Genomic DNA, 71,841 nt, shown 5'->3' with positions numbered 1-71,841 from the left:
TTTAATTAAATTTTATTGAAATGAATTTTTTTTTTAAAGACAAAATTATAAGAAATAAACAAAATACCCATTTTAATCATATTATTGACCGGATTCACTAAAATTATATTGACCAAGACATTTTATTTTAACCTCAATCCCTCCTAATTTCTCTTTTAACAAGAATTAAAAGAAGAAGAAGAAATAAAAAGTCTGTTAATTAACAAGAAAACATACATGTCGGCAAATAATTAAAACAAAGTACTCCTCCTTCTCAATTTATGTGGCACTTTTCGCTTTTTGAGAGTCAATTTGACTAAACTTTGAAGCTAAATTGGATTAGATTAACATACATGAAAAGTACTATAATTTGCGACTTTTCTTATACCAATTTGGTAAAAAAAATATATCTTAAAATATTGATCAAAATTCACGCAATTTGAATTTCGGGAATAAAAAGTGTCACATAAATTGGGATAGAAAAAATATGAAAATGGGGATATATGGCGGGAAATCACATAGCCTCCATCATTGACCAAAAATTTCTAATAGCACACAGTAACATAAGAAACTAAACAATTAACCACTGTAGTCTGTAAGCAAGAAACATGAGTCCGTAATTAAAATGCCCCAAAAAAAATTATTTTGAACCAAAATACCTCAACAAATATTTTTTTACAAAACTACCTTTAGCGCAGTAAAATACTGCGCTAAAGCAGTTCACGGAGACGGAGCCGTTAACTGCTTTAGCGTAGTATTTTGCGCTATATTTTTTGATTAAAAAAAAAATCTATAACGCAGTAAAATACTGCATTATAGAAACAGTACCAAAAAAAAAATTTGGCCAACTTTATTTTTTGCAACACTTAGTGTTTTTTTGCATACTTTGAGGAATGAGTAGTCGTGTGTCAAGACTCCGAAACGTCAATATTTTATATAGAACTTGATATTTTTTTTCTGCATACAATAATGTAGTCTCAATACATCAAGGATACGTAGACGTTCGGATCGTTATTTTAGGGGTTGAAAATGTGCCCGAAGTAAGTTTTGTTTGAAAACTTTATGTGCTCTATATACATACACATCCATTTTTGTTTGAAGATTTATTGTCATTAGCTTAAAGTTTTTTATTTTTAGGGTCTAGATTTAAGTGTGTTATTTTTTAAAGCGTAACTTTATTTTGAATATACGATGTTTTTTGCGCTCGGACGTCCGATTTATGCGATTTTTTTTGACAACATATTCGAAATAAAGTTACGCATTAAAAAATAAACACTTAAGGAACACTTAGTGTTTTTTTCTATAAAAAGATCGCAACATCTTATTTTAATAAATCTTTTCTTTGCAACACTTAGTGTTTTTTTCATACTTTGACCAACGATTAGTCGTGTGCCAAGACTCTGAAACGTCAATATTTTATATAGAACCTGATATTTTTTTCTGCGTACTATAATGTAAGCTCAATACATCAAGGATACGTAAACGTTCGGATCGTCGTTTTAGAGGTTGAAAAAGTACTCGAAGTAAGTTTTGTTTGAAAAAACTTAATGTTTGACTGTAAGGTTACTTTAGTCAACTTTATATGTCGAGAAAATTAGTTAGCTTTATTTTCAAAAATTGAAACCACAGAAGTGAAATTGACATTCACAGCTACATTACCCCGGGATTTTTACGTTGAAATCTATTGTGTATCATCATATTATAAGTAAATAAAACTGAAAATTTCACGGCAATTTGGGGGAAAATTGAAATTGAATGGGATAAAAGGTGTTCTTTTAAAAATCGGCTCGGCCAAACCGCCTTGCGGCGGTTTGTCCGCATAAATCTCGAAAAAATACCCAAAATAAAAAAAAAATCGCATAAATCAGACGTTCGAGCGCAAAGTTATGACCATCTAAAATTTGACCACTTTACAACTAGTTTCTCTCCCTATATTTTTTAGAATTATATTTATATTCAAGATAAAGTTATGTCTTGATTAAAAAATAACACGCTTAAATCAAAACCTTAAAAAATAACACGATTAAATCAAAACCTTAAAAAATAAAACACTTAAACACTAAGTTTTTTCAAACAAAACTTACTTCGGGTACCTTTTCAACCCCTAAAACGACGATCCGAACGTTTACGTATCCTTGATGTATTGAGCCTACATTATAGTACGCAGAAAAAAATCAGGTTCTATATAAAATATTGACGTTTCGGAGTCTTGGCACACGACTAATCGTTGGTCAAAGTATGAAAAAAACACTAAGTGTTGTAAAGAAAGGATTTATTAAAATAAGATGTTACGATCTTTTTATGAAAAAAAATACTAAGTGTTCCTTAAGTGTTTATTTTTTAATGCGTAACTTTATTTCGAATATGTTGCCAAAAAAAAAATCTCGTAAATCGGACGTCCGAGCGCAAAAAATCGCGTATATTCAAAATAAAGTTATGCTTTAAAAAATAACACACTTAAATCTAAACCATAAAAATAAAAAACTTTAAGCTAATGACAACAAGTCTTCAAACAAAAATGGACGTCTATGTATATAGAACACATAAAGTTTTCAAACAAAACTTACTTCGGGCACGTTTTTAACCCCTAAAATGTCGATCCGAACGTCTACGTATCCTTGATGTATTGAGCCTACATTATTGTACGCAGAAAAAAATATCAGGTTTTATATAAAATATTGACGTTTCGGAGTCTTGACACACGACTAATCATTGGTCAAAATATAAAAAAAAACACTAAGTGTTGCAAAAAGTAAAGTTGGCCCAATTTTTTTTTTTTTTTGTACTATTTCTATAACGCAGTATTTTACTGCGTTATAGATTTTTTTTTTTTAACTGCTTCTATAGCGCAGCAAAATACTGCGCTAAAGCAGTTAACGGCTCCGTCTCCGTGAACTGCTTTAGCGCAGTATTTTACTGCACTAAAGATAGTTTTGTAACTTTTTTTTTGTTGGGATACTTTGGTTCAAAGTGATTTTTTTTTTTTTTGGACATTTTGGTTCCAGACTCTAAGAAACATAACATGAAGTTGAATCAAATCTGCGCCTTCGTTCCTTTTTGCATATTAATTTTCTGATTTCAATATTCATTTAATTTGCTTGTTAATAGCCAGACTTTGAGCCTCTTTGGATTGGCTTATAAGTTGCCTATAAGCTGTTTTCAGCTTTTTTGAGTGTTTGACTGGCCAGCTTAAAGCCATTTTGTGCTTAAAATAAGCCCAAAAAATTAATTGGGTTTGTTTGGCTTAACTTATCTAAAGCAGCTTATAAGCTATTTTCAGCTTATAAGCTGCTTTTTTTAAGCCCATCCAAACAGGCTCTTTGTATTTCTTATTCTTTTAATTCTTGTTATAAGAGAAATTAGAAGGGAATGAGGGTAAAATAAAAGGTCTTTGGTTAAGGGTAAAATAAAAGGTCTTTGGTCAATATACTTTTAGTGGGTCGGGTTAAGTGGGACGGGTCAATAAAATGGTTAAAATGCGTACTTTTTTTTTTCTTTGAGTTTTTGCTTTAAATAAAAAATTTATGTCAATAAAATTTAATTAAAAAAATCACTTAAATAAGTTGAGTGACTTTGTGGTGAAACACCAATAGTTGAGTGACTTTCTAGTTAGAAAAATAAAATTGAGTGACTTTCGGAATGAACTAGCCATATTTGAGTGATTTTTTTGGTTAGAAAACAGAGTTGATGACTTTCTAAGTGAACTAATGATCATTTGAGATATAATCCCCCTCTTTTCTATATGAGTTCTTTCTATTTTAATTTTATATCTGGGTAAGTCATTATAGGTAAAGATTATTAGCACAACCAATTGTTTAATCAAACTTCATGAAGCAGTGAATGTAATTTTACAATTTTTTACACTGAAATTCCACAAGCTGAACTCCATCTTAATACCCGGTATTTGACTCACACAGAGATTAAGAAAATAAAGAAAAGCTTTTAGAATTTGCAATCTTACATCTATTATGACACTTTTATAATTACATTAATTTAGAATAAAATAATAAATTTAAAGTTAAATTATTTTCAAATATAAAAAGATAATATTCTTTTCGAAGTAAAATTATAAATAATGTCAAATAAAACGAAACAGAAAAAGTAATGTAGACTATTTCTTTGCTTCAAATCTTAATATTTCAGGAAATAGGAATAGGCCACTGGCAGTTGGATTCATGAATACTAATCGAATCCCCACTTATGGCCTATAAGCTACCATTCGATAAATAAGTAAGACAGTCAATGCAAAGAGGTGGAGAGTTAGAATTTTAAGGGTTCTAAATTCTAGGATAATGATATTAGGTGTTAACAATTAGATTCGAAATTTAATATTTGTTATTTTTTATGGAAGTCTTAATACAAATACAAGATTTAGATTAAATTAAAGCAGTTGAGTTTGAAGAAACTGGTATTTATCTTCTAACTTCGCCCTTGATTTCAATTATTGGAGTTACAATCCAATAAATTAATCATCAAGAAAAGCAAAACCTTTCAATTATTGGAGTTACAATCCAATAAATTAATCATCAAGAAAAGCAAAACCCAAAGTATAGTGCAGCTTTATTAGCTTAATAAACACATGACTCAGGCCCAATTGACAAAGGTTGAGAGACCTGTGACTTAGGTTACATGTCCGAGCGTTGCACCAAAAATTAAGTCTAGTATTTTAAGTGGAGAAGAGTAAAGTGGCGGATCCATTCCCAAATTTTGAAGGGGCTGCGATAAATCCTAAGGCTGGCTCCAAACAAATTTCATGGTCATAAAAAATTACTAAAAAGAAAACATTGGCCGACCAATAAGAAATAGGCGAATTGTTTTACCTGACAGGCTGATACAAGGTATTGCCATGGCCCATGCATACCTGTGTCTGAACTCTGAAGTATATTTTCCTGACGTTGCAGAAGAAAGAGTAAGGACATTCACATGATTCTTGGATGGGGTGGCATGGATGACACAGGCCCTATTTTCTTTGAACATCAATCCCAGATTGAAGAACCATGACCAAACATATATAATATACACGTGAGTACAATCAATAAACATATTCATTTCAATCTTCAGAACATTTAATCATAAACTTGCGAAATATTCAGAAAAGGCACACAGATTGATCCCACCATCTTGTGGTACCCTAATTTGGAAATTCCTCACGTAGATATCTGTATTTATATCACAATATTAATTAGGCTGTCATAAGCATCAAAAGAAGATTACACGGAAGCTATGTATGGACAAGAATTTTCAGTATTATATGTGGAAAATTAATATAGCTGGTTCATGATATTTGGTAAGGTTTAATAGAATTCACTACAGCGAAAACAAGTTTGATGTATATCAAGCCAAGAACAAGAAGGCCAGTTGTTAACTCAGAAGAAAATCGAAATAAACGTTGGTCTCTTGAATGTGGAATAATATAATAAAAATACTAAGAGTATAGGTTATTCTTTCTTTATCATGGCAGGGTGAAATCAATACCAAGAGTATAGGTTAGTCTTTCTTTATCATGGTAGGGTGAAATCTCTGTTTATGTTCTGCTATAAAGAAATACTCTTTTCTCTTTTTTTTTTTTTTTTTTTAACCCCTCCCTGGAGCTCGCTCTTTTTGCTCCCTTGGTGACTCGAACCAAGTGCGGATTTAGAGGGTGGTGATATATTTGGGTAGATTTTTCGTGTTTATTTACATATATATAGTTTTGAATACCCTGAACAAGTGCAAAAGGTTAGCTCAAGTGGTTCAGAATGTTCTAAATTGTGTCTAGCGTCCTAGGTTTGATTCCCGGGAATAACATTATTTTTTGTATTTTTTTTTTCTTTTTTCGAACCCCCTGAGTAAAAATCTCGAATCCGCCACTGCGTCGAACCTACAACTTTCGGGTTGGAGGTGGGCCTTTCTAGATCAGGCTCCTCTCCCTTTCTCTTCTGTCCATTTTTCCCAAGTTCTAGCTTGGATTAAAGACACATGGCATAGGCTATAATTAATAGCTAAGATTTAATTGACTAAAGAAGAACCTTAACCATAGTTTAAATAATAAATAACTTGTCCATTAATATATTAAAATCTTTCTCGCTCTACCTAAAGATTTTTTTCCTACCCAGTATCCATTTGCTCCTTATCAGTCTACCCGATTTTGAGTTAATCTTTTATCTCTATATATTTAATTATATGTAGCTTTTTTCTTTCGAAAAACCAACAATAAATCTTCGTTGGTCATACAAATTTATGAAAAGAAGTCCTCCATGTTGAGAATCATCAATAACATGTTTAGGGGAGCATTAGAGTAGATAGAAGAAATGTATATTAAATGAATAAGCACATCTATTCATTACAGAAGCAGCACTGCTGCATATATACAGGAGTATAACTAACTAACTAACTGAGCTAGTTATTAACTTTTGCTAACTCCACTTATGTACTCCCTAGTTTAGCTAATTACACTTTGATCCTAAACTATTGTTATACCCCATTTAGACCGGGCTAAATTAGAGTACAACATATTGAAAATTCCTCTATTGCGTTATTTTAAGGAGTCGCCACCTAATTGATTTTAAGGTGAATTAGGGCACCTAATTATTAACTAAGGTAAAACTAACTAAACCTCTGTTAACGGTCTACTCAATTAATGATTCTAGGTAAGGGTTCTAATTATCCTAAAGGGAAGGGGTTAGGCATCCTCTAGGATCCGTAACTACGGTTATCCGGCCAAACTTAGGTTAATTAATTAGGATTAAATATAGCTTAAATTTTAAGAAAATGGCTTATAATATTACTAGGGAATTTTAAGAAAATGGCTTATAATATTACTAGGGTTTTGAAGGAAAATTTAAATATGCTATTCAAACTAACTTGTAAAAAATATGGTAATTTGCATAAAAGGCAAAACTTTAAATGCCCTCTAAAAATAATATTTATAAATGCTATTAAAACTTTGAATGAAAAACACAACAATGCTGTTTTTAAAATAAGACTTTTAAAAGACTTCCAATAATAAAGCTATTTAAAATGGGGGCTAATAATTGCATAAAAGGAGATCTTAAAATGCTATTTGAAATAAGGTTTATAGATGTTGTTAATACTTTAAATGGAAGTAAGATAATGCTATTCAAAATAAAATTTACGAAATATGATAATTTGCATATAAGTGGAAGAAAATGCGGGTTTGTGCAGTAATTCAATAAATATTTGAAACAAACCAACGATGAGGTATTAATCGACTTTGCGTTTTTTAGAAATGCGAATGAAATACAAAATAACTAATGAGTCTTCCTTATCCCTTTTATTATCTTTTGTTAACTATGCTTAATTAGGATGATGTATAATTAAATCAACTTACAATACCTAAATTCATATATTTCATGTCTATGGTACGTTAAATCTCTAAGGCGGTAAAGAAATGGAAAGTAATTCTCTAGTTCAAGGCACATGTTCTCATTATTGGAAATTAATGATTCTAGTAATAGTAAATATTATAAATGATGCAAATAATTTTAAGATAAATATTAAAGATAATGTAAATAGTTTAAGATAGATATTATAGATAACGTAAATGAATAAATAAAAATATAAAGCCTACGGAGTTAACTACTAGTTCCCCCTCTTAACTACCTATTATACTAAATTAACCCACTAATTTACTAGAATTCATCTAAGTTAAGAAAACAAGAACAAAATAAAGGGTTAGTTGCATAATACAAATTAAAGGCACAAAATAAAATGGAGGAACACATGTAATTAAATGGGCTGAGCCCATTTTCGGACTGCTGCTGTATGGGCTTTGGCCCAGAAAATTTTATATGCTGCTGCTGTGGGTTGTTCCTGCCTATTGGGCTTTGGCCCAGAATTTCTGTTTTGCTATTTTTTTTTTCTTTGTTGCGGACAGATGGCTGGAACAGAGGGAGGAATAATATTTCGTTGGGCCTCGGCCCAACATCGAATGCGGAAGAAGAACGAATCCCTCGGACCCGTATGCGATGGTCATGCATAAAATAAAAGGAAAAGAATTAGTATCTAATCAATGAATAAGGCTAAACATGTAAAATATGAATTCAAACAGATCAGTAGATTATATATATACTATGTGTATTTAAGTATACTTCATGAATACCTAGCCATACAACCTTACTGTCCAAAGATATTGAGAACACAGCAGTCACGCAAACCAACTACAAGAATGTGCTAAGGCAAAGATTATGCACAACAGCAGCAGCGGACAAAGGTTTACAAATTGTGAACAAACTCATGAACAGATAATTTCACATAGGAGCACACGACAGCAGACAGGTGATACATTAGGCCTATCAGCCCTTAAAATTCCTCAGACGGACTTAAGTCGATTTACATAAAACGAAGAATAGCACGGTCATCTTAAGACTCCTAAGCATATTACTATTCTCCCACGGCCAACTCATGCCAAGATACATTCATTCATAAAAGGTCCAAAACTCACAAGATAATAAACTATTGATAGGAGAAGGGCAGAAGTATTACAATGCACGGACTTGCCAAGATCCAATTAACACGCTATTAACTTCCTGGCCTATGTTTGCAACTTTAAACTAACAGCTGAATTCTTTTATTCTTTTCACTTATATCAGGTTATCTAAATCTCATATTATGTCAATAAATCAACGAACCTATTGCAACAGCCAAGTTACAACATCCTCAGTTTTAAGAATATCCAACTGTCTCTCCCTATGGGAACCTGATTAGGCCTTTAATGTCACATTACACACTCGTTCAGTCATGTAGAATTGTTAGGCAAGTTCACCAGATCACACAGCTCATTTTAACTCTTCTGAGCTTTTTTCACATTAATATATCAGCGCAGCCCTATTCATGGCTCTTTAGATAAACAAAAAAAAAAAAAACAAAGTATGTAAATGCCTCACTTCATGAACCAAACGAGAAAAACCAAATATCTCTGTTATATCCCGCATTTTGTGCAATCGGATAATTCAAGACAATCGCGGGAAGACAATAAGCAAGGCCACATTTTATTTTGTTTGGCATATGAGCTGCTTGTAAAAAAAATTTAGAAGTGGAATTAATGAGGAAGGTCAAGGGCATAAAGGAAAATTCGCAATATGACTCGTGGGAATATGGAAGAAAGACGAAGGGTAAAGTTGGAATTTTAGAAATTGGTTTCGGGAATTTCTAAGTACTAAACTAAGGAATTGGGCTAGAGAAAAAAAAAAAGCAAGAGGCCCAAACACTTAGGGGTGGCCGGCCATGAATAGTAGGCCCAAGCCCACCCTAATTAAGTCATGTGAGGAATTAGTATAAGATGACTAAGTCATCTTCATTTCCTACAATTCTCTAGAAAATTCAAGACAAAAAAAAAAAAAAAAGGAGGAGAGAAACTCCTAGGCCATTCGGCCAAGAGGAAAATTTCCAAGAAAAATTTACAAAATTTCTTAAAAAATCATTTCCTACCTAGTAAAGGGTCCCTAGCAAGGTAAGGTATTCATTGGAGCAAGAAAAACATATATTCATAAGTTGGAAATTCAAGCAAGTTGGAGAATCAAGGAAGAAGGTAAGGTTTAATCCCTTTTTCATATGTTATGTATGTTTGTGTATGTTATAGTATGCGGAAGTGAGTAAAATTCATGAAAGAGAGGAATATGGTATGTGGCCGTGCATGTGAATATATGTGTAGGAGTCATGATTCAATTATGTTGTCTAGTGTTTGGTTGTTGTGGTTGTAAATGATATGTAAAAATGAGTAGAATTTATGAAAATATGAAAGTTTGTGAAGTGGGTGTGTTGTTTGAAAGTTGGCCGTGAGTATGTGTCAGTGTGTAGGAAATATGAATTGAATTTTATGTGGTAATCTAGTTGTAGTTATGGTGGAATTTGTATTAGAAGTGAAAGTTAAATGAATTAGTGGAAGTTGGAAATTATAGTATGTGGCCGTGTGTGTATATTGATAATTGGAAGATTTTGTATATTGAAAGACAACGTTCTTGTATGGGTAGTAAGAAATGGTATTAGTATGACGTTGTTGGAATATATATTATAAGGTTGCTATTGTGTTCATTGAAGTCGGAAGGTTTTGAAGAAAGTTGTAAATTGAGATCGTGCATTTTGAATGGAATATGTGAATTGCTAGTGTGATTGTTGAATTATGTTAATAGTTTGGCCGGGTTTGAATTCCGGATTGTGATTGATGAGAAATTTGGCTATATTGAATGTTGAGGATGGTATATTTACGGAGGAAGTGCTTTGCCGAAATTTCGGTAGCCAAGTGTTTCCTTAAGATTCCAATTCTAAGAACCCTAATAAGAGTTTTGGTAAACATGACCAATTTGCAGATTTTGACGAGATTGCGACGTGAATTTGGAATAGCAAAAGGAGTGGAAAGAGGTATGTAAGGTTTCACCTTTCTTTCTATGGCATGTCTTAGACGTAATGAGTTGGGTACGAGCCTCGGGGACAACTCTATTCCCCGGAATCCGCATCCAAAGTTTTCCTTTTTCCTTCAGTAGAATTGAATTAGAAAGTGCGCGAAATGTTGGAAAGACCTCCTAACCCCTAGAACTTGCATAAGAGGACCCGATTATCTTAAAACCATTATAAATAACGCCATGACACGTAACATATGTAAATTTTGTACGCTATCTCACTCGGCCCGAGGTGGGACCAGTGTTCCCGGAATTTTCCTATCGTTTCGCTTGACTTGTTTTGGATTAGAATCCTAAGGAAATCTTCGACCCTTGTCCCGATTGTCGAACGATAAGTACGGTATCATCCTAGTGCAAAAGTATCCCTGATGAATGTGATCTTATAGCGATAACGATGAAGCCAAAGGTGAGAGAAGTGCCTACGATAGATATGCAGACGATATATTTTGCTATAACAATGAAGATATGAGAATGTTAAACTATTTCTGGATATCCCAAGTCTATTATAGGTAATGACTATTCTAAGGATTCTAAATACATGGAATTATGCCTTATGACCCCGATTGATGTGTGTACCCGACATACGTATATGTATATGATAACAGAATCAGAGCGCTATATAGACGCTGATAAATATACATGACATAAGTATATGTATATGATAGCAGGATCAGAGCGCTATAGACGCTGGTAAATATATACGATATAAGTATGTGCATATGACAAAAAGAATCAGAGCGCTATAGACGCTGACATATGTATATGATATGAGTATATGTATATGACGAAAGAGCCAGGGCGCTATAGACGCCGATATTTATACATGAGATATGTATATATTTACGGGGAAGATGGAGATAAGGGCAGAGCGTTATATACGCATATCCACCTGATCAGTTGGCATTACATGACATGATATCGTCCGGACGCGGATGCCCGACGCGGGATGTGTATAAAAGGGTTAAATGGATCGGTACGCCGACGCCTCGGCAATACGATATGTTCTATTCTTATATGTATATATATATATATAACAAGGTAAGATTCTTAAAGGAAAGCTAAGCAAGCGTGGCATTTGCCCAAGGGCACTTATATATACAGGTTATGTTTCTATCCCAGGACATGTGTTGTAATTCTTTTATGCCGTTATACATGATTTATGTTTTTCGCATATTACTATCCATGCCTTACATACTCGGTACACTATTCGTACCGACGTCCCTTCTTGTGGACGTCGCGTTTCATGTCCGCGCGAGTCGGCGAGACAGGCGGATTTGATCTTTAGGAGCTCTACCACCCGTGCTTGGACGACAAATCCAGTTGTTCCGAGCCTCACTTCGTGGTACTCTTTTGTGTATATATTTTCGGGCACGACAGTACTCGTCCCTCTCTATGTATAAGTGTACTATGTCTAGAGGCTCGTAGACGGATATGTACAGTCAGTTATGTAAAGTTAAATATGTGGTATTTTGGCATCTTAATGCTGTTGTATGAAGCGATAGCGAAGCTAACTGATCTATATTCATAATGACGCTGCTAATGTTAATGTTCAGTTCAAAAAAAAAAAAAACGGCACTGTTCATACGACTTGCTAAGAGGTACAGGTAAAATGATAGGTAAGGGGTGCTCGGTACAAGTATCGGGTACTCGTCACGGCCCCTAGACGGGTCGTGACAATCTCAAACCAGGCTCCAATATGCGACATCAAGAACTAAACCTGACTGACCTAATTACCACATTTTTCGTAAAGTAGAACTGAAACAAAAGATAAAAGGAAAGGAAACCTAACTGGGCATTAGTGAAATAAGGGAAAATACACTCAAGGAATATACATTCCCAGGAGAACACCGGTTTTGAAATTTACCTAATTTTCATGAGCGTGGGAACACAAATCAGCTTCAGAACAAAACATTGTACTAGCATAAATCATTATAAATCTCATTCTTTTAATCAACACATAGTATATGCAGATTCCCAGAAAGCTAGAGCACGCTTATTCCATCTACATTTGGCAGAGCTTAATGCCAATCTTAAGTTATACAAAGATTTTCTTTCACTATCTCAAGGGGAAGAGAGAGAAAGAAGAGGGGGAAAAGGGAAGAAAAAGGGGAAAGAACCCTAGTGGTTCACCTGTTAAATGAAAGGGGGGTCGGGTCGAACGTGTAGTGGGCCGGGTATTGGGTTAAATAATGGGTTGGAGAACTTAGAGTAGGGGCTGACTTCAATGGATTAGGATTTTAGCCCAAATAGTTTTAGGATTAATATGGACTGCATTAATATATAGTATGTAATTATTAGTGCTCAGATAAAAAATAGAAATTATATTACGTTGTAATAACCGTGTAATAATATTTTGTAAGTCAACCATAAATAAATGCTATTATTTACTTATGTGCAGGTAAATGCGATGCGTGTGCATAAGCTGGTGAAAAATGCTGAAATGATAGAAAAAATGCGAATTATAATAATACTAGTAATAATAATAATAATAATAATAATAATAATAATAATAATAATAATAATAATAATAGTAACAAAAAAATGATAACAGCTAGCGAACAAAAACGCCGGAATTAATAAGAGGATGATAATTATAAAAAATATAAATAATTATTTTAAAGTTGCTAAAATATCAGAAGCATAAGTAAATATTTGGGGAAGACGGGACAAAATCGGGTGTCAACAACTATTATAACTCCATTACAACACCCCTCCTCAAGCTGATGCTTGGAAGATGTCTTTCAAGCCCAGCTTGGACAGTAAGTATACATGTTGACTTTTCCCTAAGCTTTTAGTGAGTAAGTCTGCCTGCTGCACTTTTGTTGGCACATGATGTGTTGTGATCATCCCTTGAGTAAGTTTTTCTCTAACAAAATGGCAGTCAATGTCAAAGTGCTTTGTTCTCTCATGAAATATTGGATTTGCTGCAATTTGCATTGCAGCTTTACTGTCACAGTAAAGATCAACAGACAATTTAATCTCAACTCCCAATTCCTTGTATAAACTAATCAGCCAAGTAATTTCTGCAACTGCAGAAGCCATACTCCTGAACTCAGTTCTGTAGAACTTTTAGCTACTATTTCTTGTTTTTTGGACTTCCAAGACACCAGAGTATTGCCAAATTTCACCAAGTAACCTATTACAGATCTTCTAGTTTCAAGACAAGTTTCCTAATTAGAGTCACAATATGTAGTTAGAAATTCTAAACCTTGTGAAGGCATCAATAATCCCAGACCTGGTGCTGATTTGGTATGTCTCACAACCCTTAAAGTTGCTTCCATGTGTGATTCTTTAGGTGCATGCATGTACTGACTGAGAGCTTGAACCACCAAAGCTATATCAATCCTAGTCATAGTGAGGTACAATAGTCTTCCAACAAGTCTTTGATACTTTCCAACATCAGCTAGTGGTTTATCAACTATTTTAGTGTTGGATCCATTTACAAATGCATGATACACCACAGAGGTGAGCCTGAGATTTGCATCTAGAGGAGATTGTTCTAGTTTGGCACCACTCAATCCCATTTCAGATATAAGTTCTAATGCATACTTGCGCTGACTCATAACAATTTCATCTCTTGATCTAGCAAACTCTATGCCTAGGAAGAATTTCAAGTCTCCTAGATCCTTCATTTTGAACTCCAACTTCAAGTCATTCTTAGTTATGTGTATCAAATCACCACTACTACCAAAGGATCAATAGATCATCAACATAGACAAGAACTATTATAAGATCATTTCCTTCCTTTTTGGTGGAAAGTGAATAATCATAATGACTTTGCACAAATCCAAGTTGATTCTGTCAACTTTAAATTTCATTGCCTTGGGGCCTGTTTGGGACCATATAAGGACTTGTGTAGTTTGCAGACTTACCATGCTCCCATTGTCTGCAAAATCCCTGAGGAATCACCATATACACATCTTTCAAAAGATCACCATGCAGAAATGCATTATGCATATCCATCTGAGCTATGGACCAGCCCTTAAAAGCAGCAATAGCAATCACAGATCTAACTGTCACCATTTTGGCAAAAGAAGGGAAAGTCTCAGAATAATCAAGTCCCTCATGTTGAGCAAACCCCTTAGAAACCAGCCTGGCTTTATATCTTTCAACAAAGACTAGTAACAAGATACTTCACTTTAAACACTTATTTGCAACCAATTGGCTGTTTGCAGGAGGCAGATCAACAATGCTTCAAGTTTTATTTTCTTCTAAGGCAGCAATCTCACTTTTCATAACATCAATCCACCTGGGATTAAGTAGTGCCGCATGAAAGGTAGTTGGTTCAATGATAGCAGAATAAGATGCTAGTGCTGTACTGTATGAAGAAGAAAGAGAGTGATAGCTAACATGGTTAGACACAGGATACAAAGAAGTAGAGTTTGAGGATTTCGTGATACAGTCTTGATGCCAAATAGGTGGTCTACTTTGTCTGGTATATCTTCTAACATCAGAAGAAGAGCATTTGCGGTTTGCACTAAAGTAGGACTTAAAGAAGAGTTTATAGAAACAGCAGTTTAAGTTTGAGGGTCCACAGCTGGGGATAAGGATCCTTCATCATGAGAGGAATGAGTGGAATCAAAGGGTGGTATGGTATGAGAAGAAGAGGTAGGATCATTAGGTGGAACTGAAATAGGTGCAGAATTTTTCAAGTCACCAGAAAACTGCAAAACAGGAAATAAAAGAGAAGAAGAAGTAGATAATTGGGAGAAGCGAAATATATATTCTCTAAACACCACATGACAGCTAACAAAGAACTCTTTAGTATGAAGATCATACATCCTATAACCCTTTTGCAGAGAAGAATATCGAAGAAGAACAGAAGGAATTGCTCTAGAGGAGATATCAGTTTTCCTTACTTGTGTATCATAGGCTAAGCAACCAAACACCCTTAAGTAATCTTAACTAGGTTGAGTTGAGTGTAAAATGTCAAAAGGGGTTTTGCCTTTAAGAACAGATGAAGAAATTTTGTTGATCAGATAAACAGTTTTCATGACACAATCTCCCCAAAACTTCAAGGGAACACAATACTGAAATCTTAATGATCAATATTTAGAATATATCTATATATCTGTGTTTTCTCTCCACAACCCCATTCTGTTGGGGTGTATACACACAAGAACTTTGATGTAGTATATGCAAGGACTTAATAAAATATGTCATTTGTGAATTAAAGAACTCACAACCATTATCAGTTCTCAATATTTTTAAAGATGCACCAAATACATTGCCAATCATAGTCACAAAGTTTTTAAATGCAACAATCACCTCAGACTTAGAATTTAAGAGAAACAATCAAGTACACCTTGAGAAGTCATCAACTGAGGTAAGGAAGTACCTCTTGCCATCATAAGTAGGTACTCTATATGGACCCCAAACATCACCATGTAGAAGTTGAAAACATGCTGTGGAATTAGTAGTACTCAATGGAAAAGAAACTCTTGATTATTTTGCCAAAGGACACACAGTAAAATGTTCAAAAGATTCTGACATTAAAACATGTTTAAAGCAATTCAACTTTCTCGAAGTTTGAAAAGGAACATGTCCTAACCTATTATGTCAAAGTGTCAAACTTATTCTAGCAGCATTAGGTGATTTTATTGTATTTACAACACAAGAAACTGAAGACTTTTTTGAATCACTAATGCAGGACCTTGTGAATACAGCTTACAGTCAGTATACAGCACATACAGATCATTCTCAAGTCTTCCAATCCCCCTCACTCTCCCATTGAAGAGGTCCTAGAAAAGACAGAAGTTAGGATAAAACATAGCCCAACAATTCAGTTCCCTTGTAAGCTTGGACATAAAGAGGAGATTATCCTTAAGTTCAGGAATCAACTGTACACTACTGATATCACATCCCTGTAACACCTTAGAGTAACCTATATAACCTACTATGGCCAAGTTTCCTATTGGTAAATGGACTTTGCCTTTAGACTCACTCACAGGTTTAGTCCTGTTTAGCATGTTTAAGTTTTTCACCATATGTTTGGATGCTCCAGAGTCAAAAATCCACTTATCATCATTAGTGGATAAGTAAGAGTTAGATATCATACCTGCTACTCTCACTTCATTGTCAGCATCATGGTTTTTGCCAAGTAGTTGCAGAATCTGCATGTATTGTTGCTGAGTAAAGTGAGGACCTGGTTGAGTATTTTGCAAATATTGTGTATTGATCATTTGATCCCCTCCTGAGTTGCTACCACCTATTGAGCTCTGACCACATTGACTACCAAAACTAATCTGCAATTGACCACTAAAACTAGACTGAAAAACACTACTTCTAGTTGAATCAACCATACTTCCTGCATAATGTGCAGTAGCAGGTGCAGAGTGATTCTTCTTCTTGCCCTTAAGGTCATTTGGATAATCATGAAGTTTGCAGTAAGTCTCTCTTGTGTGACCCTTCCAGTGATAGAAATCACATTATAGGTTCCTTTTTTTTACCTTAAGTTTGAACTGTAGTTTGTATTGTCATGTCCTGAGCTAGATGATGAATTGCCTTTACTTCCATATCCTCCATTGTAACTCATCTGTCATTTACCTCCAAAGGAATCAGATGGTATAATACTTTGCTTGCTATTAGATCCAGGAAAGTTCATGTTGCCTTTACTTCCAAAGAATGTTATTCCATCATGTGCTCCTCTATTGTCAACATAGTTAGACTTTCCTAGAATTCTCTGGCACTCTTCAAAGAATGATTAGAGAGTAGGCTTTGTTAACACTGGGTGTAGGATACATCATCATAATTCGACTTCTATACTGATTAAATGAGTCATTCAGGCCCATAAAAAATTGCATTAATCTCTGATATTCAAAATGCTCAGCATATGTCTTAAACTCAGGACAAGGACAACCAAGATAAGGCATTGTAGAGTCAAATTGTTCCCATTACTCCTTCATTCTAGAGAAATAGGCTGAAACATATGAGACACCTTGAGTCAAGGTAGCAATCTCTCTGTGTAGGTAAAAAATCCCAAATCCATCTACCTTGTCAAATAATTCCAAACCTTTTCAGGCACTGAATGCATACACTATTCCATTAAATTCACTCATACGTACACCATAATCCACGAGAGTACAATTGCATTATATTTATCTCATAGATCATTAATGAGGCATCAAACTTATCTTGACCACATTTTCCATCAATGAACCCTAATTTCCCTTTTCCCAGCAGTCCTATTTTCATATATCTATACTATGAAGCATAATTCTCAGAACTAGTTAATTGAATAAAGAACAAGAGAACTACCTGGAGTGTCACATGCTTGTAGAAACAAAGGATGATGATGATCAATCACAGTTGCACTATCACCATTTGCATTTGCAGTTGTTCCCATGGTTCTCCCATTCGTTTATGCATTTTCAACCGCCATTGATGTAGATCGATAGCAAATTGACTATTGAACTTCGTAAAACTGGAAATCTCACAAAATTTAACTACTTCAACAACAACTGCAGTTAATCGATGAGAATTTAACTACTTTATAAGTGATAAATTGTCGAAGAACATCGCTAGCAGAGAAATTTGAACAGAAATTGTAATTGCAATCGAGAAATTGAAAAAAGAAACGAAGCTAACTATCAATTTCCAAACCTTAGCTCTGATACCATGTTGTGAATCATCAATGACATGTTTACGAGAGCATTAGAGTAGAGAGAAGAATGTATATTGAATGACTAAGCACATTTGTTCATTACGTGTAAAGCAGCAATGCTGCATATATACACGAGTATAACTAACTAACTGATTCTCTCCTTCCGTGAATATGATTCTCTCCTTTTCTTTTATTGATTGAAGAGAAAGCAGATAGTCCCTATATTCCCATTTTTCAGCCAATACAAATTTTGCTTTCTTATGTATCATGTTTATTTTTTGCTTACCTCGATTGTACTTTCTTAATGTCTTCGACTCAATTTGTTTTTCATTATATTGATTATACTGATTCAACAATCTCACAGAACAAAAATATAGTGTAAAGATCTCTACACCGTATAAGTAAAAAATCAGGGGCGGCTTTTGGGTGAAGCCTAGGCTTTCGGTCGCTCATTTTTTGAGGCCTCATTTTTCATCAATATAGATTTATTTATTTATTTATTGGAAAATTATAAAGTATTTTGAGTACTTTTTATCGTTAAAAGGAAATAGTTAATTAATTGACAGAAAAGAAAGCCCCTCAATCTGTAAGTAATGTATAATATATAAATACTCAATCTATATGTAGTATATTGACAAAAAAAGGCGGCCTTGATTGCTTCTTTTTACAATACTCAATCTACCTTTAACCTTTCACTAAACTTTACAAGTATACTTAAACAGTTTTATATTCTTCTTTTGTCTTCAAGAGAGTTTGATTATATTGCTACGAAAGACAAGATTTACAATATATGAATTTGCTATCTCAGTTTTTTCGCGGACACCAAATATTGCAAGAGATATATTGAAGCACCAAATAAGTATTCTCAAATCAACTTTTCAACTTCTTGAATCAGGTTCTATTATGTCAAATTTTCAATATTGTTTTCATCTACAACTTGCTTGTTTTTGTTATTTTACTACGTAATATATATTATCTCTTTAACCATTTATTAGAATATAAAATATGTCAACTAGAAAATATGAATTCGGTTGTTCAAAACTCAAAAAAGAAGAATTGAAGCTTTGCTCAATCTCAAAAAAAGAATCTCTTGAGGAAGTTAGTGAGATATCTGACATAAATTCTCAAAATGTAGACTTCAAAAAAAAAAAAAAAATGAATCTTCTTTCTATTCCCATTTTTGTGATAAAGAATTTAAGGCCCCTCATTGAACTTTGACTTTACGCCCCAACAGCGTTGAGCCGCCCGTGTAAAAAATATGTTATAGTTAGTAAATTACAATGTAGTGTAAAAATCTTTACACCATATAAGTAAAACAAAATTACAAAGCGTTGTCTGTATATAAAGTATAAACAAATATATTATTGAAAGTATATTGTTAGTTCATAAGTAACGAGTTATTGTTAATTTATAAGTAAATAGTGTGACAAAGCGAATATTTTCTTCGAGATATGAATTTAATTAGTAATATACTTCGCTGGTCCTTAGAAACAACAGGAACGGATCTACAGTGTTACTTATAGGTTTACGTGATTTATCTATATCTAGTATAGCATTAAAAAATTAAGCCAAAAATTAATTACATATGAATGCATGAACACAAGCTTACATCAGACACTATACTTAATACTCCACCAACCAATAAGAGGAACATATCCAAACGAAAGAAAAAGTGAGAAAAGGAAAAACGAAGTTATCAAAGTATCTTGACCAAACCATAAAACATTTGGGCCCTGTGACCCAATCACTAGAGAGCAGGGACTTAGTCCTGAGTGTAATTTCCTCTTGGTGGATGCATATTTGAGCCAATCCCACGTTAAGCAGAGAGCATACCTCCACTTCCTTGGATCGGACAACAGATGCTAGTCAGCTTATTCCATGGTCTACCAATTATGTTTGGGCTATTCTTATGGGCTCTCATAAAATACCAGCCTAGAAAGCCCAATTTGAATGCAGATCTTATGTGGATCAAAGTGCTTTTGGATAGTTACATCACCTCTTTTTTAATGTACTTTTTTTTTTTTTTTTTTTTCATGTTTATCTCAGAACCTAAAACCAGTAAAATTTCAATTAATTTGAATTCACGCGGGTAGCATTTTTCCGCCAAAATATTTCATATTTCAAAACTCGAGCCAGCGACCTTGGTTAAGGGATGGAGATTCCAACAACCCCACAAATCACGATATTGCTTCCTACTAAAATGTTTGCTATTTCTAAATTTGAAGACGAGATTTTTGGTTAAAGGAAGGGGATCTCAATCATAGTGCCAAAGTCCTGATTTTCACATTTTTAATATTAACATTTTTTTTAGATGCATTGCTACCCACTAAAGCTTCTGGTTAAAGTCTTAAGCAATAAACCGATTTTACAACGAGTAATGTATTAAATCTACTCAGGTTAGTGGCTTCGTTTGAAAAAGATGATCATTGCTTGAAAAGTCTGAATTTTTGGATACTTACAAGCTCTTATGCTTTGACTTGTCTTTGATGCCTTATTCAAAATGCAGAAATAGCGTCATACGACCCACAAAAGGAAAGTGTTAAAATAGATCTGCTTAAGTGGTTTAGAAAAGGATTATCTGAGGAAGCATCTTAACGAAAATGAAGCAACACAAATTATATCATACACTCTACTAAACGCTTGCTCTTATCAACAAATCATGAGTACTAGGAGTATTATTTTTATTCTTTGACCAAACACCAAATTCTTTTTCTCCCCACCCTTCACCGTTATCATAACCCCACCAACTTTATGTCTATTTCGATTTCAAAAGATTGTGAATAATTCCCTTTTGTAAATCACTATTTAAAGAAATCATTTTCGGTAAAATCATTCCAAAACCTGTTACAGCTTATTTACGATTCAAAATGCATATAAGGACGCAAGTTTGCTTCAAATATCAAGAAGATGTGAGCTTAAAATGCTTTTACAACTTGCTTTTTAATAATCAAATACTCGTTTTGAGTCGCACATATTGAAGGATAGATCATTAATTACAGCTTATTTACGATTCACAGTGCATATAAGAATTTGCTTCAAATATCAATAAAAACAAACGAAAAGGGTAGCACTAGCACACCAAATATGCTTCTTATCGATCAAACCTTTATTGGGAGACCCGACCCGCTTTTCCATCAGTTCCGGGTCCCTGCATTTCTTCACCTCCATAACCCGGAACAACACCTGAATTCCTAACTCCATAATACATTCCCTGATTCATTCCTTCATTCGGGTCAACACTCAGTGCTGGCCTCAATCCACTGTATACTTGGCCCATACTTGAAACTGGTGGATACCCGACTGGTAATTGATTTGGAGCAACCGGAAACGGATGAACAAATGGAGCCCTCATTGGAATTGACTGTACTGCAACATTTCCGGGTTGAACCTGACCAGGACCCGGAACATAATAAACTGGAACCGGTTGTGCTGGGTAACGCCATAGCGGACTACCCGGATAACTCGGTTGAACCGTCTTTTCGCCAACTGGCGTTTCTCTGGATTCAGTTACCGGGTTTGGGTTATCGGGCTTTGTTTTAACGGGTGGAAGATCAGGCATTGGTGCCATTGATGATGATACAGAGCCATAGGGTGAAGAAACAATAGGTGGAGCAGGTGAACCCGGATCCGAAATGTTAAACCTGTTCTTCACAAATTTTGATTCATCAGAATTATCCAACCCGAATAAGTAATCAGGAACTTCAGAAACAATAGATGATGCTTCGGATCGACCACGCTCCAAACCCGTACCCGAACCCGAACCACCATTGAGTGCATCAACAAACCATTGTTCTCGTTTAGATGAGCCGTCAAGGATAGAGCTAATAGTACTGGCTCTGGAACTAGAGTCGTTAGGGAAAAGGAAAAGCCGAAGCCGAGCTGATTTTTGATTTTGACTAAGCCGATCATACTCTTCCATCATATTCTCCAAATCTTCATCAGTTGTAACGGTTATCAAAGCGTCTAAGTCCTCGTTTGGTAGCTGGTATTTAATGTTAATGTTTGAATTTCCAGCGAGTTTGGAGAGTTTTCCCAGGAGAGATGCGAAGGTAGTGTGGCGGTTGACTGCAACGATACGAGTGTCACCACCGACGTAACGGAGTTGATTGTCGTGTGGTCTGAGCATGATTTTGCCACCGAAACTGCACATGAAACGGGCACGTGGCTGTGTGTCGTCGTACATGTTGTGGTGGTGGTTTTCAGAGCGAGGTGTTGAGGATAATGAGTCGCCGTTGACGGAGTCGAACTCCGGTGGCGGCGCGTGATGAGAACTACTCATTTGCTGCAAATGGAAATGGAAGAAGAAACTGTTAGTTTGTTAGACTCTTAGTATCACTCCTACTGTTATACTTATTGAAGTTGTGAAAAACGTGTACTTCACTGCTTAACTTGGGTTTATCATAATTAATCATTCCCTTACAAAAATTCTCTGTAGTTATGAAGAATTTCCATTGAGTTACCTGGTAAAAAACTTTGATTTAAGTTATATAAGTAATTGAACTGTGAGTTTTTATTAGGGTTAACTGGGTCTTGTACTATGACTCAGTTACGGATAGAACGCCATACGTCCATACCCCGCTATATATGATGTTAGGGAAAAGGGCCTGATTTGCCCCTCTACTATTGCAAATAGTTCACATTTACCCCCCGTTATACTTTCGGCCCATTTTTGCCCCTACCGTTATGAAGAATATTTGCCTCCTTTGGATGGAAGTCCACCGTGGCAATTAAACTTTCAGCTTTGGATGAGGTGGCATAACATCCACCTCACCACCCTCTCCCTCTCCATTTCTTTCTTCTACAAACAAACAAAGCCACCTCCAATCACCATTGAAGCCATACCCCACCACCATCTCTCCAACAATTATATCTTCTTTTTCACTAACCCATCTCACCGAATCACCATAACCGCCACTACTATCACTTTACCGGATATCGTCCATTTATCTCCAACTCCAAAAACCTCACAACCATTAAAATTCTTAAAACCCATTTGACAAATCAAGATACTTTTAGATAAAAAGTTTAAATCATTCAATAACATAAAAGAATGTCTTTTAACTCTTGTAAAGATAACATCATTGCTAATCTTTCTGCTAAATCTTTACGATAATGTGAAAGATTAAGAAAGGGGTTTCATCATTGTGTGAAAATACAACATTTGGGTATTGAATGCAAAAGTTTTGAAAATAAGAGGGTTATTTCGAATGAATTTGAGGGCGGTGGTGGGAAGGTCGAGATATGGCTTTGGTTGGAGGTAGAAGAAAGAAATGGAGAGGGAGAGGGTGAGCAAGGTGGCATGTCACGTGGCATGCCACCTCATCCAAATGTCGGACCACGTGCTTAATTGCCACAAAGGTGGCCATCCAAACGGGGCAAATATTGCTACTTGATAACGGTAGAGGGCAAACCCTAACGGGGGTAAATGTGGACTATTTCAATAGTAGATGGGTAAATCAGGCCCTTTTCCCATGATGTTATTCCTTTTCTAAAAAAATTAAATTACAAAAGTTGTAAGTGTTTGATTTAAAATACAGGAGTCTATTCGTAATTGAGTTATAGTACAAGGGTGTTTAGTATAGTTAACCCTTCTTTATACTCCATTTTTATAAATCTAACTGAGTACACCAGCTAATTATGTGTTGTTGTATGTCAATTTAATATGAAATGTGAATTCATATATTTTCATAAAGTTGAATAATGAGTCACCGGCCTCAACAATCTCGCATTAGACTTTAAAAAAGGGCAAGAAGACCAATCTCATTGGAGTAATGTTAGTAACTATTTTAATGAGCCACTAACAAATCAAAATTAGTTGTCAGCTGAATGTTTCGTATTGATGATATCAGCAGTTGTTCAACTTGCTATAATTAACATGGACGGCTAATAAACTATGCTTATTTGCTAGTTTAAACGATAAGAGCGGACAAAATTGGAAAGATGCCTATTAAAACCAGTACGTCACTGGATTAGGCCATTTAGCACGAGGGTAGGCTAATTAATCCTTTTTTATAATTTTCATCAAAAGACAATCATATGATTAAGCAGGGAGCACACATTCCAGTTTATTACTCGGCTCAAGTCCACAAGTTAATGTTTGATTTTTCCATTTCAGACATACAGCAGATTTTCTCTTAGTACTTCTATCTCATTTTACATAATACATTAGTAATTTTTTTTCCTTTGCTATAATTTTAGTTCAATATTACAATATTATTAAAATAATGTTATAAATGAGCCGTAATTTATGATACTTTTGGTATAATTTCTAAACAAGTAAAATTAAATTTTCTTAAAATTAATAATCGATGTATGATTTCATTTACTCTTCTACTCAGAATCTCATTCATCTTTTTATGTATTGTATTGTTCTTTATCATTCCATTGTTTAACAGTTCAAGCACATATTACTATGCTTACCATGTACTAGTATATGTGCCAATGTTTTTTGTTTATGGGTTAGTAATCATAATTTTTTTTTGTGTATTGAATTCTAAATAGATTATTTATATATTTTTAAATATATTTTTAAAAAACTAATATAAATACAAAGTTTGAGCTAGAACTATTAAATTCTACTAAACCTGTAATTCTAATTGTGCCTCTGCCCCTGCTATTATCAGAAGCTAAAGTTCACTAGGGGCAGATGGAGTGTTGAACCTCCGAACCCATTTGAACCTAGTAATTTTGATGCATAACATAAATTAAGTAGGCGTTTGGTCATTAAAACCAAATATTTTTCATTTTATTTGGAATTTTGAAGTTGAAGTTGAAGATAGAGTTGTGTTTGGTTATAATTTTTGCAAAGAATATTTGGTTGTTTGAATATACTGAAAGTGAAAACAAGATTTTAGGTGTTTTTCAAATTTCAAATACAACTTCAAGTTGTATTTGCAATTATCATGGCCAGACGTTGATTTCAAAACATCGTGAAATAATTTTCAAGAAAGAAGTGAAAAATTCTCACGGCCAAACAGGTCCTTGTTTTAATAGATACTACAGGATTGGTCGTTGTGTGTCACCACCTCCCACCTATCCTACACATTCTCGAGACCCGAAACATCTTGTTAAGAGGATGGTTCAGTACTTCAGTCGTTATTATAACCTAACAAATCTACTCATTTAGTTTACAATCTCTACTCGAAGGTGCAGTTTAAAGTATCCTTTGTAAATATCGAATCAGATTAATGGATAAGGTTCAAGGGAAGGAGAACCAATGGAACTGAGAAATGAGCTGGTGGTGTATTGTTGTTGCCAGGTTTTCTGGGCCAGGTTACGAATAATGCCCTGTCGCCAAAGGTGGGCAAACATTTGGAATATATGCTGGGTGCTGTACCCTCTAGTTTCATTTATTTCTCTTCTTTTTGGATAAGCATAGGACAAAAAATTGACAAAAACAAGAAGGCTTCAAAAGGTTCAAACTTGACTACTTCAAGTGCTTATTTGTTCTTGACTCCCACTTGTCAAAAAAGAATGAGGATCAAAGGACTATATCAAATAGAACTCATTTAATGAGTTTTACAAGCACATTCGGTCAAAATTCGAATAAAGCAGAAGGGTTGCGTATAGTAAGAATAATGTAACTATAATGAATCTTTTTATGTACTAGAAAGTCACTTAACGGACTTAAATTAGTTTGAGATTGAAACATTCTGAAATGAGTTGAAAGAACTACCATCAAATAGAGAAGATCAGCAAGAAGAAAATGAAAGCATTTAATCAAATAGGAGTTGCTTATAAAATAGTAACTTACATGATGGAGACGTTCAAACTCTTTGATGTCTCAGGACCAGAAGAGTATTAATTACGCTGCAAAAGAAGAGGGAGGAATGAGGAAAGAAGTACAATGGTGGAGTTAGGATGAAGAGAAGGGTATAGTGGAGCTAATAAAAAGGTTTAAAAAGTGAGAATGAGACTTTAGAGGGGTGGGGTCCTTCATTCATGTCTTTAATCTACCTCTTTCTTTCAAGACGACGTGGCTTCAATATTTTCTTCTGTTATGGGGGTGGGAGTGGGGGGATTATATTCCCAAATTGTAGTAGGAAAATGTTTCATGTCCACTTGTTTTTGTTAACTCCTACAAAACAATCCACTTTTAAGTCTACCTAAAACGATGTCATCTCATGTTTATTTCGCGTAAACATTACTGTCCTTTGTTTAAAATTCGTCTACTGACAAAAATAAAGAAAGTTTCTGTTGGGTTTTTTTATGTGTGTGAATGGAAAATGAAGAGGAGTTTTTCCAAAAAGACATCATGGGATAGGTTGTGATTTTTTTGATAAGACACAATAGCACATGTTCACACTACCATTTGTTGGCTATAAATTCAGTGGACTAATCTTGTGATTTGTTGTCGAATTTGCGTTCGGCCAAGTTGGTGGGGTTTAAGGTACCGTTGTGCCATCAACAAGTATATTCGTTTATCGCGGATCCATAACCTCATGTATAGTGAGGGGATTAAATTCCTTACGAACAGAAAGTGAATTCTGTGATCTTGGATATTTTTCCAGTTTCTGCATTTAATCGTTTTTCCAATTTATTTTTTAAACGGGTTTACTGATTTTTTAACACAGTATACTAACAAACTTAGGAAATTTATATTTTTTAGTTTCTGAATTTAATTGTTTTTCCAGTTTATTTTCATTTACTGGTTTTATTAATTTTTGAACACAGTATACTAACAGTTTCCTCCGAAAAGACAAGACGGCCATAATTAATTAACTTATAGCGTCTCGAATTCGAATTCTGCAGCAACAGAGAACCGAATTAATAGACGTCAATTATCACTAAGCTATTAAATTGAAAAGTTTACGTTCTGATTCGGGTGATGATTGTGAGATGGTCCAATAGGGGAGATCAAAGTTGTTTTTCTGAGCATGGCAAATTTAATATCATAAAGCAATATATCATTTTCATCCCTAAGCCTTTAAATATGTTCCTCGCTCTGTTGTCTGCTCAAGGTCGTAGCAAATCGAAATATTTAATTTGATAAATAATAAAACACTAGTAATAAGTAAACAATTTAATTGAATTATCAGCCCAATGGTTCTTAAAAGGTCAATACTCCAATGATGATTTTCTCCAATATTACTGCAAGGGTTTATGGACAGGGGGAATTAGGCGGTTTTGGTCGGTGCACTAGTCTGGTTTCTCAATTCTAACTAGATGATAAAAGTCGTGCTTTATTTACCAACACAAAAAAATAGTATCATACTTTTTTTTTAGTTTGTCTAAAAAAGAATGATATATTTTTATGTTTAGAAATCATTTAACTTGAAACTTTCCCTTTTACCTTTAATGAAATGATTTAAATTCACATAATTATTTATGACTTGTTTTAGATCACAAGTTTCAAAGATCTTTCCTTTCTTTTTTAAACTTCGTGCCTAGTCAAACAATGTCACATAATTATGGAATTTTTATTATAGAAAGTATTATAATTCAAATAATTAAAAATATCAATAAATTATTTTACTTAGTCCGCTTCTCTCATATATGACTTTCCTGGTTTAGTTCTCCAATTAAAAGATTTGAAATACACCTTCTCCTACCGATTTTCATGTCATCATCTCTTTCTACTCAACAATATTGAAAAGCGCTTTCATGTATTAGCATCTGTTGGAGTCTTAAATTTTTAAGTATAGACCAACTTCATCATTTTAAGGAAATATGTGTATACGTTTCTTGACTGTTTATATTTTGTCTTCTTGATGTTATTCCTCATTATTTGTGTGAGACGTATGTGTTTAAACTTATACCCAAAGGTATAAGTTTTAAATCTTTTGGTTTTATGACTTCTTTAGCGGCTTTTGTGTTCAATTTAAATCGTTATTTCTTTTTTCCTGAATTTCTCTTCTTTAAATTTTCTCTAAGCGTACCTTTACCATTTTCTGAACTTATTATCATTATTTAAATGTCCTATTTTTTTTTTTCAATCGTCTCCTACTTCTTCACGTGGATCTCACCTTATTATTTTATTTTTATTTTTATTATTATTATAGAAGAGCGGATTGAGGATCAAACCCACTCTCCTGTAATAGCTAAAAAACCTTAGGGCTCAGAAAAGAATTAGATAATGATTCGTGCAAACTTTTGGTTGATCCTACATATTCATTGGCTGATTCCCTCTTAATTTCTCTTTCTAAATAAATTAATTTCATCAATAGCTAGTTATTGATTAAATATAAATTCGTGCAATAATATTTTAAGTAATTAAAATAAAATTATTTAACAAATAAAAGGAAGGCGTGATAATTGATAAAAATAAAATGAAATGTCAAGACGCAAAGCAAGTTAGATAAGAAATATTATATAACTCAAACTACCCATTTCTTAAAGAGGAAAAGAAAGAGTCTTTGAATGGTTTTTTTGTGATGTCAACAGCAGTTGAAAACTTTAAAATTCATAATTGAATTTATATTCTTTCAAGCAAGTTGGTAATAGCAATTATGTATCCTTCGCTTTCAGTGTATGATGGTCGGTAAGTAAAACCTTTTGAAGATTATGACCTTTAAAGCATTACAGTATACATTATGTCTTATTTAAAGTGGATGAAGAGCATCTCTTTACAAAAGCAAACCTATCCCACTTGCCTTTCATATTAGAAGTGGACAAATCTATTATTTCCTCTCCTAGATTTAGAAAATAAAAGGAGATGAGATTTGGATTCAGGTGCGAGGGGGTGGGGAGGGAGGATTTGGATTTTTTTTTTTTTTCGTAATTCATTCATTTGGAGTTGTTTTCAAGTAATTATAATCATATGTTCAAATATATTTATATCTTGAATCTTAAGATGGATGGCCAGCGTATATTTTTTTTTTAAACAGAAAATGGAGTGATTTCAAAATAACTTAGCACCATTTGGTTAACATTTTCCGAAAACAGAATATTATGTAAAATTTTCACAAACAGCTACCTTTTTTCCTTCTAACAACCTATAACTATATATTCTATTTACCATTCGTAATTTTAGAGACCTATATTTAGCTAGTAGATGCGTCGACTTAAATATAGGATAAATATAAATTAAATACACACGCCGAGAAACCGAAAGTGCTATATTTATGGAAACAAAATCTATTCCAATTTAAATTAAAATCGAGCTTTTTAATGTTCCCCGACTCACACAAATATCCTCCCATTCCATATCTGATCTCATATCTCATTCAAACAAATTAACAAATTCAAAAAAAATTGAATTAAAAAAGTACATTCATATTTTTAACAAAAAAAAAAAAAGGTTCAAAAACTAGTTCATCAAAAAACTTTGAAAAATAACAATATCAAACCAGTGAGCAGAGTTCGTTTTAAACGACGAATATATATATGAATTCATCTGTTGAAATATCGAATTCAAGTTGAGTTCATAATTGAGGTAACAACGTTTTCACTACAACTTTTTTTTTATTATTATTATTTTGAAATTTTGAAAAACATAGTCAAAATATATGAAAAATATATCTGAAATATAGTCAACAGAAACCAGAATAAGTAATATTGAACATAATAATCAAAAATACAATTAAAATATAGCCAAAATATAGTCATAATTGAGGGAACAATGTTTTCACTGCAACTTTTTTATTTTTCTGAAATTTTTCTAAATATAGTCAAAATATATGAAAAATATATCTGAAATATAGTCAACAAAAACTAGAATAAGTAATATTGAACATAATAATCAAAATACAAAACGAAAATATAAGTTAAATACACGGTGAAACGTAAAAATTAGTATAGAATCTTACCTTTTGTTGGGAATTAGATTTGAATTATGAGTGAAATTAATGAGTAATTAATTAGAGATAAACAAGGAAGTTGAACTATTGTAAAACTGATTTGAAATTGGAGGAAATTAATGGATATTGGGCATAATGGCGTGTATTTAGGGGGATAGGAGAGAGGGATGTTTTTTTTTTTTTTTTTGCTTAAATTTAGGGGTGTGGGAAGTCATCAGATGAATGGTAAAAAAGTGATAGCTATAGGAAGTAAATATGTTATATTTTAGCTACTAAATATAATTATTGTAAAATTTAGTTATGTTCCATAAATAGGTAATAATGTAAGTTATGCCAAGTAAATTTTACGAATATTATAGCAATATGTGGGATTGGGTCAAGAAGGCATCTTCACCTTAGGCAGGCTACTTCTTGGGCTTTCCATGGGTTAAGTTCACCAATGGCCTCCCAAGGATGTGTCTTTTTTTTGGCTTTTTTTTTTTGGCACCCCCCCTCCCCCCCCAAAAAAAAAAAAACTCTGCTACAGAAATTCGCTAGGAAAAGCTTTTATTACCCATCAAGCATAAGGTGTGGACATAAAATAGTTTAACGAACCTTCTCAATTAACCAAAAGTCATGTTTTATAAGCAAGAATTAGAACTTATGTCAATGGGCAGGTGAGGGAAGTTTTGCTGCCCACAAGGCATAACTTCTAGCTCTTGCTTATAAGGCAGGAGTTCAGGATAGTTCAAGACAGTGAATTGCTCAATTGACCACAAATTTTGTCTTATGGGCAAAAGCTAGAACTTATGCTTGAAGGGCAACAAAATTTGCTGCCATCGTATTTTTTCAAATTAAGGTCATTTTTTTGAAGATTTTATTTAGCGGGACAAAAATTTAAGACCGACCACTTTTCAAGACGCCATGCGCCATTTCCTGACTTTCCATGTAACGCAGAAACAAAGCCCATTTGGAAACTCTCACGTTGTGGCCCATATCTTCCCATCCCTAGCACGAGATGAATCAATAATACAAAATAAATCATATGCTAAGGATTTTACCTCGAATTATTTGTATTCATGTTATTTTCACTTCATGTTTGATTGAAATATTAGTTTCATATTGCTGGTCAACTAATTTAAGACCAGTTCTCAGCCTACTGCCAATAAGATGTTAGTATCATCATGGACTCTCATAACACAGTTCTGGAACACATCAAAGCTGGGCTGGTTTAGGGTAGCACCCTGGTAGAAATAACATCCATTAGCCACTTTGCAGCCTTAATTTTTTTATAAAATAGTCACAGGTCAGAAGTTTCATCCGTGGAATTTAAAATTCCATAACAGGATTTTTTTCAATTATAAATTTTAAAAAGTTGTTATTTGTGAATTTGACGCGCTTTTATATCATAAATGGAGATCACTGCACCAGATGTCCATAAGGGTTTAGCATTTGTACACTGAGGTTTGTTTGGTTTATGATCTAATTATGCAAAGATTATTGTACTCGGATTATTTATGTGATGAGTAATAATAATAAAGGATTAATATGCAATGAATAAAAGTGCAAGGATTAGTATGAGATGAATAACAATGCATGGATTGTTATTTGGGGGTTATCTAATTCAATGACATAGTTATCTTTAGATACTCTTATTCAAGTATTACTAATACACATATATTCATTCCATATTTATAATTTACAAATAATGCACATATATATTACTATATAAGTTATACAAAATTAGTATTTGAATTGTAATTTAATATATATATATATATATATATATATATATATATATATATATATATATATATATATATATATTATGCACAAAAAAAGGCATTACGTGAGAGTAAATAAAATTATTAGTGAGATAGAAAACATTACAAACATAGTCATTGACATAAGACGGAAGTTTGTGTGTCCTTTAATTTACCTTATGAGAGCTTATTATTTTTTTACATGTGTGAAATTCTAATTCAAATTATTAAATTAATTTTACTAGGTTGCAAAATGGTAAATAGAAATTGATTTCATGGATCAAGAACAACTTTTATTGTTGAATTGTATTTACATAATAGTAACTTTTACTGTAATAACATTTTTGCGGAATAGCAAATACATGTAATATCTTTAGATGGTTTTTAAGACTCAAAATATTCTTTACGTTATAGGTCCAAATTTGATATATATTTTTTTACGACATGAGTCCATTTACTAGAGTAAGAATAAAAATAAAAAAGTAATTAAATTCTATCTTATTTTAAAATATAAATATTTTAAGTATATTTATTTTAGATCAAAAATTAATTAGATCTTTAATATAAAAAAAAGAAAGAAAATTGTATGGTTTGACTACTTAACCTTTTGAAGAAAATCCTTGATGTTGTTTCATTTGTTCCCACTAAATTGATACTTTGCGCAATAAAACTAAACTGCAAATTCACAATTAAGTCCTATTACGCACTAAATTAGTGAGCAATAGGGGTTATATTATTTTTGTACAATTTTAAAGTTCTCAAATTCATGTTTTTTCCACACTTTGACCAACGATTAATGTTTTTTTTTAAAATAATCCTTGATGTTGTATCAATATTTTATATAGCACTTGATATCTTTTTTTTTAACATTATTAGTTTGCACTATTTTTATGATATAATATATATACATTACAAAACAATTATACGTAAACGTTTGATCATCGTATTATTGTAAAGTACCTTTTTTTTTTTTTAACATTAATTTTTTTTAATTTTTTTTTGGAATCTTATTATCTAAAGGTTTAATTGTTTTATTTATAATTAGTTTAGGATGTCACGTGCCCCCCCCCCCCCCCCCCCCCCCCTTTTTTTTTTAGTTATAAACGATAATCATGGTCTAAAGAGAATATATATATATATATATATATATATATATATATATAGATATACGCAAAAAATATACTTAATTTTTTACTTAAACCATGCATCATGCACCCAAGTTGTTTTCTCAATATATATATATATATATATATCCCATTGGTTGGCAAAAAAGAAATAAACCACCAAGCCAAGTTGGTGAAAGCTACATTATATTAGACACTTTTTATTTTTTATAATGTTCACTAATGCTATCTAACTTGTTTTTCATAAATTGAATTTCGAGTTTGGAGATCATGAAAAAATTTTTCAAAATATCATTACCACGGGGTTACCATCTTTATATTTTTTATCATTAGATTTTTACTAAAAATGAATAAAAATTGTGCACCAATTTGGGGCAAAATTCAAATTGAATATATATATATATATATACTATTTTCAAAACACGATTAAATAACACAGTTTGCCTCCGTATCTAAAAAAAAAAATATTAGTAAATCGAACGTCTTTTTTTTTTTTGACATTGTTTGTTTTTTTTAATATGAGATTCACTTTTTTTTTATTTTTTTTTTATGACCGTCGCTTAATGTTTTACCAATTTACAACTACTTTTTCTCCCTATACTCATTATTTGATAATTTTATCTTATTTTTATAACTACTAAATCTACTGGATAAAAAAAATTATTTTTTAATACTTGCATAACGCATTAATTTAATATTGGTTGGTGCGTTATCCAAATAATTTTTTTAATGACGTTTAATGCGATAAAGCACGGGTGTAAACCTATGCTTATAAAATTAAACACTTAAGTCTAAAGATAACATATATATAAACAAAACTTATTTTCAAAACACGGGGCACTTTACAACCCCTAAAATGTCGATCCAAACGTTTATATATACTTGATGTTTTTTTTTTTTACATTATTGTTTTTTTAAAAGATTTTTTTGTGTTATCGTGCTTGATTTTGTTCTATATAAAATATTGATATTCCGGGTTCCACTTTTGAAACATTTTTTAATATTGACTAATCTTTTTTTTTTAAAATATAAGAAAAAAAAAAGTGAATTTGAGAACTTTAAAATCGTAAAAAAAGAAATATATATATATATATATATATATATATATATAATCCCTATTGCGCACTAATTTAGTGCTCAAAGAGTAATTTTGTTACTTTTTTTTTTTGCTGCGTTTTTTTGATATCCGAACCCACTTTTTGAGTCATTTAAGTTGGGGACTCATTCTAGCTTCTTTTTTTTCAATCCTTGTTAGAATTTTGGCGCCGCCATTGAACCTGGAATTCCTACTTTACAATAGTGTAAACATTGACCTTTGAAGAAAGAAATGAGTCCAGATAAGAGAAGAGCTTGCAAGATTGACTTTGATGCAAGCTGTTAATTGATCATATGCACGCTTTTTTAAATTTGGATAACATTGTATTAGTCATTGTACTTGTGTGAGCGAGTTGTTGGCTATTCGAAACGCCAGCAATTCAATGCAGAAACTTAGCAGATTTTTGGGACTTATTGTTTGTATGTGTTTGGCAGCCAGTCCAATCGCCCAATTTCAACTTGGCGAAATTATTGCAATACTATATTTCGTTTTCGGGACACTCTTTTCTTCTACCAAAATACTGTAACCGTAGATAGTGTTTTTTCATTTTTTATTATTATTTTTTAAAAATAAACTTGAGTCCCTATTAATTATTTTATTTAAGCTCATAATTGAAATCGTGAAGAAATTTTGATTATAATATCAAGGTGGTTAATCATATCATATCTGATTATACAATTGTCCACTTGGATATGAACAAAAGGGATGATGTTACTCTTATGATTACGAAGTCCACTTGCTATAATGAGCAAGCTAATATCGCATATGTTAAGTCTATGATTAATTATAGTATATATAATAATAGGAGGAGGAAACCTATATTTACATAACTGGACATTCTTAAGTAGTTGATGTTTTACTAATTAGATCCACTCAATCCATCTAAATAAAGGAAAGTTCTATCGCTTTTTCTAAATAAGAAGTTCCATCATAAAGAATTGAACATTGCTTGCCAACTACGGGAATTACTTTTGTGTCAGACACGTAGATCAAGTGAAAAAAATTGATGATTGATACTAATTGAAATTGATCACTAATTCGATTTGAATACCTTTGCAAACTAGGCCTCAATAAAAAACACAAAAATATAGGAAAGAAATGCAGTTTACTAGTTCCTCGTAATAAACTATTAATCGCATGCCTTATTATCAAAAGAACATGTAGATTTTTCCTCAAAAGTCTTTATTGAACTTCAATACTAAGATAACTGAAAAACATCTCTTGAAAAGTCAAAAATCTTCTTTTCTAAATGTAAAAATTCTTCAAAAATGTGACGAAATCCTTATATGCAATTTATTGACATGCAACCAAAAGTATCATCTAATCCAAAATGCAATAGATGAATTGAAAGAAGAAACATCTTCTATGCGGTATAACATGAATGAGATAATAAAGAAGTTCAGCATAACACATCCATTTTAAGTTTGAGATTTGAGTTATAACTTGTAACTTATGAGATGAGTAAACGATCGAGTAATCAAAAGGAGGAAAAAAGAGTTTATAATAGTCCTCTATTTTGTTACGTGCCCAATAGTACCTAGGATAAGAATCAGCCCAAAATTCCTAACTTTTCCAAAAAAGCACAAAATAAGCCAAGTTGATTACAAAATTGACAATTCATCATGGATGGAGCCAAGACAAAAGCAGTGCTCCTAATGGTGTTACAAAAAAATATATATATATACAAACACCCAATAAGATCAGGCATATACAGTTTAAAAGTAGTAGTGATAACGAAATTTTAGAAGAGGACCGTCATTTTGTCTAGTATCTTATACTTGGATTCTCACGTTATTACTATTTTATTAATGTAGACATAAAGCCAGATTGTTTTTCTTCTATGGAAAACCACATATGAAGTCGACTTTTTTGTCCTTCGTTTGAAGAATATTCTCACCGCTCTTTGCCGTAAATATTCAAATATTTATACCAAATTATATACAGTTATTGTATAGAAGGTGAAAGTATATATTAATTTACCATAACTAAGTACTGAAAATCTAAATATAAATATCTAATACAGGTAAATTTTCACCTTTCTTTGCCCACTTTACACAAATAAAAACGCTTTCATTTCATTAGAAATTCGTTTGAAGATTCGACTATAACTCTTTACCTATTTATTATCAAAGTTTATGGTCTAATGAGTTTGATTTTCACTATCCCTCTCCTTGATAAGGTAGAAATTTAATTAAAAGAGCTCTTTCTTTACATCTTTTAATTAGGAACTTATTTTTAAACAGTGTATATTGCCCGTTCAATTCTCATTTCGTGTTTTAAAATTCATATAGTACCACTAATTGAATCTTAAAAGATAGCCCTTGAATATCTTTCTAGTTAAGACCCCCTAATCAAATCCCCAATTATTACAACTAGTTGACTCGTATAGTTCGCAACTAGATGGCCTATGGAGGAAACCTTCGGATTATTACATATATAGACATAAATAATATATATATATATACATACTATGTCCAAAATACAATTAATATAACACGTAGTTTGTCTTTCATCTAAAACTTTATTTTATTCGTGTTTGCTACGAAAATTTATTAATACTTTTTAAAAGAGAAGACTTGTTTAAAAGAAAATTATTTTCCTCTCTTTGAGATAAAATAATAACAATATTTGAACTATCGGGATATTTTTAATTTTAATGATTAATTTAAAATAAAATACTTATTATTTTTTATCAAATTTTTATTTGGATAATTTTAATTCACATTATTAAATTAATTTTACATTTTAGTAAATATTTTAATTTTAATTTCAATTTAAAAGTTTAGCTCATTTTACTTGTCATGTTGTCTTTTGCATGATTTTTTAAAAACGTGAATTAGAATTATAATTTGACTAATTTATCTTATTCATTATTTGATCTTCATTTGATATTAATCTCTTTTCACATTTATTAGAGTAAGAATAAAAATAAAAAAGTAATTAAATTGTATCTTATTTTTTAAATATATATATTTTAAGTATATTTATTTTAGTAAACATAATAAATAAATGACAAAATATCTTGAAGAAAAGTAATAATATAAGGTCCATATTTTTTGTTGTAAAATTTTCATTTCTCTCACTAATGGGTTAATATGCGTTGGCAATGAATGCTACTATTATTGACATGGGATACTTTGGGAATTACATGAATATTGTTTGGTTTTTTAGTCCAAAATGCAATAGATTTTTTTTTTTTTTTTTTTGAATTGAATATGGGTCCATTTTTTTTGCATGAGTATTTTAAGTATGTTGAGATAATTTTATTTCAGCTCCCATAATGGATTGATACGCATGTGGCATTTATTGATTTAATTGTTTGATTTTCTAAGCATTTGTTTTTTAACTTGTTTGTTTCATTAATATGGATTCACTTTTTTTAAATATTGCTTGATCAAATATGGGGTCCAAAAGAGTTTGGATAACTTTTTTTTCTTTTTTTTTATTGCTTTTGTTAGTATGGGGAACCTTTTGGAATTAGTAGTTTGCCTATTTTTATATATAATATATATATATATATATACACACTATCCAAAACACGATTGATATAACATTATAAGTGTACAAACTTTATTATATTAGTGTTTCTAAGAATACAAGTTGACTTTTTTTTTTTTACATTGATTTTTTTAATATGGGATTAACTTTTTTTTTTTTTTTAATATTGCTTGCTTGTCAATATGGATTATGTTCAAAACACGATTAATATATATATATTTAAAATTTTATTATATTAGTGTTTGCTACGAATAATAGTGTTTAATATACAGTTTTTTCACATTTGTTAAGTAAGGAAAAAATGAAAAAGTAATAAATTCTATCTTATTTTAATATATGAGTATTTTAAGTATGTTCTTTGTCTGATAATTTTTTGTCTAGTATTGATACGCATGTGGCAATTCTATCATTATTGATTTAATTGTTTGATTTTCTAAGCATTTGTTTATTAACATTGTTTGTTTTATTAATATGCCACTTTTTTTGTTCTAATATTGCTTGGTTATGTTAATATACCACTTTTTGTTCCCGTGAGTTTGGATGTGGTGAGTTTCGACTTTTTTTCTTCCTTTTTTTATTGCTCGGTGTTATTTAGTATGGGGCCCACCCCTTTTTTTTAAGGGACAACGGTCGATGAAGTATATTCATGCTTTATATAGTTTTTTTTTTTTTTTAATTTTATATTCCCTAGTGTTGTTTAGTATGAAAGTATTATTAATTTACTATTTTTATGCATATAACATATATATATATATATATATATATATATATATATATATATATATATATACTATATTCAAAACATGATTAATATAATATTGTAATTTGTGCTCCGTATCTAAAACTTTATTATATTAGTGTTTCTAAGAATACAAAGTTTGCACTTTTTTTTTTTGACATCCGTTTATTTTTTTAATATGGGATTCACTTTTTTTTTTGTTTGTTTATATATTTTGATTTTGTCAATATGGGAAACTATGTTCAAAACACGATTAATATAAACAGTGTATTTAAAACTTTATTATATCGTGTTTTAAAATACGCATGGTGTTTAATATGGGGCCCACATTTTTTTTAATATTGTTTGTTTTTTTATTATGAGATTACTTTTTTTTAATATTGCTTAATTTTGTTACTTTTTTTTCTAGTTTGGATGTGGTGTGTTCCAATTTTTTTTTTTTTTTTTAATACTGGATGGTGTTTAATATGGGGCTCACAATTTTTTTTAATATTAGTTGTTGTTTAATATCTATGGGGCCCGCAACATAATTTTTTTTTTAATTATGGGTTGTTTAATATGGAGCCAAAATATATATTTTTTTTTCATGGAGGGGCCCCACAACGGACGACGAAAAGGGAGCCCCAACCCATGCTTCTTAATAGTAGAAATATTTCGTTCCTATTAAGCAAAGCTGTCTTTGAACATAATTAAGTGGTTTTCTATTAGTGGAGGGTTACTAATAACCTCCATTAATTTATCATTAACAGAGCAGACAAAACCTATTAATTATATTCCTACTATTATTGCATGAATTTTGCCTTTAAATAAGTGGAATTTTATAATGATAGATACTACGAATACCAATACCAACCAAACTCCCTTACAAACAACCCGCTTTATAAGGTTTCTACATAGTTATCACTTCTGATGAGTCATCAATAATCGACCCTAAAGATTCCAATAATTTCATAAAATTTTATCCAAAAAGACAAAATTGAATCTTCCATTCATATCCTTTTACACTTTTGCAGTCAACAGAGACTCCATACCTTTCTTGTCACTTGGTAAGGTCTCTTAATTTCCTACTATAACTTAGTATTTCAACGTATATCCATCTATATATGTACCCTTTTATTTTAGCTATTCCAGTCTTCATCCAAACAAATTGAATTGATATAAGGTTTTTTCTGAGTACCCTGTTATTGCTTCTTTATAAAAATAAAAAAATCAAATTCTGTTGAGAATATATTCTTTATGTAAGTGGCATATCAAAGATTGGTACATGATAGTTTATTTTGTGCAGTGCAGTCTTTCTGGTGTTTGAATTTTTTTTTTTTTCACAAAGAAGTAGCCATGACTATTGCTGCTTCACGTAAAAGTTCAAGTCCTACTAGGCTTGAGGTTTGTTTCAGACTTTGTTACTTTATTCTGTTATGGCAACAATGGAGGAGTTTAAATTGAAAATTTGTTGTGGCTGAGATTATGATGTATGTGAAAATTTTCAGGGGAAATTTTCAGGTATGCTGGTTTGTTGGATTCTGGGACTTGGATCACTTGTTTCTTGGAATAGTTTACTGAGCATAGGAGATTACTACTATGCACTGTTTCCGGTAAGTCTACCTTACAGTAGAAAATATTGACATCTTCTTATGCTTTTTTATTGTTTATCTTCAATTTTGGTTTATATAATATTAGATTGAGATAAACTTAGATGGAGCAGCGACATGAATAGTGAATATTCATATAGCCGATCTTAGTATGTTGTGTATGGATTATCTGCTGACTGGTTTATTTTGGTATGTATTGAAGAATTATCATCCATCAAGGGTACTCACCCTAGTGTATCAGCCATTTGCACTTGGAACAATGGCAATTCTTGCATATAATGAGGCAAAAGTTGATACAAGAAAGCGCAACTTAGCTGGATATATTCTTTTTACCTTAAGCACATTAGCGCTTATACTGGTATGTTCTGCTTTTGCCAATTTCTGGTGTTTTGATGTTAGTCATTTTATTTTGTTCACTCTTTTAAAATATGTTGTTTTTTCACTTCTTTCCAGTTGGATTTGGCAACTTCCGGTAAGGGTGGAATAGGAAATTACATTGGTGTATGTGCCATAGTAGGTTGTTTTGGAGTTGCAGATGCATGTGTTCAAGGTGGAATGGTTGGAGATTTATCATTCATGTGCCCTGAGTTCATTCAAGTGGGTGGCCTTAACATTTTAAACTTTGTTCTGCTTCAATTGCTACATGAAATCCAGAATTAAGTTGGGTTTGTATCTTGACTCTCATGGATTATGCAGTCGTTTTTCGCTGGTCTTGCTGCATCTGGTGCACTTACCTCGGGTTTAAGGCTAATGACAAAGGCAGCTTTTGAAAACAGTAACAACGGTCTACGCAAAGGAGTTAGTACGTAATTTCGATCTCATTGTTGAAAAGTTAAATTGAAAACAGTAGCTTGATGTACTTCCAATGTGATGCAATTAATGCTTCTTGATTTATTATGTTGAATTTCCTCCTTTGAGATACTTAGAATTATTGATTTTGCAGTGTTGTTCCTTGCCATATCGACATTCTTTGAATTCCTATGCATCCTTCTATATGCATTCATCTTCCCTAAGCTACCAGTTGTGAAGTACTATCGGACAAAGGCAGCTGCAGAAGGATCAACAACTGTTGCAGCAGACTTAGCTGCTGCAGGCATTGGATCTCAACCGATCGAAAAAGTAGGCAAATTTTCTCCTCAACTAAAAACTGTTATGAGTGATTTTCATGATCATAATCTTTTATATGTTTCTGTTAACTGAACAGGCTGATAATGATGCTAAACAACCAGAACGTCTGAGCACCAAACAATTGTTTTACCAGAACATTGATTATGCATTGGACTTGTACTTGATTTATGTCATCACTTTATCAATTTTTCCTGGATTCTTGTACGAGAACACTGGTACACACAATTTGGGCTCATGGTAAGTGTGCAGTCCTTTTATTTGAAGAAATCTTGCTGCTATAACTATATGTGCAGTACCTCTTGATATTCTTTTTCGAAGCCTGTTGAATGGTCTAAATCATTTTTTTTTTAAAAAGAAAATGGATTAAGTATTAAAATGAACAATATAGGATGTTTCAATCATCAGAAGTAGCTTTTTGCAACTCCATGTGATCATTCATATTATCAAGTTGAAATTCAAATGGCACACTGTTCCATAATATCTTGAACATGTGCAGAGCCAACTTGATTTCTTGGAGTTCCAACCAATGTAGATAAGACCTGCTAGCTAGATAGAAACTTGAGTTGCTTTAACCCCATATTAATGTGAAAAAAAAATATTTCTCCTATATATTACTGATAATATCTATTTTTTTTTTTTTAAATCAGGTACCCTCTACTTCTGATAGCAATGTACAATGGTTGGGATCTGATAGCAAGATACATTCCACTGATAGAGAAAATCAAGCTTAAATCACGAAGAGGCCTCATGATGGCGGTCCTCTCTCGTTTCTTGTTGATTCCTTGCTTCTACTTCACGGCAAAATATGGTGATCAAGGCTGGATGATATTTCTGGTATCCTTCTTGGGACTAACAAATGGTTATCTCACTGTTTGTGTCATGACAGCTGCTCCTCAAGGATACAAGGTTGGTAAAAGTTTTACTTCTACAGAATCCATAATTATTACATTTTTACCTCAAATTTTAACTCTTAATTGGAATTTGATTTTTGTAGGGGCCTGAGCAAAATGCATTGGGTAACTTGCTAGTGTTATTCTTACTAGGTGGAATATTTTCTGGTGTTGCTTTAGATTGGTTGTGGATTATTGGTAATGGAAAATTCTGAGGACTCAAGATGGTATGTGACAGGACAATAGCTAACGTTGCATTTTAGTGGGGATTAGCATATATTTTGTGTGAATGTGTTACTTTTTTTCCCTTTCTTCATATCAGGTTTCAGATTCTAGGAAATTAGTGGAGTACAGAGAATGATGAAATTGCCATATGTGATTATTAAACTTCTTTCTGGATTGTAAAGAATGTTGTAGAAGATGTAACAGGAAAATTGTGAAGTTGAATTCACTCCGAAGAAAAAAATATGATAATCTTGTTCAAATTCTGACGTACATTCAGGAGCCGTTTGGACATGGTTTCAAACCATGGTTTGAAATCATGTTTGGATATGCAATTTAGATATCTTAAGTTGTATTTTTTTTTTATAGACATAAAAACCCCATAAGTTGTGAAAACTATCAAAACATTCTCCATTCTTATACAATCTTACCAAATGAGCAAGTCATAGTTTATAACAAAATTAATACGCTACTAGAAGGCCTTTCTAAAAAATACAACACCAATTGATCAAACTTTAGTTCAATAAAAATGAAAATTTAACATGAATAGTAATGAGGTTGGTAGGCATAAATAAAGGTTGGTGGAAGTGGTAAATGGTTGGTGAGAGTAATTGTTAAAGATATCTACCAACTTGTGGGTTTTTTTTTTACAAAATATAAACTTATGGGTCAAAATTTTTATTTAAAATTTTTGAAACCCCGAATTATCATGAGATGAAATGCATGTCCAAACGTTGGTTTCAAACCGCATGTCCAAACGCCTATTCAGTCTTTCCTTTGCCTTTTTAGAAAAAATGCCTAAAATAGTATATTATCTTTGGGCTTGGTCTCAAAATCATCCTTATTCTTCTACTTAGAGTACTAATAGTACACAGTGTTCACTAAAGTGGAGCACTTTTAGTCACACTCCAAAAATTCCGTTAAGTTTTAACAGAGACATCACCTAAGCAGCAAAGGGAGAGAAAAGGCCATAAATAGTCCCTTATCTATGGGAGTAGGTCTAAAATGGTCCCTTAACTATACACTTATCGGTTTTAGTCCTTTAACTATCCAAAAACTTATCAAATTTGGTCTCCGTCTATTTTTTTATACAAACAACGTACAAACTCATAAATTTTCGTGAGATTAATCGTTAAACCATTCCTCAAACATATATTTTTCTCTCCCAGCTTCTTTTTCCTCAAGTTCATTCTTTAACCTCAAATTTTTTCCTCAAGTTCTCTCTCGCGTTTCGTAACCGACGGACTGCGTCGGTTAAAACCGACTAAAAACTGACCCAATCCGTCAGTTTTGTTTTAAAAAAAAAATTAAAATTAAAAAAACTAAAGATCTCACGTCGGTTTTTTTTGTTTTGAAAATTAAAGAATGAAATGTAGGAACTTGGAATCGAACCCGGGTATGTTCCTTGGCATTAAAGGGCTTTATCACTAGACCAAGATATTTTTTGTTCATATAATTACATTGATTTAATTTATATTGTTTTTTCGCTGTAAAAATGGACAGAGTCCGTCTCCGTCGGTTTTTTATAAAAAAAATAAAAATAAAAGACTGACGGACTCCATTGGTTTATTTTAGAAAATAATATAAAAAATAATTATATTTTTTCGCGCATTTTTATGCAAAAAATAATCGTCGCCGTCCGTCGGGTTTTCTTAAAAAAAAAAAGATTTAAAAAAATTATTAAAAAAACCGACGAAATCCGTTCGTCTATCCGTCAGTTTTTTCTATCGTTTTTTCCGTCGGTTCTTACCAATTTTTTAGTAGTGTTTAAGAAGAATGGTTACAGAAATTTTGTGCCTGAGTTTGTCTTTTCAAATTTTAGAGACTCGAGAGCGACACCAGTGCCAGAATGCTCTCTTTTTAAAAAAAAAACAAGAGGAACTTGAGGAAAAAGAAGCAGGGAGAGAGAAATATAGGTCTGACGAATGGTTTAACAATTAATCTCACGAAGGTTTATGAGTTTGTACGCTGTTTGTATAAAAAAAATAGATGGAGACTAAATTTGATAAGTTTTTGAATAGTTAAAGGACTAAAACCGGTAAATGTATAGTTAAGGGACCATTTTAAACCTACTCCCATAGAGAAGGGACTATTTATGGCCTTTTCTCAGCAAAGGGATGAAACTCATTCTTCTTGAGAACACGTTAATTACTTGTATATTCTTTTCCTTGTTATATTAGCAATAACAAAATCTCTTCTTGAGATAATGGATCGAGATTTTTGTCAAGATTTTCCACTAACTGAATCATGCTCCACATCGGATGCGGTGGACTAGTAGTATTCATCCCCGGGTCATTCATGTTGTTGAGCTCTTGGGACGTAGTCACGAAAGTAGGCTTCTTCTATACCCTAGTTAGTTGATTCAGAGCCAATACTCACACATGCTTGTTTCTACCGTCAAAGAATAACCACTCCAACTACAGATCTGTTTGCCTTAGCTAGCAAAGATTCTGTTTTAAAATAAATCTTTTTTTTTTTTTTTTTTTTTTTTTTTTTGTTGGACTTTCAAGTAACTAAAGCCTTTTTAGCCATTTTACAAATTCAACTTATCAACAAAGGTTTAAATCATCAATTACTCTCAAGATAGAGGTATATTTGAAAACTTTAATGACAGAAGGGATATTTTGTACCCAAATTTATAACGGAAGATATATTTAACCCTGTTCCTAAAGCAGAGGGCATTTTTTACCCTTTTCCCATATTGTAAACCTACCCAAGCACAAGGGACTATTTTTGTATTCCAACAAAAATAACTTGGCGCCAAGTGCGAACCCTAGGCTTAGAGCCCGTTTGGATGGACATGCTTTTGACTGATAAGCCAAAAGTCATAAGTTAGTAATTCTAGCTTATGACTTTTAGCTTATTTTTATTATTTTGACTTAAAATTCAAGTGTTTAAAAATATTTTTTTATTTCACCCAAACACTCCAAAAGTACTTAAAAACTATTTTGACTTAAAAGCACCTGAAATAAGCTAATCCAAACAGGCTCTTAAGTTCGTCTCTCTCTCCACGAGCCGGAGCGCATCTTTGTGCTCTAATTTTTTTTTTCCAGTAAGGTAATAATTCTGAACCATAACGTTAGTTAGCTCTTTCAATTGGTTGCTGTTTACCTAATTCGTACTAGCTTAATAATGCATCTGTTGATATATACATGTCAACTAAGGTGGTTCTCTGTAAGTTTGTTACATAAACCTATAAAGCATTTGGTGCTACTAGTGGAAAGACCTCATTAGAAAATTGTCCAATTTTATATATGACGAAATAAAAATTTGGTTTCAGGATCGTCTTTTGTTAGGAAGTAGGAAACATTTACCGAGAACAAGAAAATGCATAAAGTAAAGAATGGGTAAAGACGTAAGACAAATTGGGAGTATTTCTAATAGATGACATTTGCATTTTATAGTAAGAATAAGAAATCCTTATTTGTCTTTCCATTGTGGTTGGACTTTGTAATGGTTGTTCTATGTGTGTATGCTCGCTAGATGTTGTCTATCCACATTAGCGATTGAAATTCAAAGATTTTTCACCTGTTGTTTTGCTTGTTACTATTATATATACTGTTTTGCACCACTATTTCTCTGGATGCGAATACTCCATTGCACTGTCCTTTTGTCGCTCTTACCTTTAAACCCACCCGCAACACTAAAAGTATAACACATTAAGGGCAAAATAAAAATATAGTTCGAGTTTAAATGAAGAAAGACACACTTGAAGAGAAAAATGAAAAAATATGTATCTAATTTAAGAATAACAACTATAAACATAAAGGAAATGAACAAACAACTAAAAATAATTTAGTGAAATAGTTGTTTTTGGTGTTTCCCTCTTCAAGACAAAGCTCATGAATGATGAGACAGACACACCTTAAATTGTCTTGTGCCTGAGTTGAAGTGTTGCCTAAGCAAGGTGCCTATTTGGCACCTAACTTGAGGGCTTAAGCATGCCTCAAGCGAGTCGGGCTCTTTTATTCGTGTTGACACATTTATGTATTTGAATTATTTCTATTAGCTATGTGGTATCAGTTTTATGAGGACACCTAGAAATTATATATTTTCTTTGCATTTCACATGTCAGTTCGCCATGCTTTCCTTGTGTTCTCTTCCCTATTATTCCTACACAAGTTCTTCATGGCAACATTAGTGCTTAATGACCAAGACAGGCATGGGGAAGTGACATATGTCATTTGTCTATCATCTGGAAAATTAGTCACCATGTTATAGACACAAGACCTAGCATATTAAGCTCAATAAGTCAATGAGGGTGTCTGCTTCATAGTTCAACAGATATTGCTTATACTACCAATTCACCCTAAGCCTTGCAGCTATTATCTGTAGCAAATATACAATTAGTTGGTAGCTAACAATACTGGCTCTAAGTTTATAAAATATATTTTGAAGAAACTATTGATGTGAGTGACTCAGACTCAAGATTCTTCTGTATACTTTTTTTTCGTTTAATTTAGTCCAAATGTCTTTCTTGTGATAGTTAAGAAAGATGGAGATACCACAGCTGGTAGGGAAAATGTAGTCTGACAGATGTTTTAGAGAGATGTCTTTATTGTGAGTTTCATAGCACCGAGGCCATGGTGCGCATTAGACTTTCTAGACAGCCTCGTTTATTTATCTTCTGGAATGAATCCCTACTCTCCACTGCTTAAACGTTATGCACTTTTATGTTTAATTCAGTAAGAGAATGAATGCCATTTTGTTTTAGTTATACATGAAAAATAATTATATTTGTCATTCATTTGTAAAGCTGGAAAAGTTACATTATTGAGACGTGTTTCTTTCCTTATGGTGAAACTTTCTCTTTTTGGCTTGTCATAGTTTGTCTTTGGGTTGCTGCTACTTGGGTTTGGGAAGTTGATTTCAGTGTTTGACTGTGCTGACTAACCAAATTTTCATATTTTGTTTCTGATTGGAATAGGAGATAGAGAAATTGATGATATTGGTAGTCTTCAAGGTATTGGTTTTCTCATGGCTGGAGCAGACTATATAACGATTGATGCTATTGAAGGTCAGCAAGGTATTGGGCCTGTTGGCTTAGACATGTCCATATAATAAACATTACAGTTCTCGTCTGTGATATACTGAAATTTAATTCTCTCAAGTTGCTTGCTTCTTTTGTTTGTTTTTTCTCCTCCTCTTTTTTTTTTTTAATAATTAATTTGGCAGTCCCTTTACGCGCATTGCGTTCAAATGTCGTGAAGTTGTTAGAGGTGGAACAGAGAAGCGATGCAATAGACTTTGAGATACTTGACTTGGAACTATGAGGGCACAAGGTCATATCTGAACTAGACCAGAATATGGCATTCACAGGAGGAATTAGCATGTACCTAACCACCAAAATACCGCCTTTGCCATCTCTATTCTATTGATGTGCTTATTTTTGGCATTATCGTTCATTCACGTCAGCATGGCAAATTCAAGGATTACAGGTATGAATATGATCATCAAGATTTTGACGAAAAGACATAAAAAGGTGAGAGTCGACGCAAGAAGTCTAATGGAATTGGAAAAAAGCATGAATAGAAGGCTAGCAGCAAATGTTGTGGATAACATTGAAGATCCTGTCGTGAAAATGGAGTCTTTTGTTGCCGGAACTAAGACTACATGTGCTACAGATTCTTCTGACTTTGAGAAATTTTCGTCTTGGTCGATTGGAGGTATCTACATTCCTGTTGTGCTGCTCATGTCATATTTCAACTATTACTACGGTGGGTATTTTCTTATTCTATGATTTTTTTTACATAGTGTAGAGAAACAGTTTCAATTAAATGAATTTTAAGTCTATTTCTTGATCAAAAAAATGAATTTGAAGTCTATTTTGGTGCATGCTAAAGCATGATCCTGTAAAAATATAGATCTTTTTATGCTGAAATGCAGTTCATTAACAAGTCTAACCATCCATTGACTTTTCAGTTACAGGACAGGATTGCGCGTCTCCAAACAAGCTGTCTTTTGATGTATGAGATGTTCAAGTTCTGCATCAGTTCTAGTCGTAGTGACAGCAGATCAGCAGTTTCATTAGATGAGATATAAATACTTTTGTCGTGACAGTGATCTTTGCTTTTTGCTGAAAAATGCAAAACATTATCATATCAATTGCTGTTTGATGGGGGTTGGGTATTGGGGTTTGACTTATCAGCCTGATTCTCGACTGTTAATACAGCTAATGTCAGCATGTGACGGGTGTTTATGCTTTTGCCTGCTTTTGTTCTAAATAAAAGCCTTCAACTCCCGAAAACCATACACGTTAAATCGCTAATATGTTCACTTATGCTAATTTGCAAAATCTTTCTTGATTCGTTTTCGTCCGTGTATGTTCTATAGCTGGTCAGATGGTCTGGTTAAAGTTTTAATGGGTATCTGCACCAATTAGCATTTCTATGCAAAAGCTTTGTTACTATGCTTTATTAATGGAACTTTCCTAATCTCAGGTCATTGATCAAGTCTTACTCTCGTCGTTTTGATTTGGTGCTTAGCAATTAAAATTCCTCTATGCTTCTGGACCACAAATAGGTCATTTGGGCTATAAGTTTTGCAATAGTTACAGGGCAAAACTCTGCTTTGCGGAGCATGTCTGTTTGTTCAAGTTCTATTGGAGGGGTAAATCTTGCCATGTTAACAATTATGCTGGGCTGCCATAACTTTGGTACAGAGCATTTACAAGTCTTGTAGGATGAGCAAGATTTTGTATTGTCGTCATTCTACTTATTTTATTAAATTGTTAACAAGTTTTGTCGATGAACAAAACTTCCCTAGCAATTAAGAGTTGCATCAATGACGCTTATAACTTAAGGGAAGGCAACAAGCTGCTATTAAATTTGGTGAGACGAGGGGCATTAGCCAAAGAAGTCGCACGTTTGACTACATGTTCCCTTTATAAATATTTTGGCTGAGAACCATTCAAATTTCAAAGTAATGGAATTGAATAACTAGTAATGGTCTTAGAATGCATAGAGATTCATCTCCCTGAGTATTCTTCTAAGTATAGAAAAATATTCTTACTGATAACATGTCCGGAACTTCGAATTATGCTCCCTTTGCCACTTAATGATGGTGAGCTAATGTGATTTGGTGTAAATGTTGTTGATTAGTATTTTTCCAATCAAAATAGTGATGTCCCCACCTAGTCGAACTCACTCTTACTCTCTCCGTCCCAATTTATGTAATTTAGTTTAACTCGTCATGGAGTTTAAAAAAGACTTTTAAATCTTGTAGCCTAAAATAAGTTGAAGGTATTTATGTGGTTATAGTAGGGCTGGGCATAATTACCGAAAATCGAAAAACCGAACCGAACCGAAACTTCAACAAACCGAACCGAACCGAACTAGTTTGGTTCGGTGTTTGGTGTCCATCGTAAAAAAACCGAAACCGAAATAGCCGAACCGAAGTTTGATAAAACCGAACCGAAAAACCGAACACGCACCGAAATTTAATACATTACCCAAAAAAATTAAAATAGTCCAGGCCCATTAAGTTTAAAGCAAAAAAAACCCAATTGTAATAAGTCCTCTTTTGCATTTGTATCCCTAATTTTCCACTTCAATTGAAAAAATCAAATATCCTTAACAAAGAAAGGTAACTAGGATGTCTCTTTAGGATTAATGTATGTCCTTTATGTGTTTTCTTAATTATTCTTACGGTATGTATATAACACCTAATAATCCTATGTCATGATTATAGTTTTCTATTCTTATGTATCCTGTTTGTTTGATTTTGATTTCAATTTATCAGTTTTATGTTTTATTGCATTTGAGAATATGAATTAGTGTCAATGAAATCGCTTCTAATATTATATTAAAAAAATCGAAACTGAACTTTAAAAAATCGAAACCGAAAGAACCGAACCGAACTAGTTTGGTTCGGCGTTTGGTGTCCACCTTCAAAAAACCGAACCCGAAATAGCCAAATCGAAGTTTGATAAAATCGAACCAAAAAATCGAACACCCACCCCTAGGTTATAGATCATCTCATTAAGTGTAAACGTAAAGTTTAAAGTTAAATTATTATCAAATAAGAAAATGTGTCGATTTTTTTTAGAATTGACTGAAAAAAAAAGTATTTCATATAAATTGGAATAGAGAGAGTATCGTATATTTGCAAAAATAATACCTATTAGTTTCAACGAACCAAAACTTTTGAAGTTTGAAAACTCACGTTAAATTAAATAATCCGATTATGTTAAATATATGACGAAAAGTATTGGGATTTGGGAGTGTTAAATATACTCCAAAAACATAAAGACCATTTTTGTCATTGAGTAACAAAAAAAAACCTTGGCGGGCGAAATGCGAACCCTAGTCTTAATCCAGTCTCTCCCTAAGATATCTGTGCTTGAGTTTTTGCAGACTTGCACGTAATCACGCTCAACCAGAACATTAATAGCTCTTTCAATATGTCTAAGCATAATGTTGCATCTTACCAGTCACTCTGTTGATATATATACATGTCTTTTTAAGTTCTCCACCTGAGAGTAAACCATCTGTAAGTGTCACCTTATAAACCTATAAGGCATTTTCTTTTAGTAGTATTTTTTTTGAGAGCCCTTATATATTACTTCCTCCGTTCCTCCGTCAGATAATAAGTGTCACCTTAGCTAAAATTTTTTTGTTCCATAATAAGTGTCACCTTAGGAAATCAAGACATAAATTGACTAGTTTTTTTTCAAATTTACCCTTAGACAATAAAGTAACATCTAAATGATGATTGAAAAAGTCACATAGTAACTTGGTAGTGTTGGATTGTATTGTTGGATTTCCAACGTCAAAAGATTTACTTCTTGTGCATGCTCTAATCAAAAGGTAAAAGTAATTTATATTTATTATATAGGGGTAATTTGATAAATTTTATATTACATTATTGATTTCTTAATATGTGTGTTTTTGGCTAAGGTGACACTTATTATGGGACGGAGGGAGTATATTCTTATGTGTGTATTACTATGTGTTGCCTATTTGTTTGGTATCTTGATATTTTACTGTCTTATTTCTCTTGCAATCCTGCATTGACTACGTTTCTTTTGAGCCGAACGTCTATCGGAAACAGCCTCTCTACCCCATAAAGATAGAGGTAAGGTCTGCATACACCCTACCCTCCTCAGACCCCACTTGTGGGATTACACTGGGTATGTTGTTGTTGTTGTTGTTGTAAACGTATAAGGCATTAGGTGCAACTGATGGAAGGACCTCATGGGAAAATTACCCAATTTTATATATAAAGAAAGAAAAATTGGAGGTAAGCTGGTTTTCAGACATCTTTTATGAGGAAAATGTATAAGGTAAAAAATGGGTAAAGCTGTAAGCAAAAATTAGGAGATTTTCTTACAGATGACATTTGCATTTTGTAGAAGAACTCCTTATTTGTCTTTCCATTTTGGCTGGACACTGTAATGGTTCTACTTGTGTATGCTCTCTAGTTATTGTCTATCGATATTAGCTCCGTTTGGAATCAAATGGTTGAAATTCAAAGATTTCTCACCTGTCGTTTTGCTTACGTGATTTTACTGTTTCACACCACTATTTCATTGGATCCGAATACTCCATTGCACTGTCCTTTATTGCTCTTAAGTCTTGCCTTTAAATCCCCCAACAACACTAAAATTAAGTAGATAACACATTTCAGGCCCTGCAATAGAATAAGTTTGTTGTTTGTTCTTTTAGAAAGTTGTCAATGTTAACTTTTAGTGGATATGCACCCATTGGCTACCAACCTTGAGTTCCCTTTTGACCGTGTTAATTAATTTAGAGTTTTTTAGCTGCTTGACTATATCTTTCGATTGCTCAGGAATTTGTGAAAAGTACCAATTTGATCAAAAGTCACTAAAAATGATAACAAGTGCTGAGGACCATTGGAGTCTTAAGTGAAAATTACAAATGCAGTGCAAGTATTAATGAAGAAAGACACAATTGAAGCAAAAAATTTAAAGAATGTGTGTCTGATTTAAGAATAATAACTGTAGATATAAAGTATATGGACAAAGTACTAGAGAATAATTAAGTGAAAGAGTTATATTTAGTGTTGCCCTTGTCAAGACAAAGCTCATGGGTAATGAGACACACACCTTTAAATGTCTTAGTGCCTGAAGTCCTGAACTGAAGTGTTGCTTAAGCAAGATGAAGTGCTAAGCGTATTTGGCACCTAACTTGAGGGCTTAAGCGTCTCTCTAGCGAGTCTTTTACAACACTGCTTTTATCCGGGTTCTTTTATTTGTGTTTGACACATTTTATGTGTTTGAATCTAGTATTTCTATTAACTATGTCGTATTAGTCTTATGAGAACACCTAAAAATATATATATTTTCTTTGCATTTCACGTGTCAAGTTCGTCATGCTTTCCTTGTGTTCTGTTTCCTACTATTCCTACACAAGTTTTTCATGGCAACCTTAATGTTTATTGACCAAGACAGGCATGGGGAAGTGATATGTGGTATCTGTCCATCCTCTGGAAACTTAGTCACCAGGTTATAGACACAAGACAACAGTACATTAAGCTCAATAAGTCAATGAGGGTGTCTGCTTGATAGTTCAACAGATGTTGCTCATACTACCAGTTCACCCAAAGCATTGCTGCTATTATCTGTTACAAATTTACATGTATTTGTTAGCTAACATTATTGACTCTTAAGGTTAAATTATATTTTAAAGCGACTATTGATGTGAGTGAGTAAGATTCAAGATTCTTCTGTAGACTTTTTTCGCTTTAATTTAGTCCAAATGTCTTTCTAGCGATAGTTAAGAAAGATGGAGATATTACAGCTGGTAGGGAAAATGTACTTTGTCAGATGTTCTAGAGAGCTGTCTTTATTGTGACTTTCGTAGCACTTAGTTCATGGGTGCATAATAGACTTTGTAGACAACCTTATTTATTTATCTTCTGGAATGAATTCCCTACTTCCACTGCTTAAACTTTATGCACTTTTATGTTTAATTCAGTAAGAGTATGAACATCATTTTGTTTTCGTTATACATGAAAAAGAATTATATTGTCATTCATTTGTAAAGCTGGAAAAGTTATAGAAACATACGTTTCTTTCCTTATGGTGAAACTTTCTCTTTTTGGTTTGTCATAGTTTGTCTTTGGGTTGCTACTCGGGTTTGGGAAGTTGATTTTAGTGTTTGACTAGGTTGACTACAAATTTGCATATTGTGTTTCTGACTGGAATAGGAGATAGATAATTTGATGATATTGGAAGTCTTCAAGGTATTGGCTTTCTCATGGCTGGCGCAGACTATATAACTATTGATGCTATTGAAGGTCGGCAAGGTATTGGACCAATTGGCTTAGACATGTCCATATGATAAATATTACAGTTCTCGTCTATGATATACTGAAATTTAATTCTCTCAAGTTGTCTGCTTCTTCTTTTTTTGTTTTTTCTCCTCCTCTTTTTTAAATTTGGTAGCCCCTTTACGCGCATTGCGTTCAAATGTCATGAAGTTGTTAGAGGTGGAACAGAGAAGCGATGCAATAAACAAGCAGAAATTTGACTTGGAACTACAAGCCGGCAAGGTCATATCTGAACTAGACAAGAATATCCTCTTTCTTATGTTGTTCATAGGAGGAATGAGCATGTACCTAACCACCAAAATACCGTCTGCTACTGCCTTTGCCATCTCTGTTCTGTTGATGTGTTTATTTGTGGTTGTATCATTCATGCACATCAGCATGGCAAAATCTAGGATTACAAGTATGAATGTGATCATCAAGATTTTGACAGAAAGATATAAAGAGGTGAGAGTAGATGCAAGAATTCTAATGGAATTGGAAGAAAGCAGGAAAAGAAGGCTAGCAGCAAATGTTGTGGATAACAGTGAAGATCCTATTGTGGACATGGATTTTTTTATTGCCAGAACTAAAACTATTTGTGATGCTACAGATTCTTCTGACTTTGAGAAAGTTTACCATAAGATAATCTATATGTCTTGGGGGATTGGAGGTATCTACATTCCTTTGGTGCTGGTCATGTCATATTTCAACTATTACTACGGTGAGTATTTTCTTTTCTATGATTTTTTTTTTTCACATAATGTACAGAAAGAAGTTTCAAGCTCTTACTAAATGAATTTGAAGTCTATTTCTTGAGTTAAAAAAATGAATTTGGAGCCTGTTTTGGTTGAGAGCCGTTCAAATTTCGAAGTAATGGAGTTGATTTGTGTAATTTCTTCTCCCCCAGTAATCTTGTAAGTGTAGATTTTTTTTATTCTTTACGGATAATACTTCGGATTATGTTCGCGTGGTCACAGCAATGTTCCTTGAGAACAATAGAGAAAAATACTTGGTATTTAAAATGAGTTCTCAGTGTGGTCAAACTCACTTTTGAGCACACCCGATATTTACGCTAAGTCAATAAACATTGGACACGTATTTTTTAGCTGCACCTTCATTACTAGTCATGATTGATTAATCTTCACCTCAATTACCACTTAACTATGGTGAACTAACATGATTTGATGTAAGTATTAGGTGTTAGATAAGTTTTTTCTCAGTCAAATAATCCTGCTCCGCACCTAGTTGACCTCACATATCACATATTTGCAACACATTGAGCAGCGAACCAAGACTTTTGAAGTCAAAGCTAAAGGTAGTACACTAATAATTCTCCATGTTCGGGTCATTTGCACAATTAACCTTCAAAGGCATTGGTCTTTAATTTTGCCCTTCAAATTGGTGGTCTTTAAATTTTTCCCTTCGTCTAATACTGGCGAGGTTTGAGATTCGAATCCTGGCTCAGTCAAAAGAAAAAATCGTAAGGTAGAGTTTCGTTGCAAAGTTAGGCCTATTGAGCCAACGTTAGGCCTCAAGCAGAGTTTTGAATGCATAACTCTACCTCAGGCAGAGTTTCAAACTCTACTGAGCTGGGGTTCGAAACTAGAACCTTGGGGTATTAGGCGAAGAATAAAAATTAAAGACCATCAATTTGAGGGGACAAAAATTAAAGACCAGTTCTTTGAAGGACAATCCGCACAAAAAAAATGTAAGGGTATAACCACTTTCAGCCCATTTTGTGCTATAAGACTGATTGGGCTTTTGTTGTAAATTCTTGAAAGCGTTGTCATATTTCGGGCCAAAATTGGGCTTATTTAAAGGAAAAAAGATGGGTTCAACTTGCCACCCAAGTAATTACACATTTTTTTAAGGGAAAAGGTGCAAATATATTTAGAGCAGATAAATCCCTCGTTAAAAAATGGTGCATATATATCCTTTTCGGTGATAGAATTTAAAATGATAGCATTTAACTTGTTTTTAATTAAAAATATGTCACGTGACTTTAAAAAAACAAATCTATCTATTTTTTAAAAAATGGGTATGCTTATTTTTTAAAGCCAAGGAATTTTTTTTTTTTTTTAAACGAATGAGGCAAACCACTTGGAAAAAAAAATTGTCTTGTGGCTTTAAAATATAAGTATACTAAAAAAAAAATGGGTAGGCTCATTTTTTAAAGCCACGTGACATTTTCTTAATTAAAAGATAAGCTAAATGATTTTTTTTTTTTTTTAAGTTTAGCAGGGAAAAAGGTATATTTGCACCATTTGTGTAACAGCAGGGGTATATTTACCATTTATGTTATTGTGTAATAGTAGAGATATATATGCGCCACTTTTTAAATGAGGGTATATCTGCTCGAAATCGTAAAGTTGAGGCATTTGCACCTTTGCCCTAGTAACAATAACAGTACCAATCATAGGAGTAATAGACAATACTAGTAGTATTAATTAGATTACTAGAAAGAAGTGTACTATTACGTGTGTGTGTGTGTATATATATATATATATATGTATGTTGTATAAATGTTGAATTGGCAAAACGAAGGTAATCATTCCCGTAGGGAATAACCAAGAATAGGGTGGAGTAAGTCAAAACTTCTATTTGATGGATATATAATGCAAATGCAAGATAGGAAGAGCTAGTATTGCTGAAGGGATTTTCAGCAACTATGAGGCCAAATCTCCTAATCTTTGCTTGCTGAATCTATCGTTAATGAAAGGCATTCATAAAAAATTTCGCAGAATATTTTCATTTTATATATGCCAGATTATAAATTAGCAACTGCAAACAATAGGGTAGTGCTGATTAATTGGTATTCTCTACTTAGTGCTGGAAAATAGTTTAACTTTGTTGTTTTTAATTAACAGTAAAGGGAAGAACGGAAGATCAAGTACTGATAGCATACCAACAAAAAACTCTTCATCATTAATATTTTTGCTCGCGACAATAGTGACTTCTCAAAAAATAACTGAAATGAAAGAATTTTTTCCTTTCTTTATTTAACATATATAAATTATATTGAGTTTCATCAATCAATCAATAATAATAACAATAATTTGAACGTAAAATATAAACTTAATTTCATCAAAATATCTAAATCTGTTAGTTACATTATCTCGCAAAAAGACCTTTTAAGACGTGAAACACAGGCACATCTTTGTCAAATAGTATGCTTATTCGAACTTAAGAGTTGCATGGTGACACATATTCTTAGGGAAGGGAAAGGTGAAAGCAGTGTCTGTGTGGATATTGATATGGTCCTGCCTTTACAGAAGGTGGGTGGGGATCAAGAAGGACTTGTCATATATACTTTACTTTTTCAGGAACCATATCATGTCAATTTTCATAGTTAGTTTCTTTTGTTTTGCCGCTGAATAATGACTGCCAGATATTGTATATATTGTTCAAAAACCAGTAAGGTCCAAGCAAGAATTTATGTACAAGAAGGGAAATCTCCTTCAATAATTTATCTAATTTTGTATTGTTTTAGGCCGAGCTAGCTGTTGTAGTAATCATGAGATCCACATGAAATTGGAGTCATTTTCTTTCATTTAATTTAGTCTGTCTTTCTTATTTTTGTTTTCGTGGTCTGAAAGTATTTGACCAGGGAAGAGGTCTTGAAGAATACATTATTTATACGATGAATAAGTTCAGAAGACGGGGTTAAATAGTTTTGTAGTCCAAATATTTTAGTTTTATGTTTTTTTTTTTTTTTTTTTTTTTTTAACCAGAGATTTTCATCAAAATAGATATGAAAAAATTATTTTGTTTTATTCAAATTGAAATGGCCTTAGAAAGACCATTTCTTCAACAGGAGCTAGATGATAACCATAGGAAAAGAATGAAAAAGGAAATAAATAACAGCTCAATCTTTACTATCGCTTCTGATATTACGTAACGGATCAGCCATTAGCGAAAAATTGAAAAAGGAAGGGCTTAATATTCTCCTACGTGGAAAACAAAATTGGGACGTAGTATAAACCAGTAGCAGATTTTGACTTTCTACTGCGGGTTCAATCTAATCGAGTAATTTCGACGCAGAATCAAAATCTATATGTGAAAACAAAAGCTTTAACAAATATTAAATCCGAACTTATAAGTTCCAAAGTACAATGAATTCAATATTAATAATTTTGAAGCTGGAATATATTAAATTTAAATCATTAGTCCACCTTTGGTATAAACTCGAGTGCAAGTTGTTGAATCTCACAAGGTTGATTTTCAGTTTTTGAACTTGTGAAAGGTTTCACAACACTTCTGGAATACTTCTAGTCTAGTATTAAAATACCTACTTTATATATTCGATCAGTATAAAAATATATCACTCATGTGAAAACAAATTCTGAGGTAGCTACCAGTCGCAAACAAGAGCGGGTGTAAGCTTTAAAATATAAGTTCCATAGAATTTAGTAGCTTTGACCCAAACTCTCTATATGTGCAGAAAAATCCACTAAATAAGTACAGAAATCAAATACAGAACTCAATTACTAGCACCGAAGGTCACTATCTTAGAAGTCAAAATCCATGAAGTTAAGATCTTGATCCACCTACCTTCCGGATGCACAACTATTTAGCAATTAGACCTATTTGCTGAGCTTCACCCTTGAACTCAAGCAACCAGGAGCTATATGCTTCTATTTGGCAGCCAAACGTGAAGTCTAGTGGTGGAAGTGGATTGATTGTAAATCATGAAGTCTTAGGTTTAAATTTCAACAGAGACAAAAAAAGACAACATGTGATTTCTTCTCATCTATCCTACTCTCGATAGATAGAGTTATTTGGTATTTGTTGTTGATGGAAGCTGACAAGTATCCAGTAAAATTAATCAAGAGGTGCGTAAACTAATCCAGACATCATGATTATAATAAAAATGATACTACTATTTGAGTCAATCTTGCTGTTTGGTTGTCAGGCTAGTGACTGTTGAATGTATGGGGAGGGTACAAATTAATAAAAGTACAATCATTTATTTGTTTTTCGTCTAAATCAACTATAGAAAGCAGCTATGTTTCCGTGAAATTTCATAATATATACTACTATCTTTACAATAGTGCAATCAACTCAGAATATACAGTCATTATTTTTTCTTAAAGAGATTTCATTTTTAACTCTTGACAAAGATCCAAGTATATAACTAGCGCTGGTTATTGATGTCTGTGCGACTGTGTCTAATGTTTGCTTGGAAAGCTTACCAACATTAACCATTAAAAAAAGGGTCCATCGAAGCAAATGCGACCAATTTTGAATATGTAATTCCATTCATCATCTCAACTTCCATGAAACATTTCAATTTTGGAAGGACAAACTAGAGTTTTTTCTGAAGGACAATCCATATTCATTTGACAAATATAGTACTGTATACAACTAGCACTGGTTGGTTTGTTGATGTTTCTGTCATAATATTTTACTCGAAACGCTCAGGGTACCAACACTTAACAAAATTAGCTATCTTCTGATATTCCTGAATTGAACAACAGAAAAACTCATGCATCAAGAATATGACTGAGTATTTTTTCAGGACCATATCTTTTTAATAAATTGATTTAAATTCTGTTAAATGTTGGTAAATTCTACAAACAATTTAAATAGTTACAGCTGCAGCCTTAACTACAGAGTTGAATAACAGATTCAGAAACTTTAGGGGGTCAATAAATGTCAAGATGAATTGAAAAAAAGTAAAGAATACAAAAGAATCCATAACAAAACTCACAAGATGCCAACCCTTTTTTTCGGATATATGAGACACTGCCCAATTAGTATAAATGTACTGAAAATGCACAAAATCACCTCCAAATTTATCGTTCACTGGTCTATCACTACTAACATAACTCAAAATCTTGAATTTTAGTACTATTGCCTCATCAGGGTGGTCATACCAAAAAAATCCAACCCATGATCAAATATTATGCATTGCCATTATTTGATTCATTCCTTGAACACACCAACTGCTATCTGATATCCAAATTACCTCATCATGTATTTATCTGTTTATTAGAAACTTCCCCAAGAATTCCAAATTCCCAACCAACCCTATTAATATATTCTCTACCAAAAGTGAAAAAGAGAAAAAGTCATTTTGAGAACAATCTTCAGCACCATATTCAAACAAAAAATCATTTTTTCTTTTCCCAATAACAACTATGTCTCAATCCCAAACAACAGAAAACGTAAATGCACCAAGAAAATGCAATCAAACACATTATCTCATTGACCAAAAAAAAAAAAAAATCCTTCACAGACAAACAGAGTATTCTGAATTTTCCATCTGTCATCAAAATGCAATTCAATTTTTTTTTTTTCTTTCTGATTCATCCAATACTAAACTACACAATCTGAATTTGGGGGAGTTCCTGATTGTGTGGGACTGATCAGATGCACACATCTATACAGTACTATAAAACTACAAAACTGAGGGGTCATACATTCCACTTGTAATTCAATTGAAACATCCAAGACGATATAGGACTCCCCATATTTCTTTTCATCACTCCACATACACTTATCTGTCCATCAATCCCTCATTAAACACACACAGAAAAACAAAAAAGTCACGTACTAAACCCTAACTCCCTCAACACCCACATCACTTTCTTTACTTTGAGTACTTCCAAGATTCAATTTTTCTGAGAAAAATAAACACACCCAATGGAAGAAAACGATGTTATACCGGACGATCAACGGTGTAACAGAACTGACGGCCGTCAATGGCGGTGTAAACGGCGTGTAGTTGAAGGTAAAAAACTCTGTGAAATTCACTATGTGCAAGGTCGTCACAGGTCGTTAAAACAGAAAGTACCTGAATCGCTGAAAATCGTTAGAAATACGAAAAACAAAAAGAAACCCAAGATTCAGAATTCAAAAGGGTGTCTAGAAATTGGGTTTTCAAAGAGTGAAAGGGTGTTGAGAAAATTCAAGAAAACGAAACCCCTTAAGCGTAAACCTTGTGTTTCTGAGGCATTAGATGAAGCTTTGAGGAGAATGGAGCTGAAAAGAGGTGATTTGCCGTTAGAATTAATTCGGGTTTTCTTGAAACGACAAGTAGAGAAGAAAAATGAGAAGGAATTGAAGAATTATAGTGCTGAATTGATGAGGGAATTCCCTAATGCTGTAATGGCTATTCCTTCTATACCTGCAGAGAATTTTAACAATGCAGGTTCTGTTTTAGATATAAAATTAGGATTGGATTCTAGCTCTAGCCCCTTTTCGTTAAGGCGTTACCGATCAAAAAATATTGAACCCCTTCCACTTAGTACAATGCAGGTTATTTTCTTTTTCCTGTGAGCTTTTGTTTTAGTTCAAAATTGATGTCTTTCAATTTGTTATTGTTGTATTTACATGATAACTGTTGTAGTGATTGTCGATGCCTTTTTGGTGATTAGGCTGTGCCATTTGCTAGGAATGGAAAGAATTTACGTAAAGTAAAGAGAAGGTTGTGTCACTGGTGTAGGAAAAGTACCTACCGGGTTCTGATCAAGTGTTCGAGTTGTAAAAAACAGTACTTCTGTCTTGATTGTATTAAAGAAAGGTTTGATCTTTTGCTTTCTTTAGTTTTTTAACAAATGTACTTTTATTTTAGTTATGTTTATCTGTTTTCTCACAACTCTCCTGCATGCAAAAGTATTTATGAAACCATTCTTGAATGTTAAATACATTCTGGGCAAGTTAACGTAAAAGTTAAACGATCTTCACCTAGATTGTTTGGTGACTTTAACCTTTTGTCGAGGAGCTTATAACTAACTTTAAGTAGGTAATATAATTGCACTTGTCTGCCTCTGATTTTGGGTACTTTCAAATTAGGACGACATTCTGTTAGGATGTTAATGACTTTAACCTGTTGGCATGGATCTTAGAACTCCGAGTTGGTCAAGAAATGCAGTGGATTATTTAGGATGTCCTTGACATTTGACTAGACAGTAAGCTGTATTTTTCTTATTGCTTCCGCTATGGTGCTGTGGTACTACAACTTCAGTTGATTGAATGGAAGATCTTTTCTGTTAGAGAAGAAAAAGCGTCGGAAAAGGTGAATAAAAAGAAGGGAGGGGGGGGGGGGGGAAGTTGTGGGATGTAACTTTTGCTGATGATTCTCTCGTTATAACCAATTGGAAGCTGGTAAAAGATAGTAATTGACTGGGGGTAAGGGTGGAAATGTAAGAATAAGTTAACAGTCACCTTTTTTGTTTTTTGTTTTTCAAGGTTTGGATAGTTGAGTCACGAGTGTTGTGGTTTCATGACGATGTGCTTTTGCAGAGGGAAAATAGAGTATGATCTAATGTTACATGAAGTCTATGGATATAAAGGGAATCCTCGGATGTCATTAGTCTAATCAATCCTAGCATAACATATCTTTATGAAAGTAGATCACGGCAGGACAATTACGTGTGGAATACAGTGTAACATGTCAGGCATTTTTAATAAGCAAAAAGTCTTATGTGTTAGTGTTCCACATCCGTGAAGTACTTGACTCGCTCAAGAAGACACATAAAATTACTAGATTATTGGTGTTGAAGGAAAGGGGCTGAGGTGTATTCCCCAAGCGACTTCTCACCGTGAGTTGGCAAAATGGAATCCATTTGATTAATATGAGGAAATAATGAAATCCCCCTAATTCAATAGTATGCACGGCAGGCAGCTAGGCCGTACAGAAGACATCCTCTCATTTATATGTCAAATACAAATACAATCTTTATGTGTAGAAAGATGCTTGGGTAGCCCACTTGGATGCCTTTCGCATTTACCCCTTACTGTCATCATCTTGATTTTGCAATAAACTTTTGTTGACTAGTCTAAATATGATCAAACAAATAAAGTTTTCTTTGTGGTGGAGTTGCTTCTTGGGAAACTGGAATGACTTGTTTAGTGAAAGTTCTGATGTTTGATCTGTTTTAGGTATTTGGAACAGCAAGAAATTAGGGGGGAATGTCCTGTTTGCCGTAGAGCCTGTAGCTGTAGGATCTGCAAAAGGAATGAATTGAAACCCAGCAGTCATAAGGTATGACAATATAATTGGATTTGAGCCATCATGTGTACTTATCCAATTCTGATTCGTTTGTTCATGAAAAAAATTGTACCAGGAATTCTATAGGCATAAAAGGGAGGTTCAAAAAGTCCAGCTACTTTATTATCTGGTCCACCTTCTTCATCCGATACTGGAAAAAATCAACGAAGAGCAGAGAATTGAAGTAGAAATGGAAGCAAAGATATTAGGTACTGTTATTGACTGGATACCCTGGCCTTTGTTCATTTTTACGAGTTTGAGCATCTACTCACATTTTACATCTTATAGGAAAGGGGGAATCTGACATTCAGGTTCAGCAGGCTTCAGCAGGAGACGGAAAATTATATCACTGGTAAGTTGACTGATCCTGAGTCCTGAAAATTTTACGGATGTTAGACCTGCTGCCTGTCTTATCCATGCTATTTTAATTCTGAGCAGTAGTAACTGCAACACCTCCATTCTGGATTACCACAGAATCTGCTCTAAGTGTTCGTATAGCCTTTGCTTATATTGCTGTCGGGAGTCCCGTCATGGAAGCTTAACTGAAGATTGTAAGTTTGAAGGTTCCAATGAAGAACAAGCTTGTTCTTCTAATTTTGATAGACAATCAAGGATGAATCATACTAGCACCTCAAGGCAAAGTTTCTCAGGGATACATTACCCATCTTCCAAGTCATTCTCCAACTGTCAAGCTTGTGCTGATGGCAGTATATCTTGCCCCCCTGCAGAATATGGTGGTTGTAGTGATAGCTTCCTGGATTTAAGATGTGTATTTCCCTACACTTGGATCAAGGAGCTGGAAATCAGTGCTGAAGCAGTATTATGCAGCTACAACAGTCAGGACACGGAACATGATTTTTCATCTTGCTCACTATGCAGGGGAAGTGATCATAAAGATTCTGTTGTTAATTCATTCATCGAAGTGGATAAGAGACAAGATTCGAGGGACAAGTTTCTCTATTGTCCATCTATAAAGAATCTCCGTGAGGAAAACCTTGAACACTTTCAGAAACACTGGGGTGAAGGTCATCCTATTATAGTACGAAATGTGCTTCGGATTTCTTCTGATTTGGCTTGGGATCCTGTTGTTATGTTCTGCACTTACCTTGAGAAAAGGTCAAAATGTTCCCGGGATAAAGAAGAAGCTAAGGCACAAAATCACTCGGACTGGTGTGAGGTAGGTATTTCCTGCTCTCTTCTTTAGATCTGATAAAATACTCTAAGTCCTCTGGGCCCTTGACAAGAAGTTTCTTGTATCATCACCCTTGACAAGAATTTAACCTCTAATTACAAAATTTTAGGATGTGATTGAAAATTTATGTTTATATGGTTGAAACTTGAAATCAGTCAGGTAAAAAGGCAATCTCTATGATAATAACAAAATTTTGCGCTCTCGGCAATGGGAAGAACTGTTGGGATAGGCTAATGTCATCTTACCTTTTTTTATTAGAAAAAAAAATAAGGGATATGTCCGGGATAGCTTGCGTGCACCTCTACTATCCCACCGACAGCCTGATACCTCGTACAAGCACAGGTACCGGGTAACTCTGCCCTCTGAGGCTTAGGCAGATGGGAAGAAATCAACTATTGGGATTTCAAACCCCATTAATTTTCACCCGCTTCATTGATTGCTAGGTCAATTCTTGGGTGCTATAGTCGTTTGACATCTTAGTTACAAAAATCAGAAGGATGGATGGACTAAATTCATGTATAGGAGAACTGCACTTTTCCTGTAAATAATTATCTTATCTCCAAGATATTCTTATATCTTAGTATGTTTTTTCTTGGTTGATATGAATAAAAGTAGATGCTGTGAAGAACTTATCTGTCTATGGACTTCTCTCTTTGGATTAGGTCAGTAAGAACTACACTATGTTTCATTTTATATGGTAGTCTACATGAATTTTGAGAAAGAAAGCAAGAAAGGCTCTGACACATTAGCTAAATATATATGACATACAAAAGTACCCTAAGAATCTAATAATAGTTTTCAGCATGCCGTGCCAATTCCTCTAAGAGCGGATCATTGAAGGCAAAACGGGTGTGTCAAGATTAAAGATTTCCAAAGATAAAAGGTGTCAACCTTTTTGGTATGGACCAAAAAGGAAAGAGTGTCATGTAAAATGTAGTTGTGTGGGGTGTGTTGGGGGGGGGGGGGGGGTTGTAAATTAGTAATATGATGGATCTATCATCTATATCTCTAAATTGTATTCTTCTTCCACCCTTCATTCTCACCACCTGTAGAAATAGAAAAGGAAGAGTAAATTAATACTTAATAATAATAAAACATTCTAAAGAGGACGACCAAATGTTCTCGGAGGTTAAACTTAATTCTCACGCTATGCAGTTACCAAATAAAAAATATATAGTTGCAATGAAGCTACATCATCCTTTTCACCACCTTTTTAATCGGATATGTTTTCTGTTGTACTAGTGCTTTGTAAAAAAATCATTTTAACTGATGATCCTCCTTATTGATTTTTACGTTTTTCTTTTGTGTATGAAGTGGCCTCTGAGAGTGTACATATTTATGTAAAAACAAATATCATGGCCTGATTATCTGCAGTTTGTAGGTTGAAATAGCTAGAAAGCAGATATTTATGGGGTCCCTTGAATGGCAAACACATGCAACAATGCAGCGTGAAATGGTAAAATTCAGAGCATGGCTTTCTTCCCATCTATTCAAAGAACAGTTTCCTGCTCACCATGCTGAGGTCTTGCGGGCTTTACCACTTCAAGAGTATATGAATCCAAAATCTGGTCTTCTAAATCTAGCAGCTAAATTGCCACCAGAAATGCCAGAGGCTGATTTAGGACCTTCAATCTATATTTCCTATGGTGGGCCTGAAGAACTATTGCAAGCAGAATTTATCACTAACCTAGGTTGTGAATCATATGATGTGGTAGGCCTAATTTTCTGCTAATATCTCTATTTTCAGTTCATTTTCTTACCTTGACTAATTGAACATTGAGACCATCCTGTGTTGTATCTTCTCTCTGACTGCTAATTCAGAAGATGAAGCAGATCTCTGTTTCTGTGAAGTTGGTAATCTTTCTGATTCGGTAATATAACATGGCAAGTTCATAGAAACATTTAGCGATTCAATCATCCTGCCCCTCTTCCCAAATTTAAGTAGACTGGAACTATCCATATCTTATGGCATCCATAGGGTTCTAAATGTGATTTTCTCGTACAGTCTGGAGTAGATAGATCTAGCATGTGAGATGACGATTGAAATTTTGATTCATATCATTTGGATTTTTCTCAGGTTAATATTCTTGCAAGTGCTACTGATGTTCCTGCTTCCAAGGAACAAGTAAGAAAAATAAAATGTTTAATGAAAAATAAGAAGCCTCAAGATCACAAGGAATCTACCAGCTATTCCAGTGATCAGAAAGGAAAATCCTCTCTGCATAGTGGAGACACAGAAGAATCCGGTCTGCAGGATGCAACTGGAGGGCAGTTGCCTGATGGTATTGCTGAAGTACCTCTTGACTCTGGTGACTCACTAAGAGGTCAAAGGTATGAAGACCAAGATGGCAATATCTCCAGTGACAATGAAAATGACTCAGGATTTGAGTCTGATGTCTCACTGTTCTGCTCTGGGTCTGTTGAAAGATATGACGATTCAGACAGTGATTATCTTTTTGAAGAAGTTGATGGTGCAAAGAAAGAAGCAAAAACCTCTGGTGCTCAATGGGATGTTTTCCGCAGACAAGACGTCCCAAAACTTCTAGAGTACCTCAAAAGGCATTCTAGCGAGTTCACCTCCACGCGTGGTTATTCCAGACAAGTACAACTCTTTGGACCAAGAGTTTTATGTAAAGTTAAAGAAATAGAAATTAACTTAATCTCGATCTTTTGGCATGTGTCTGCTGCAGGTTGTTCACCCAATTCTTGATCGAAGTTTCTTCTTTGATTCATTCCACAAATTGAAGCTTAAGGAGGAATTTGGTATAATTGCTTTGTCTTTTTTATGTTTATCATTTGGATTAAATTAGTACTAATTCTTAATGTTATTACTTTTTAGATGTCCAACCCTGGACTTTTGAGCAACATCTTGGAGAAGCTATTATCATCCCTGCCGGATGTCCATATCAAGTCAAACAACTTAAGGTATCCTTTATAATGATGTCATTCATACTTCAAACAACTTGGTGAGATAACCTGTATATCTCCATCTTTCTCCTGTTCTTGTAGTAAAGGAGTTTGAAAGAATAAGCAATTTCACCTGTAGAAAAAAGAATTAAGAACGCAAATTCTTGTTTTAAGCCCCATGAATTAGTTTGAAAACAGAAAGAACCAAATAACCAAGGACAAAATGTTAATATTGTTTGAGAATTTTTCTGGTAATTCATAGTAAATGTCAGACTTGAAGATGATTATATTAGCAAATAATCTCGGGACCAATTGAATCAATCCTACCATATTCAAATGCTGGTTTGTTTAAGGTGACATCTTCCGCTCGGTAACTTCTTTAAAGGAAGTAGATTTCTGTTTCATTAGTTGCAGTATTATTAACTGGAACTTATTGATGGCAGTGTTGTTAAAGGCTCGGATGAGGAACGCTTATGCCCTGAAACTAGGTGCAAAGCGGCTGGCGCTTCGCCTTGCTTAGGGTGGCACTTCAGTGCAGACACCAAGGCTCTACAGTGTGCGCCTCTTCACCCACGAGCTCCTTCTTGAATAGGACGACACTAAACAATAAATATAGTTGTCAAATTGATATGTTAAACATTCTAAGCGCTATGAGTGATTTGCCATGATTAGGAATAGGAAATTCTTTATAGAGCGATTAGGAATAGGAAACTAGACATCCAGTATAAGAAAATAAGTCAGTATACCTGAATCTAATATTTAAACTTGCAACTTTGCATCTGAATCATAAATTATGGTTTTTCACTTGAAGTTCATTATTTATACTATATATTTTACTTAAATCACAATTTCTCAGTTCTGCTATCGGTACTTTTGTGTTCTGATTTCACATGCTGGGCACTGTTCCATAGTTATCATTAGCTCTTCTATGCCTAAAAGGAGCCTTAAACCAGCCACAATTGATCGCATGTGTGCATATTACCAACTCAACCGATTCTAGTCTCATATATGTTTGCCAGTTATGTGGGGACTTTGTTTCTTTTAGCACATAATAACTGACAGATGTTTAAATACTCTGCCTGCAGTCATGCATCAACATTGTTTTGGACTTCATCTCGCCTGAAAATGTTGCTGAATGTATCCACATAACTGATGAAATTCGTCTACTTCCTGAGCACCACAAAGCCAGGGGAAAAGTGCTGGAGGCAAGTTTTTCAACACTCCTCATTTTAGTTGCTACAATTAGGTTCAATCTGCTATAATATAGAAATCTGAACATGGCATTGTTTGACAAATTTACAAAGTTAATACTCGTTGTTATGCTTGTCTGGACTTCTGTTAGCTTTCATATTTGGTAGCGGAAAGCATGTTGTTTGACAATTTTATTCAAGGAAAAATGTGTGTAGATGTTTGTACTTTTAGTCCTGCATCTAGCTTTGCAAGAGAAAAATGCTTCTACATCTAGTTTTTATTTTTTATGCCAGTGTCTATTACTCCAAAATAAATCTCATGTTTGAAAACCTAGTCATTTTCGTGTTATGCTCTCTTCTTAGCATCCATGAGGATCTCATTAATGTTGCTGTTATAATTTGAATGGCAGGTGAAGAAAATGGCTCTTTGTGGAATCAAAAATGCAATTGCAGAAATTCGCGACCTCACACATACCAAGCAATCCTCTTGACAACAGTAAGTTTAATAGTTGGTAAAGAACTTTATAGGACAGCGAGTATGCATATATGTCAAAACTGATTGGTACAATCTTATAGACTTTGCAGGTTCGTGCTACATACTGCTAGGGAATAGGTTGTAGTTCATTTTTTCGACAAAGAAGAGGTGAAACAAAGGAGGGATGAGTGGATACTGATGTTTAAGATCCTTGTCATTCGTCAACGATTTCTTATGTGTATAGCAGAATCTGAAGATGAAATTCAATTCAGAGATCTGCCCAGCGGCAGATTTAACACATAAAAATGTCATGAAAACATATATTCAATATTCATTGTACATGCTTTGTTAGGGAGTCCTTTCTATGCTTCTTTCAATGTCCATAATTCCAATGCTACAACTAAACTCTCTCAACTCCCGTTAGGCGCTGTGTCCAACTTTGTTTTTTCCCTAGAGAAAACTTTAGAAGACAAAATAAAAAAACGGATTGTTTGACTTATTTCTATTTCCTCTGCACTGTGTTGCCTCCAATGTGAAGGTCTGCACATCAGTATTCTTGAATCCAAATACACAAATAAAATTATGTTCATGAGTCACGCGAAGTCATATGATCCAGCAACATGTATGTGTTCTTATAAATATATAACATAAACACATCTATACATGACTCAGTGTAGATACTGGTTGGTATATGCTTGGTTCTTACTGTACTAACTAACAAGCATAAGCTAGAGATTACATTGGTATATTATATTCACATATAAAGGGTGCTTTATCTACACACCTATACCTATATCTTTATTGTAAAGAGCTAGTGATGATCGAGTAGGTAGGCTAGCTAGCTAACGTTTCTTGTTTGCAGCACAGGAAGACCAAGTCCATTGTCACTTGCAAACTGGCGAGTCTTGAATTTGGAACGCCCTTCTGGTGGTTTATGAGGCACTTGCTCCGCCTCTGTCTGCCTAAACAAAGTAAACACGTATCGATGTATCCCTGCTGGTGGCGCTGGTCCCATATATTCCAGCACCTCCCTTCCTGCAGCAACCCCATCAAATGAATAAATAACGTGTAGAGTTTAAAATTCTATGCACTGACACAGTAAAAAGCTTTTACGTTAAGACAACTTGGTAAAATTAAATGGCAGGTAACCAGCCTTTATACTATCCGAATATAACTTAAATTTGTCACACATATACAATTGTTTCATTTGGATAAAATACAAGGCTCTAGTTGATGCACATAATAAAAGCAATACTCCTTCCGTACTATATTAGTTATCCACATTACTAAGAATATCTGTCCCAAAATATTTGACCATATACAAATCAAGATAGAATTGTTTAAAGTTTTCCTATTTTGCCCTTAACATTAATTATTTTTTTAATATTAATTAGAGTACAATTGTTGGATAGATAAGAAAATGTTGTAAAATTAAATATTTATTTATAATTTCTTAAAAGACGTGTAAAGATGAAAGTGGACAAAGACTGAGGGAGTAATTAATCATCTTAATTGATGTTACCTTCAGAGGCATCGCCACACTCTGGAATATCTGTGACAATCCTGCACAGCAAACAGTACCACATCATATAAAAATTAGTATTTCATGTACTTCAGTATAAACTTGAAACTAAATAAAGCCACTGGTCATATGCATGTGCAGTTGAAGGATAAAATAAAGTACAATATAGTACCACTGGAGCCATTCTCTAAAAGTCGGGTCACTGGGACTAGGAGCATCTGGATCAGCCATTACCTGTAGAATATCCATTAGCGGACCCAATTATAAATAAGATTCTTCCATGCCCGTGAAAAGACACTCAATTGCATATTTATCTAAAATATGTCTTCTATCTTAAATGTTTTTTACTTAACATAGACCCAATCAGTTGAAATAGTATGGATTAATTAATTATTTTTAAGAGAATAATTTATCTCACTTCATTAAAAACTAATGTCTGGGACTTACAAGGGTGTAAAGATTATTAGAATCACGAGAACCCTTTATATGGACTCTAGGCTTTTGTGCAGCTGCATCCGGTTTTATTTCTACTCCATTTGGTATTTGTTTTGAACCATACTCGACAGTAAACTCAACCACTGGAACAAACATGTCGATAACATCTCCGATCACTTTTCCTACAACAAGAGGATCCACTGACCTTGGAGGAGTTCCCATACTTGCCATTCTCTAATTAATTGATGAGATGGGGATGTGGAATATAAACTAGTAAAAAGGACACGTATAGAATTAGCCCTGTCATGTTAACGCTGATGTGGCTGAGGGGACACGTGTTGTGATTATAAGTCCTTGTTGTTAACTATTAACAAAGCTGTGAATGGGACAATAAAAGGACTATTCTAAGGCCCGCCGAAATGTTGTGAACAACTATTTCGAACAATATAAATGGCGATAGAACAAAAATAATCCAGCAGATTAAGGCAGAACAGATCGAATTAGTTTCAGGTTTATTTAACTTTTGTTCTATGGCACTAAAATTGCTGGAATATTTTTCTTTCGTAATGAGGAAGTACTCAATTTTATCGAAATGTCATCAGTCGTACATGTACTTTCGTTGGGAAAAAGAAGCAGCGGAGGAGGTCAGACACGCACTTGTTTGAAATTTACCAATACTGAGTTCTGACCATCAATTAAATAATTTTAAAATGTTAAGCATGTATCTTAAATAATAGGATGGAACCGTTATGGGGCCAATTCCTACCGGGTCATTTGCATGATCAGCCTTCAAAGGCACTCTTCTTTAATTTTCGTCCTCAAATTAGTGGTCTTTAATTTTTGTCCTTCACTAAAAATCTCTTGATTTCGGGTTCGAACTCAAACTCAGTTAAAAACTTAAAAAATAAATTGAATTAAATTATAGTTTTGTTTTCCTCTTAGTCTTTATTTATTCTCCCATCTATACCTTTTTGTATCTATTTTATTTGGATTAGATTTGTAGTGCCAATCCAACACAAGTCCTTTTTTTATATTTTTTATTGTTTTCAATTGAATTTTTTTTTTTCAATATTGAATATTTATATTGATAATTCCTTCTTTTTTTTACTGAGCTGGGGTTCGAACCCAAAACTTCGGGGTATTAAGCGAAAGACAAAAATTAAATACCACCAATTTGAGGAACAAAAATTAAAGACCAGTGCCTTTGAAGGCAATCCACACAAAAAAAATGAAGAAAATTTACTGGCCATAACTATCTCTAAGATTTATTTATTAATAATAGCTACCTTTTATTTTATTTATTTTTGGTAGCTTAAATTACTTTCAAAATTACCAATTGTAACTGGTATACAACTCCTCTGTATTTCCCCTACATTTACGACCCATGTATCCCAATAACTCCCAATCTCTTCTCTTTTCAAATTACTTTCTCTCCCATCTTCAATATATCAACCGTATTATATGCCCATTATCTATCATCATTATTAGCACGATTCCATCTTCCTTAATCGTTACCCACACAGTATAGGTAACTGATTAGATTTTGGTAATTTGTTAGTAGTTTTTGATTTATTTTTTTTGTTGTATTTCTCTATGTTTGTTCTTAAATTTCATCGTCTTCTCTTTTTCTTTTCATTCATTTTTTTTTCCCATTTTCAGCCATTGTTAGAGTGTTTACAACAAGATCTAATTCTCCATTTTAATGGCGAAAAGAGATACTCCAAGCAGGAATGCTCGAGGTAGTCGCGATGTTTGTGAGGGTCCTAGTTTCTCTTTGGGATTTTCACAACAACAACTTGCAATTGCAGGAGAATCTGCTAAAACTACTGCTGAGAGAAGAAGCAAGAAGATTCATGACCCATCAAGGATGCGTCAACTTCAACGAACTGAAGTTGCAAAACTGAGCAAGCCAAAAGATGATGTACCTGTCAAAAAAGGTTCTAAAGTTGCTCAACAAAGAAGAAAAAGTAACCAAGCCTTTCTTTCCGATGTTAAGGTTAAAAAGGTTGTTAGAGATGTAGATCTGGAAGAGGATGAACAGGTATTGATGATTTTTTTCGATTTTGTTGTTTTGTATTTCACTATATTTCAACACATTTTGTGTGCAAT

At 33.4% G+C, this 71,841-nt stretch overlaps 5 protein-coding genes and 1 long non-coding RNA gene across 9 annotated transcripts; 4 read left to right on the top strand and 2 right to left on the bottom strand.

Annotated features, from left to right (window-relative positions):
• Positions 1 to 20,889: 20,889 nt before the first annotated feature.
• Positions 20,890 to 25,906, bottom strand: LOC132046246 (protein PAL OF QUIRKY). Of its 2 annotated transcripts, none has more exons than XM_059436823.1 (2): positions 25,744 to 25,906; positions 20,890 to 22,261 (listed from the first exon to the last, which is right to left on the bottom strand). In XM_059436823.1, exon 2 carries the CDS (start codon positions 22,256 to 22,258, stop codon positions 21,086 to 21,088), a length of 1,173 nt encoding a protein of 390 aa, XP_059292806.1. In that variant the 5' UTR covers positions 22,259 to 22,261; positions 25,744 to 25,906; the 3' UTR covers positions 20,890 to 21,085. The 2 variants fall into 2 exon arrangements, with proteins under 2 accessions (XP_059292806.1, XP_059292805.1); XM_059436822.1 differs by having other exon boundaries at positions 25,733 to 25,905.
• A 12,936-nt stretch (positions 25,907 to 38,842) lies between these two features.
• Positions 38,843 to 42,018, top strand: LOC132046245 (equilibrative nucleotide transporter 3-like). Its single transcript, XM_059436821.1, has 10 exons — positions 38,843 to 39,078; positions 39,207 to 39,299; positions 39,404 to 39,508; positions 39,708 to 39,863; positions 39,959 to 40,102; positions 40,202 to 40,307; positions 40,449 to 40,624; positions 40,710 to 40,870; positions 41,281 to 41,539; positions 41,628 to 42,018. Exons 2-10 carry the CDS (start codon positions 39,252 to 39,254, stop codon positions 41,736 to 41,738), a joined length of 1,266 nt encoding a protein of 421 aa, XP_059292804.1. The 5' UTR covers positions 38,843 to 39,078; positions 39,207 to 39,251; the 3' UTR covers positions 41,739 to 42,018.
• Positions 42,019 to 44,742: 2,724 nt separating this feature from the next.
• LOC132048224 (uncharacterized) lies at positions 44,743 to 47,992 on the top strand. 2 transcript variants are annotated; one of them, XR_009412928.1, is made up of 4 exons: positions 44,743 to 44,802; positions 46,673 to 46,771; positions 46,921 to 47,462; positions 47,668 to 47,992. It is a non-coding gene; the product is annotated as an uncharacterized LOC132048224 (long non-coding RNA). The 2 variants fall into 2 exon arrangements; XR_009412929.1 differs by having other exon boundaries at positions 44,744 to 44,797.
• A 2,381-nt stretch (positions 47,993 to 50,373) lies between these two features.
• On the top strand, positions 50,374 to 54,187 carry LOC132046244 (uncharacterized). The gene is made up of 2 exons (XM_059436820.1): positions 50,374 to 53,013; positions 53,153 to 54,187. The coding sequence occupies exons 1-2, from the start codon at positions 52,965 to 52,967 to the stop codon at positions 53,806 to 53,808; spliced, it is 705 nt and encodes a 234-aa protein (XP_059292803.1). The 5' UTR covers positions 50,374 to 52,964; the 3' UTR covers positions 53,809 to 54,187.
• A 4,869-nt stretch (positions 54,188 to 59,056) lies between these two features.
• Positions 59,057 to 68,138, top strand: LOC132046243 (lysine-specific demethylase JMJ28). Of its 2 annotated transcripts, XM_059436818.1 has the most exons (13): positions 59,161 to 60,276; positions 60,396 to 60,541; positions 61,903 to 62,005; positions 62,088 to 62,220; positions 62,300 to 62,363; positions 62,450 to 63,188; positions 64,585 to 64,914; positions 65,281 to 65,805; positions 65,894 to 65,966; positions 66,043 to 66,128; positions 67,196 to 67,315; positions 67,711 to 67,796; positions 67,877 to 68,138. In XM_059436818.1, exons 1-12 carry the CDS (start codon positions 59,662 to 59,664, stop codon positions 67,789 to 67,791), a joined length of 3,015 nt encoding a protein of 1,004 aa, XP_059292801.1. In that variant the 5' UTR covers positions 59,161 to 59,661; the 3' UTR covers positions 67,792 to 67,796; positions 67,877 to 68,138. The 2 variants fall into 2 exon arrangements, 1 of the variants encoding a protein (XP_059292801.1); XR_009412672.1 differs by lacking the exons at positions 67,711 to 67,796; positions 67,877 to 68,138 and adding an exon at positions 66,554 to 66,666 and having other exon boundaries at positions 59,057 to 60,276; positions 67,196 to 67,316.
• Positions 68,139 to 68,613: 475 nt separating this feature from the next.
• Positions 68,614 to 69,963, bottom strand: LOC132047778 (protein MOTHER of FT and TFL1-like). Its single transcript, XM_059438773.1, has 4 exons — positions 69,745 to 69,963; positions 69,470 to 69,531; positions 69,298 to 69,338; positions 68,614 to 68,810 (listed from the first exon to the last, which is right to left on the bottom strand). Exons 1-4 carry the CDS (start codon positions 69,961 to 69,963, stop codon positions 68,614 to 68,616), a joined length of 519 nt encoding a protein of 172 aa, XP_059294756.1.
• Positions 69,964 to 71,841: the final 1,878 nt, after the last annotated feature.

Source organism: Lycium ferocissimum, chromosome 2 (genome assembly GCF_029784015.1).
Source record: "Lycium ferocissimum isolate CSIRO_LF1 chromosome 2, AGI_CSIRO_Lferr_CH_V1, whole genome shotgun sequence".
NCBI classification, from domain to species: domain Eukaryota; kingdom Viridiplantae; phylum Streptophyta; class Magnoliopsida; order Solanales; family Solanaceae; genus Lycium; species Lycium ferocissimum.
The sequence above is the reverse complement of the archived record's forward strand: the minus strand, read 5'-3'. Positions and strand labels throughout refer to the sequence as shown.

What these genes read in the sequence shown, in the direction of transcription:
- LOC132046246 (XM_059436823.1), bottom strand. Translation starts at nt 22,258, where the DNA reads ATGAGTAGTTCTCATCACGCGCCGCCACCGGAGTTCGACTCCGTCAAC.
- LOC132046245 (XM_059436821.1), top strand. Translation starts at nt 39,252, where the DNA reads ATGACTATTGCTGCTTCACGTAAAAGTTCAAGTCCTACTAGGCTTGAG. An exon ending in CAAGTCCTACTAGGCTTGAG is followed by an intron (nt 39,300 to 39,403) that starts GTTTGTTTCAGA and finishes GAAAATTTTCAG; the next exon opens with GGGAAATTTTCAGGTATGCT. An exon ending in GATCTCAACCGATCGAAAAA is followed by an intron (nt 40,625 to 40,709) that starts GTAGGCAAATTT and finishes TTAACTGAACAG; the next exon opens with GCTGATAATGATGCTAAACA.
- LOC132046244 (XM_059436820.1), top strand. Translation starts at nt 52,965, where the DNA reads ATGGCTGGCGCAGACTATATAACTATTGATGCTATTGAAGGTCGGCAA. An exon ending in TGCTATTGAAGGTCGGCAAG is followed by an intron (nt 53,014 to 53,152) that starts GTATTGGACCAA and finishes TAAATTTGGTAG; the next exon opens with CCCCTTTACGCGCATTGCGT.
- LOC132046243 (XM_059436818.1), top strand. Translation starts at nt 59,662, where the DNA reads ATGGAAGAAAACGATGTTATACCGGACGATCAACGGTGTAACAGAACT. An exon ending in GTTGTGAATCATATGATGTG is followed by an intron (nt 64,915 to 65,280) that starts GTAGGCCTAATT and finishes GATTTTTCTCAG; the next exon opens with GTTAATATTCTTGCAAGTGC. An exon ending in ATCAAGTCAAACAACTTAAG is followed by an intron (nt 66,129 to 67,195) that starts GTATCCTTTATA and finishes CTCTGCCTGCAG; the next exon opens with TCATGCATCAACATTGTTTT.
- LOC132047778 (XM_059438773.1), bottom strand. Translation starts at nt 69,963, where the DNA reads ATGGCAAGTATGGGAACTCCTCCAAGGTCAGTGGATCCTCTTGTTGTA. An exon ending in CTAATAATCTTTACACCCTT is followed by an intron (nt 69,532 to 69,744) that starts GTAAGTCCCAGA and finishes GATATTCTACAG; the next exon opens with GTAATGGCTGATCCAGATGC. An exon ending in GTGTGGCGATGCCTCTGAAG is followed by an intron (nt 68,811 to 69,297) that starts GTAACATCAATT and finishes GGGTTGCTGCAG; the next exon opens with GAAGGGAGGTGCTGGAATAT.